A 69641-nucleotide genomic window follows, 5' to 3' on the forward strand; every position below is an offset into this window, starting at 1 on the left:
AGAGAAGAAAATAGAACATTTTGACCTCCATCATTGTTCATGTTGAAAAGAGAATTAAGAAAAAACTTCCTTTTGCAAAGTGTTGTCTACTATTCGGGTCCGCGATGGATATTCATCAAATTTGTCGCAATGGGTGCACGTGAATGAACGAAAAATACATGGGTTGAAAAGTCACGATCGCTATGTTTTAATGCAGCAGTTACTCCCGCTTGCAATATGTCTGGTTTTGCCTAAAGCTATTACTATGATATTATTAGAGTTGAGTTAATTTTCAGACAGTTGTGTAGTAAGAATGAGTCTGAGGAAGGATTCAAGCAATTGAATTCAAGAATTGCATTGACATTATGTCAACTTGAAAAAATATTCCCTCCTGCATTTTTTGATATAATGGTGCACCTCCCAATTCACTTGGCAGATGAAGCAGCTCTTGCAGGGCCTGTTCAATATAGATGGATGTATCCAATTGAACGGTAATTAACAAAATTTTTACAATTATAGTCATAACTTTAATTAATAATTATAATAATTTGTGTTTCATTTTATAATTGTAGGTATTTGCAAACACTGAAGCGCTTTGTTCGTACTAAGGGTCATCCTGAAGGTTCTATTGCTTAAGCATATTTGGTGGACGAATGCTTGTCCTTCTGTTCAATATATCTTAGAGATGTTGAGTCTTATCGCACTTGTAGAGGCCGAAATGAAGATGGTATTGGACGTGGAGTATCTAGTGGGTTATCAATTTTTGCCCTCAAAGGATGTTATATGGGTTCAGGAGAAAATGTGGAGCTCGGTCAAAATGTTGTTGATCAATGCCATAGATACATTCTAACTAATTGTGATGAAGTTAACCCATTTAGAAGGTAAGAACGTTTAATCATACATCTTAATGTTTTATTGGTTTTCTTAACTTCGAAAAATTAATGATCTAAATTTGGACATAATTGGCCAAGCAACATGAAGAATTCTTGAAAACGAAACATCGTCGAGAAAGGTTAACTATGCGACAAATTAAGGAGCTAAGCAAGAAATAATTTAACTATGCGTGGAAGAGACTCATTTTCATGAATCATTACCTTTGCCTACTGAGTTCGTTAATTATGTCAATACCGACGACGACCTAACAGATGATGACTTGGAATAAATATATTAATTATTTTATGTATTTTAAGTATTAATTAGAGTATGTTTCAATTAGTATGTGATGATATTTTATAATAAAATTATATTTCTGTTTTCTATTACGTATTTTATTCAAGTTAAATTTTATTCTTAAAATGTTATACGAGATAACAAAAAAAAAAAAAAAAAAAAAAAAAAAGAGTTGGTTATTTTTTTTCTTTGGGTTAAACATTTTTTTTTAAACTAGTCTGCTGTCGCTTGTAACTGACAGCATTGGTCGGATAATTTGAAATATTAGGTGGGAAATTTTCTACTTGTTCTGCACAAGGAAATGGATGGTAGACTTAGTGTCGGTTTTAACCGACGCTATCATCTTTTAATTTGACACGAGTTTTATTAAACCAACGTACGTGAATTTCAAAAAGTGTGTCAGAAGTTGGTGTCGATTAAGACCGACACCAACATTAATTTAAACCGACTCCATGATTTCCAATAAAGAGTGTCAGAAAGTTGACTGGTTCATTTAACTTGTCAGTAAAGTGTGTTAGGTTGGCGTCGGTTTTAATCGACGCCATGTACATTTAATTCGACACCAGGGCTTTTAATTCGACGTTAGTCAAACAATTTCGATTTAAACTGACACCAACTAAGTACCCATTTTTAAACCCCTCTCTTTCCCATTTAATCTGTACTTTCATTTCTCCCCCAATTTCAATCTTTCTTCTTCTCCTTCCCCATTTCATCCGTGCATCCCTTTCTTCCTCCTTTTCAGTTCTTCCTCTTCTCCTTCACCATTTGCTATGGATCACCATTTTGAAGATCAACATTCTGAGGAACTCCAATTCGAAGAGGAAGAGCTCGAAGGTGGTTCATTTTTAAATTATTATGATTATTAATTTTAGTTTTTGTTTTGTATTCTAACTAGTTTTATGCCTAAATTGAAAATTTATTTTTGTTTCTTCGTTTTTAATTGTTTTTTCTGTATTTATAAGGATCAACTCAACAGAGATGTGGACCCTTAATTCCAAATTGGAAAGAACAACCTTGTTCATTTGATTCGTCTGGAGAATGCATTAGTGATAATTCTAGTGTGTTTTCGAAACATGTAGTGGCAGATGTTAGAGATTACAGAAATATTCTGATGGTGGCATACTGGAATAAAGAAAAAACAAAGATAAACGTTTCATGATTTATTTTATTATACCTTGAAATTTGTCTAATAAATTCTTTTATTTTTTTAGGGGATTGCCGAAAAAAATAAGCATAATCGGCAGTTGAAAACTATGAACCACACAACCGGTTCAAAATCTTTTGCAAGTGTTTGGAAAAAATTTGTATGGGTTGTATAATATTAAGAATTGTAGTTAATTTTAAATTTAATATATAGTTGGTAGAAATTTTATTTTTAATATGAAGTTTGCTTAAAATTGTTTGTTTTTTCACTGACATATGGTGGGAATTATTTTTAATTAAAAACTAACACAGATTTTTTTTATATTATTAATATATTTGGTGTTGCTTATGTACGACATCATAACAATAATTTTATGTATCTAGATCTTATAATCTCAGTTAAAACCAAGAGTATTTTGAGTATTTTATTTGTTTAAATGTTGTTTGATGTCGGTTAGGACCGCCATCATGTCAGAATTCAACGTCGCTTCTAACTGAAATAAGTTTAGATGTCACTTTTAACCGACGTTGTTCTTTTTTATTTTATATTACTTTGCTTCTTGGTGGTGGATTAAGGGGACTAACAAACGTCAATACCCTTTTCGTGATGCTAGCAATGGCGTCAGTTCTCCAATCCGACATTGCACGATTTGCTGTTGGATTTTTACCAAAAATTCGACACTAATTAGGGTTTCTTGTCAGTTTTTCTACCACCAGTGCCTCTTTTGTAGTAGTGCCAGTTCATCTTCTCATTCTTCTTTTTTTTTTCCCAGGTTTCACCCCTCCCTATTCTTCTTTCCTCCTTCTATTTTTCTTGCAAGTTTCTCTCAATTAATTGAATCTAGTTATTATTTTCTCTCTAATTATGCAATTGATTGATTATGTAATTTTGTATTTTAATTAGAATTTTTGAATTTTAGGGTTAGTTGTTGAGGTTGAATTTTAGATTTGTTGTTGGTGTTGAACTTTCGTCCATGTCAGTATATTGTTTAGTACTTGGGTTTAACTTACATGACATATGCCTTGTGACTTTTTTGTTCATCGGCATGTGAGGTTTAAGGTCATGGCTTATAACTCATGTGAGGTTCAAATCCTCGGAGCCTGTTTTCTTAGTAGTGTTTTCATCATTCCTAGGAGATTCGTACCCGTTATAGGTCTGGCTCTCAATTCTCTCTATTGCAATGGGTTGTGCTCTAGCTGCTATCACTGAGGTGTCATTCAATATGCAAGGCCTTTAGGGTGCTTTGATTAGCAATGTCGGGTTTGTGTTGAGGAACATTTACTCGAAACGTAGTTTACAGAACTTCAAGGAAGTAGATGGGTTGAATTTTTATGGTTGGAACAGTATAATTTATTTCTTTTATGTGTTTCCTGCCGCTATTTTGGTTGAAGGGTCTCAATGGGTTCAAGGATATCACAAAGCTCTTGTAGCTGTGGGAAAACCATCCACATTGTACATATGGGTATTGTTATCCGAAGTGTTTTACCATTTCTATAACCAATCATCATATCAAGCACTTGATGAAATTAGTTCCATGACCTTTTCAGTTGGGAACACAATGAAGAGTGTCGATAATTGTATCGAATGTGTTGGTGCTCAGAAATCTAGTTAGACCTCTTAATGCACTTGGATCCACCGTTGCAATATTGGGGACTTTCTTGTATTCACAGGCAACAGCTAAAAAGAAAAAGGGTAAAGTACAAAAAAAACTACCTCAACTATTGGTGTCATGACATTTTCATACCTCATCTTTTAAAATTGACAATATCATACTTCATCTTACGAATTTGTGACAATATCATACCTCCGTTAGTTTTTCTGTTAATTTTTCTGTTAAGTGCTGACGTGGCTTGATTCGGAGTCCACTTTCTATTAAGAAATTAATAAAATATTATTAAAAACTAAAAAAAATATTTAATATTTTTTAAATATTAAAAAATAAAAATAAAACCTTAGTCGGTCCCTTCCCCCCTCTCTCTTCCCCATCTTCATCTTCTTCCTAATCTTTAACACAAAAAAAAAAAAGAAAAAAAAAATTTGAAAACCCAACCCCCCTACCCCACCCGCCTCCTCCCCTAAGCAGAAAGAGGAAGAACCAAAGAAAAAGGAGGAGGAAAAAAAAAAAATTGGAAACTGCAACCCAGAGAAAAAAAAAAAAAAAAAAAAAACCCCAGAAGAAGAAGGAGGAAGAGGAAGAAGAAAACCCATCAACTCAACCCCCCCTCCTGGCCCGTCCGCAGAAGAAGAAGAAGAAGGAGGCAAAGAGGAAGAAAAGGAGAAGGAGAAAAAAAAACCCAAACTGCAACCCAAAAGAAGGAAGAAGGAAGAAGAAGAAAAAAAATTAAAACACCCCATCCTGCGGAAGAAGAAGAAGAAGAAGGAGAAAAGGAAAAAAAAAAAAAAAACCCAACCCAACCCAATTCGCCCCCCCAACCCAACGCGCACTCATCTCTCCTCCCCCATCTTCATCTTTTTCCCCTTTTCCTTCTACCTGCAACCCAGAAACAAAAAATAAAAAACTAAAAAATTCGAACCCATTTTCGGCCCAAGAAGAAGAAGAACCCTCTCTGTCTTCTCCCCATCTTCATCTTCGTCCCCTTTTCCCTCTACCTGCAACCCAGAAACAAAAAAAAAAACAAAAAACAAAAAGAAAAAAAAAGTCATACCCAGTTTCGGCCCAAGAAGAAGAAGAAGAAGAAGAAGAAGAAGAAGAAGAAGAAGGAGAGAGAAGAAGAATGAAAAAAAAAAAAAAAAAACTGACAAATCCAGTTTCAGCCCAGGAGGAGAAAAAGAAGATGATGAAGAAGAAGAAGGAGGAGAGAGAAGAAACAAAAAAAATTGAAATTGGTGCGGGTGAAGGAAAGGGGATGCCGTACCCCTAGGAAATTTTTTTTTTGGGGTAAAGTACAAAAAACTACCTCAACTATTGGTGTCACGACACTTTCATACCTCATCTTTTAAAATTGACAATGTCATACCTCATCTTTAGAATTTGATCCAATGTTATACCTTCCGTTATTTGGCCGTTTACTTTTCAGTTAAATGCTAACGTGGCTTGATTTGTGGCCCACTTTCTATTAAAATATCATTAAAATATTATTAAAAACTAAAACCAAAATTATTTAATATTTTTTAAATATTAAAATAATAAAAAAAAGTAAAAGAAAAAAAACACCCTCATTTCGTCCCTCCTCTCCCCCTCCCCCCTCCTCTCTCTTCTCCCCATCTTTATCTTCTTCCCCCCACCTGCAAACCCCACAAAAAAAAAAAAAAAAAAAAAAAATTGAAAACCCATCAACACACCCTCTGCGGAAGAAGAAGAAGGAGAAGGAGAAGGAGAAGGAGGAAGAAGAAGAAGAAGAGGAAAAAAAGGAAGAAGGAAAAAAAAAAAATTCTGCCCCCCCCCAGCGGCGCGGAAAAAGAAGGAGAAGGAGAAGGAGGAAGAAGAAAAAGAAGAAGAGGAAGAAAAGAAAAGAAAAATTTTGAAAACCCATCAAACCCCCCCTTCCGTGGAAGAAGAAGAAGGAGAAAGGAGAAGGAGAAGGAGGAAGAAGAAGAAGAAGAAGAAGAAGAAGAAGAGGAAAACAAGGAGAAGGAGGAAGAAAAAAAAAAATTTTGAAAACCATCAACCCCCCTTGCGGAATAAGAAGAAGGAGAAGGAGAAGGAGGAAGAAGAAGAAGAAGAAAGAGGAAAAAAAGGAGGAAGAAAAAAAAAAAAATTTGAAAACCCATCAAACCCCAAATCCACCACTCTCATCCATTCTCCACATCCTCCACCTTTTCTGCGCACCCATCTTCCCGTCGACAGGATTTGGGGTTGTTCTTTTTTTTTTTTTTTTTTTTTTTTTTTTTTTTTTCTGGGTTGCAAAAGGGAGAAGAGAGGGTGGGACGGTGGCAAACTGAGTGTGGGTGTGGGGGAAGACAAATTGGAATATTTTTTTTTTTTTCTCAGGGTTTACAGGTGGGGGAAGAAGATGAAGATGGGGGGAGAAGAGAGGGGAGGGGGGGAGGGGAAGGACGAAATGAGGATTTTTTTTTTTAAACTTTTTATTATTATTTTAATATTTAAAAATATTAAATAATTTTTTTTTTATTTTTAATAATTTTTTAATAGAAAGTGGGTCCCGAATCAAGCCACATTAGTATTTAACTGAAAAGTAAACGGCCAAGTAACGGAAGGTATAACATTGGACCAAATTCTAAAGATGAGGTATGACATTGTCAATTTTAAAAGATGAGGTATGAAAGTATCGTGACACCAATAGTTGAGGTAGTTTTTTGTACTTTACCTTTTTTTTTGTTTTTTTATTCTTAATTTTTAATATTTAATTATTAAAAATATATTTAATTATTTTTTAATCCAGCTGGATTAATAAGTGGTCCCCGTCTCTTGCCATGTCAACATTTAACAGAAAAATTGACGAAGGTATGACATTGTCAATTTTAAAAGATGAGGTATGAAACTGTCGTGACCCCAATAGTTGAGGTAGTTTTTTGTACTTTACCCAAAGAAAAAGGGAGTTGAAGAGAAGGATTGAATATAATTTTACTTGGTCTACTTTAGGTGTCTTATATTATACAGCTATCAAGTTTTGGTAATGGCTTAGGTTTTGATATCACCATTTGTTCCCCTTGATTTCATACTTGCGTCCGTGTGTGTTATTGGTGAATGTATGCTAGGATTGATGACGCCTTTATTCTACATGTTCATTTGTTAACTGCTTGTTGGGTGTGAAGTTTTTGTTCGAAAGTCGAATGATTTAATTTTGATGTTTATTTGAGCCTAGAGTGACCTAGGAAGTTGAGTGCAGAATTTTGCCTTTTGGTTAAGCTTACGCAAAGGTCATTATATAGTTAAGTTTCAAATATGTGTTGTCTGGCTTTATAGTTACGCAGCACCTAAGACTATGAAGGTTTGGGGGAACATGGATTACTCGTAAGATAGTAGTTTAGCGTTCCTTATCTTTCTTGAGCTTTCTTACCCATGTATGCTTGTATCCTACTAATGCAGATGTTTAATCACCTTTGCGTTTTTGCTTTAATTAGCCAATGATCATGTCTTCTTGTATCTTTCTTATGTCCTTACTTACATGTATAATATCATGCTCTAGTTACTTAATTATTTGCCACTATCTAATAATGTTATTTTATATTTTCACTAGACATGGACGAAAGAAAGATTATGGCATGCTTTATTGTTAAGTTGTGGTACTTGAATATTGTGACTTGGTTGATGATGTGGTTCATGATGAATCATAATTCAGCTAGAAGGCAGAATCAGTAACTTGCACTTAGAAATCGCATATTTGTTAGGAGAATGGTAGGGTCAACCTATTTAGACAGCATAATAAGATATGATGAGGTTCATTGTGTGAACCAAATTAGAATGGATAGAAGAACGTTCCACTATTTATGTCGGATGCTCTGTGACCACGATAGAGTAAAATTGGATGGTGTGGTGACAATGGAAGAACAAGTTTGCAAGTTTTTGCATATATTTTCACATCATGTAAAGAATTGTACAATTGGGAGTAGGTTTTGTCGATTGGGGGAGACCATAAGTACGTATTTCGATTCCATTTTACATAGAGTGTTAAGGCTACAAGGTAGACTTTTGAAAGTGCCAGAACCCATTCCTAATGCCTACCCAGATCCTAAATGGAGTTGGTTTGAGATATTCTTCATATTTTATAAAAATTACTTCTAAAATTAATGTAATTAAATATATTGAGCTTACTAATGTTAATGACATTTTTTAGAATTGCTTGGGAGCATTGGATGGGACTTACATTAATGTTCATGTCCATGAGCGAGATAGACCAAGATACTGATCAAGGAAGGGAGAGACTGCGACCAATATGTTGGGAGTTTGTAATCTGGACATGCATTTTATATTTGTGTATGTAGGTTAGGAAGGGTCGACCTCTAATTCTAGAGTACTCCAAGATGTGATAAGTAGACCATCAGGATTAAAAGTTCCCACAGTGTTTATATTAGTAATTTGAATTCTCAATTTTCTTCTATATATTGTAATATACATTTTTTGGTGTGTTAGGGTGTTACTACCTTATGGATGGTGGGTACACAAATGGTCTAGGATAACTTGCACCGTATAGGGGAATGCGTGACCATCTCTCGGAGTGGAGAAATAGAAGACTCCCGATTAATCATGAGGAGTATTTCAATATGAAACATGCTGCAGCTAGAAATGTCATTGAGAGATGTTTTGGACTACTTAAGATACGTTGGAGCATCTTAAAAGGTCCATCATTTTTCCCAATTAAAATACAACTTAGGATTATGATAGCCTGCTACCTATTACATAATCTTATTAGAAGACATATGTCAACTGATCCAATAGAAAATGAAATTCTAAACTTGGACGAATCTGAAAGTGATGATGATGATGAAGATATGATTGAGACTATTCAACCTACACAAGAATGGACTGCGTAGAGAAACACTGTGGCTTTGAATATGTACAATGAGTGGCATGCACAAGTGTGATTTGATTAAATTTTCTTATATATGCATGTTGTGATTTGGTTATGGTTTGTTATTTGAACAAATAGTGATTTCTTATGTATTGTGGGACAAAGTGTGATTCGGTTATTATACTTTATTCGAACAAAGTGTGACCTAGTTATGTATTTAGTTAAAAAGTGTGATGGTTTGCTTATGGTTTTTATCACTTACTATTAATTATATGCACTATTCATTATATGCTATCTTATTGTGTATGTAATTATAGGAATGGAAAGTGAACAAAGAATTCAACCAAAAGGAAGATTTGTCAAATTTTTTTTTCTTCCCTTTTCTTATCCGGTTTAGTATCGAACACAGTATAAATAATACGGTTATTAATTAGTCTAATACTGCACCAAACGCCCGACTAATTTAGTCAGTACTATCCAATGACTATTTATCATATCTGACATAAATAGTCAGTACAGTACAAGCTGCCAAACGAGACCTTAGTCTCATTAAAGGCAATCTTTGTTTGCGCCAAACACGGGGTAAGACTCCTATCTAAGGTAGTCCAGTCTAATGAGATTTAAAGAGACCAAACAAATGTGCCCTTAGATTTTAAACAAAAGAATTCAACGTTCTTTCTTATGAGCAAAAGTGCTTTTCTAAGTAGTCAACATCAAACGGACTCTCACTAAGAGGATAGAACACACTACTAGAATAATTCACATCACCCCATTTCCACCCTTATTTTAATATAGTTATCCCCATTTATACTGGTGTCACTACATCACGTCATGCAATAAGATTATAGTATACAAGCCAAGATTCTGGACATTCACCAATAAATCTTGAAAGAGAAGATTGCACAGGTTGTATATGTGATCTCATGCTCCACACCTTGCAACCGCAAGCCATTATTTTGCATATATATATGCAGTATTTATCTTAGACCATTCTTTGCATATATAATTATCGATCATATTCGTGAATGGCATTATAATGATCGTGCTGGTTGAAGATCAAATCAAAGACCAATTTAACATGACCCCACCACGAAATGGCAAAATCTACAACACCTAAGCTGACAGCGTGACAGAAGCAGCTTTGTTTGAATGCCTCATGAAAAGTAGGGTTTGAGCTAGGCGAAACCTGGCACGCAGGGTTTTGCTTTTGCTTAGGGTTGGAGTACTTTCGATGGCTGCTTTGAAGCTACAAATTCAATTGGGAAAGGAAAGTAACTTGAAGATTGAATTTCAACGGTGGGATTGGATTGGACTGTGATGCAGGCAATGACTTCATCCACGACAGAGACAATTGAGTGGTTTCTGCCTGTGATGAAGCAAGCAAGATGAGTAGCTGTACAAACAATACTAGAGATACACACGGTTGACGATTATAATATCTAAAATTATTTCTAAAATATATATGGCTGGTCCAAAAATTAATATTTAAAAATTATTTATAAAATATACGTGGCAGGTCCAAAAATATAGTTTAGAAAATTAATAAATATCCCCTTGCAATTTTTTATTAAAAACTCTTAGCTAATTTTTTATTATTATAAGGACAGTTCTTTTATTATTAAGAATATTTTATTTTGAATTAAAAAACTCTCATAGTCTCGTTAAACGTGACTCCATTTTTATCTTTGTAATACACAAAAATGTCCTTAATAATAAGAAAAATGCCTAAGTGTTTTTTCATTTAAAATATATTGTGGGAGACTTAAATAGTTCTCTCTTTTTACCCCGGATATTCTAAAATTCTGATTTCCCATTGGTAATTGACTATGAATTAACGATTGATTTGGAACTGAACTAGCCCAAGCTTCCTATATCATATGACAGCAAAAGAGTTTCGCGCGTATTGTTATTAGTGGAATAAATTTACTTGGCATGTTGTCCAAATCAACTCGTATAAGGGAAAAAGACTGTTAAGTTGTCAATTTTAGAGTTAATCTAGAAAAGTTTTTGACTGTCATACTTGTAAATGTTTATCCTCTATAAATATATATAATAACAAAAGCATTTGATTACTGACATAAAAATTGATTTTCTTGGTTTTCAACCTTTGATATTTTTTTTTATTTTAGAATGGTACTTAAAGTCATAATTTTAAGATACTTTCATACCTCTGTTAAAATTTCTGTTAAATCAATGGTTAATTGGTGATGTGACCTCTATATAGACCTCTCACTCCCTGCAAATCCACCCTTACCCCTCCATCTTCAGCCGTGCGCTGCCAGATCTGCGGCGAGATTGAAGCTGTGGCACGCCTGCGCCGGCGGCGACGTCGATTTCTCCTCCGTCTTGGTCAGGATCCCGTCGCTTGTTCTCTGCGGAGTGGCTGCTATCAAGTTCATGGCGGGCCTGGAAACTGACGAGTTGTTCGCCAGGAGGATGAACAGAGAGGCATGTGCTGGAGAAGAAGACGGTACAGATGCAGATGGGTCTAGGAAGAGCCGGCATCTTTTGCCATGGTGGGGCTCAAACGTTCGAGCTCACGGGGCTGTCGGATAGGAGAGGAGGGTTGGGTGGGTGCAGAGAAGAGAAGGAAAGGAGGGAGAATGGATGGAGTGTCGGGGGGAGGGGTGGCGGGAGGTAGAAGACGACCCTTTAAAAAAAAAATATATATATATATATATATATATTTTTTTTAATTATTTATTTAATTTTTTTAATCCATGTGGGCTCTATATTGACACATGTTATCCAATTATTGTCCATGTGGGCACCACGTCATCATTTAACGGTTGATTTAACAACAATTTTAACGGAGATATGAAAATATCCTAAAATTATGACTTTAGGTACCGCTCTAGGATTAAAAAAAACATGATATATTAAATATTGAAAATCAAGAAACTTTAGCGTAATAAAATGAGATTAACCCTAAAAATAAAGAACCAAACTGTAAAGAAAAAAAAAATTAAAAGTAAGATACTTTCCATTTATCAACTTTTATAAAGATTGTCTTCTACATGTTAATGATGCAACTTGGGTTGGGTACGTAAATCCAAATCCGTCCATGCCCAACTTGATTTTAAACCCAACCGAGGCGAAATAGAATAAAGAAAAAACCCATCCAAATCCAACCCAACCTCAAACCGATTATTTATTGTGTTGGGTTAGATTGATGCCTTGCTGCCGATGTTAAACCACAATTTGATTTTGAGCTCAAGTTCGCTCATGCACGTATTGCCAATCCAACTTTATACATTGATAAGGAATGAATATACTTGAAGTTCTTGTTAGTTTTCATATGGATAATGAAGGATAGTGTTACTTTTTAAATTTCTCTTGGTTGAAGCTTTAGTATATGTGTTGTAATGTAATTTCAATTTTGCACAGTTGAAACATTAGAAATGACCTCCAAGTTGTTTGCTTTGACTTTTGTGCGGATGAAGATGTGTAATTGAATATTTTTAACTAAGATAAACATTATTTTGTTCAAAATTTAAAAAATTATGCAAAATAAGTTGTTAGAAGATTGAACTCGATAAAGTTGGGTGAACCCAAATCCAACCAAAGTAAGATTGGAACTAATTAAAACCAAAACCCCACTAAACTTGCACGAATCCGAACCAAACCCAAGCCCAAATTATGAAGATTGAGTTAGGGTTGGGTTGACCATCCAACATGTATATTATTCATGTATATATATATATATATTGTGTTCATGCATATGTTCGGTAATTTGTAACTTGAAATTAAGAAGAATATTTGGCTGCACCTAATGGGACGAGGATTCTCTTCGGATCTTTTTTGTGAGGATCCGAAAATCAATCAATCATGTCTATTTATTGTACATTGTGCGGTCGGTTTTTATTAAATACTATTTATATTTAATTTTAAATAAAAAAATTCAAAATGATTTATAGCCGTATAATGTACGATAAACGGACATGATTAATTGATCATCGGGATCCCCACAAGAGGAATCCGAAGAGGATCCTATTACCACCTAATGTGCACCTTCTTATCCATTCAGTGTGATTAACAATGTTTCAATACATTTGATAATCAGAACAATATACTATTTTAATCACTAATTTTGTTACCAATTAAGATAATTAATTTGATGTGATATATACACACGTATATACACTGCGAAAGGTCACAAGGTGTGATAATGCAGGAAACAGAATACTGTTTAACTTGTTACAATTAAAAAGTTATTTTTTTTACTGTAAATAACGTAGACATATTGTAAAATCAAATAAAAGAGAACTAAAGCACAGTAATTTTGTACCCTTTTCAAAAGAAGAGACCAAGGTGTGATTGGTAAAATGATTCTTACTAATGTCTATATTAAGGAAGTACGGAAAACGTTTAGGATAATGCTAGGAAGATTATTTATTTAAATTATATTTTATAAATTATTGATAATTAAATTATTATTTAAATATTAATTAACGTTCATATTTTTTATTAGTAACACGACACATTATTTAAAAGTGTGCTCTAAAAAATTGTTCAGCTAACATTACTCATCAAAGTTATATCATGTCAAAGATTGGACAACCCAACCGTATTTAGACAGAGATTTTGATCTTGGGTCTAACCTTTTGTTTTATGAATAAATAATAATTTGGCGTAGACAACAAGCTAAACACCCAATCAGATTTGATCAAACACATGAAAAGAAAAAAAAAAAAGCAATTAGATGAAGACAGCAACACAAAACCGACTGCTACGAGAAAACCGGTGCTGATCAAGGCCACCAGTATTTGAACAAAAATTCAAACGTTTTAAATACAAAGCCGAACAATAAATTAATCATGTTCAGAAAGCTCCATGAAATCACTTATCTTGTTCCGAAAGTTCTTAACCAAACCAAACCCTAATAAAATAATAGTTAATAAACTTAGTTTTTTTTTTTTAAGTAATTAATAAACTTAGTAAAATAAACAATAATTACGAAGTTTGGTATGATGTTAATCAAAAGATGATAATGCCGTGGGTTTGGATAGAGCTTTCAAGGTCGTCGTGCCGGCTTGCGTTGAAGTCTCTTGGCTTCAAGAGCTGGACTCCAAATTCCCTATCCTATTTACGCCACGTCACCAATTCCATATCCCATTCCCACACAGCCTTTGAATTAAAACCCTCACCACCTTCAGCCCAAATCAATCCTGAAACTCCCCAAAAAAACAAGAACAAAAAAAGGAAATTTATTAGCCTTTGTTTTTCTCCCTTTTGGAAACCAAAAACTGCAAAAGTAAATGGAGGGTTTGATTCCTTTTGTGTACAAGGCCATAGTGGAATACAAGAATGGAAGACAAGGAGGTGGTCATCATGTGTTGAACTCGTGGTTCAGCGACTCGCCTTCAGCTTCCTATATCCGATTGCCTGGCGACTCAGGCCGGTTCCAAGCATCTGATTTCCAGCTGTTTTCTGGGACTTCGCCAGCTTCTTCAACTGCCCAAATGATGATATCATCTGGAGTTCAATCTCCACTTCGTCATCGAGTTGCTAGTAACTAATGGTACGACTTATGAAAGTATGAACTAATTAGTACGTACGTGGCATGCATGGCTGAAGAAAGCTGAAGGTGTGCAAACTTGTCAATTTATATGGTGGTGGTGAGCTGCTGCGTTAAGTGGAATTTGTGTATGATAACCTTTATTTTCGTTCAATCTTTATTTTCTTTGTTTTTATGGGTTTAATTTAGTTGAACTTCGAAGCAAATAAGCGTGTGAAAACCAAAGGGGCCATGTGCTGTTTGCTTTGTTGTTCTTGTTGTTGTTAAGATTTGTGTGAAAATGGCTCAAATCTCAAAATGCAAATGGTGATTGTAATGTTTAAGAAAAGTCTACGTGTTCAACAGTTAATTGGTCGACAGTTGTTTGTAATTATCTCTTCATTATTTTATCTTCCCTTTGTATTTTTCCTTTGTTTGACTTCCTTACATCTTGGATCATCTGAGCTTTGATGGGGTCAGACTTAAAAAACTAAGCGAAGTGTTTTTTTTTTTTTTTTTTTTGAGAACTCACTTTCAACTTTAAGTACATTCAATATAAATATAAACTTTTTTTTTTTTTTTTGTTGAGCAAAATATAAATATAAAATTTAAAGATTAATAAAAGTCATCCTATATACTTTTTATGACTTTTTACTGACAAGGAATATAGGGGCGCGGCAAAGTGGTATTCAATTATGACCGAAGAGTTTACAAAATTCCAATATATGCTTATAAATATATAATTGGAATCATTTGGTTTTTTAATCTTTATTAGAAAATCATCTCTAAAAAAAATCATACAAATCATAAATTATGTAGTCGTTCAAATGTTATCAAATAAATTGAAGGTTCATGATGAATATATTACTTGATACTGACCACTAATTTTTTCTCCACATTTAAATGCATATACTTGGTGGTTAGAATTTTCTATTGAACCACATTAGTATTTCCTTGTCAACAAAGATTCAACTAGAAAAATCCGCTAAGCCATCAATTCAATTATGCATCTTTCTATACTGACACAATGGAAATATGATCGTTCTGTTTCATGGGAGCTGCAACAAGTAAAATATAATCATATGGCTAATTCCCTATATCTATGATCGTTAATTATGGAAAAAGATCATCTCCGGATCTCTTCCATCAAATCCTATTAATCAACAAATCCTTGAGAAAGGGCCATTGCCACCATCACCTCCCCCATTGTCATTCTAATGATTGCACCTACACCACCAACCAAACACGGGTAAAAAAGCACCATCAACATTTAATTCGTAAGAACCTTCAGGGGGCGGTATCCAATGATAGTTATTTTTGTCTGGAACATGTACAGGTCGCTTATTGACTTGACAAAATTTCCCCATTGTCTTCCGATCGTATATAACCTCATTCAATTTATTTTTACTAGCAGAATTTCTCCGGAAACCTCAAAGCCTTCATAATTAATAGCAAACAAGAAAGGCCATTTCATCCGGTCATACGCTTTTGCCATAACTAGTTTCGTAGCAACCTCTTGGGAGACTCCTCATTCGTCCTCTTTCCCATGAACTTCTAGATTTCATGAGATCATTCCATCCGATCATCTAACTAATCAACCCTTAACATGTTGCACGAGTTCAAGTTGAATCCAGTTTGGGTAATCCAAGCTGCAACCCTAAACGGCATTGGAGTTTTTTTTTTAATAAGACAATAATCTATTTCAGGCATCGAGGATTTGTACTATGTTACACAATAAGTCAGCCATAATAATTAAATATCAAGCATGAGATCTTCAGCTTACAAGTAGAGATAATTATCACTAAAACATAATAATTGTTATAAACTTCTTATTTAAGTGTGATTATGTAAATTCTAGATTAGATTTGATTCTAGTTATTCTTCCCTATTAGGACTTGTATTCCTTGGAGGGGAAGGATTTCTTCTCTCTCTTATTACTATAAATAAAGGCACTACATAGGGGAATAACACATTCTCTACACAACCCTACAAACACATCTCTCTCTATATTCTCTCTGTGCCTCCGGCCCCCTTCCCCTGTCAGTTAAATATACACCACAACACGTTATCAGCACGCTCTACCACTACACTTAGGAATTTGATGTAGAAGTTTTTTGCATCAAACCAGCTCACCAATATCATCACCCAATCATGTTCTTTCAAAACAACTGGTTTTTATCTCGATATTTTTGCAGCCCCGATAGCATGAACATTCACCACAATGCATGACCCAATTTTACGTTTTTTGAATTTTAGATTCTACATAAATTGTGTATGCATTATATCTATAATTGTTGAATTATGTGAATTTGATATTGCCATGAATTGAATCAAATATCTACTCATGCATTAAATTATTTTATATGAATATGCATTGAATTAATCTGGAATTGAAAAAAAAATTAAAAGATTTTTTTAGGGTTTCGCTGAACACCCATCCATGTTGATGGGCTTCCTTCCCTGAGCCGAGCCACGTTAAGCCACCAACCCTAGGCATACAGCCTAAGTGGCTGAGTCGGAGCCATAGGCTCCTGGTTTTTGAAACTCAGAAAAACCTAACGCCGTCAATGGCATCTCTACCATCACAGGTGAGCCTGCAACCCAACCATTGACCTTTGGTCACTGTCCCTAATGGCCTGAAGCTCATCCATCGATGTACATTAACTGAGATTCCTTCGAATCTCGTCGGATTTTTTTTTGAAATTCCGATTCGAATTTCTAGGGTTTTGGTTGAAACGTCAAGATTTCTCCATCCCAGTTCATATTCATGATCCCTGTTGACTCACGAACTTGCCCCATTTTTGTCCCAAAACACGGCCACCTGAAGCGGTGATGCCGGTCTTCTTCCCCTACGGTTGGGGTGTTTTTGGTCCCAAGTCGAGCCTAATTGGGCCTTGTTTTTCTCAGCCTAAAAATATTTTTTTTTCCTTTTTTGGCTCACTTGTAGCGGCCTAAACCATTAGCTCAGCCCAAGAGTGACACCAGCCCGTAGCGCTATGGTGTCCCATACACCTGCGACACATCAAATCTCAGCCCTTACTGGTGCATCAATGTCCACGAAACACCAGATCAAAGCCTGTTTGGGCTTGCACCTGCAACCCATTTTCTGTGATGCTGGGCTTGCCTACATGCTAGGCTCGTACCTATCCCAGCCCAGTTTTGGGCTTTGACTTCACGACACCAGTTCACTCAACCTACCCGTGGGCTTTGGTCCAAATTTTTGGACCCCGAGTTTTGATTGCCTATTTTTTAGGCACTTTTTGGGTTTTATAATTTTTCACCCACACTTTAAAATTAAGGCCTGAAGTCCAAATAATTAATTCCATTATAATTATATACCTAAAATTCTATTTGCATATTTTCTTGTTGCATATTTCTGTATATATATTTATGTTGTCTGCAGGAACATATGAATTTGAAGTTCATACTTATTTCAAAACCTGAAGTTTCTAGAAACATGCCTTGTTTGAAAACCTGAAGTTTTCCTTAAAAACATCACCCATGAAAACCCGAAGTTTTTTCATGTCAATTTAAACCAAAACATGTCTATTAGAACCTGAATGTTCTACTCTTATATGAATGGATTGATTTTTCTCCATTACACCAACCACATCTTGTCCATTTATTTTGTGATAAGAACATGTCCAATTTGAATAAACTTGACTTCACCACTTTAGAGGTCTCTGGAAGAAACTACCTTAAGTGGGTCCATGATGTGAAGCTCCACCTCACTGCAAAGAATTCGCGTCCCACCATTGAAAATGAAACAGACAACCCAGTTGGTGAAGCTGAGAAAGCTATTGTCATGATTTTCATCTGAAGACACATTCATGATGCACAACAAACCGAGTACCTTACTGAGGATGATCCACGAGTGCTTTGGGTCACTTTGGCTAATCATCTTGATCACTAAAGGGACATTTTCTTGCCTGAAGCTTTTACGCTTCCAAGACTTTCAGTTTGTGAATGAATATAATTCTTAAGTTTGTCGAATCTGATCGCTTCTCAAGTTCTGTAATGAGACCTTGATCAAAGAGGATCTCTTGGAGAAGACCTATTTGACCTTTTCTGCGACTAATATTGTCCTACAGCAACAATATAGGGCTCAGAAGTTCACTAAGTTTTCAGGTTTGATCTTTGTTTTACTACTCACTGAAAAGAAGAATCAGCTATTGATGAAAAATCATCAAGCTCGACCTACTGAGGCGACTGCTGTGCCTGAATCACACTATAGCACAAATTAATGCCCAAAATGCCAAAATAGGAGTGGTATAGGTGACCAGAAACTACCTCGTCAAGGTCAACAGAGCCAAGACCCATCTAAGGGAGGAAACCAAGCCTAGAAGCACCCTAACCTTGCTCCCAAGGCCCCAAACTTTAAGAATAAGGGCAAAGCACCTGAAACCATGGATGCAGACATGTGTTATTGCTGTGGTTCCAAAGACCATTGGTCCCATGTCTGCCGAGCTTCCTAAAAGGTTGTAGCTGAATATCATTCTCGTCGTAAGAAGTTTGAATCAAACTTTGTGTAAGTGGATGAACCGAAGAGTATCAAGATGGAGGTTTCTGACTTTCAGGAGGATACCACCCCTATAAAAGATTATAATCTTAGACATAAACTATTATCTAGTTGAAATTTAGACAATGGGGCTGAATTCCACCTAGTGGCCAAACCCCCCCCCCCCCACCTTTTTGTTTTTGGGTTTAATTTTGAACAATTTTCCTTTATGCTTGGATTATTTGTTGGTGATTTATTTTTGGATATTAAGTTTTTAATTAATTACTATCCTTGAATACTTAAATTATTTTGAATGGATATTTGTTTTAGAACTTTTATGCATGTGACCGATTCAAATTAATTTTTATTTTAGGTATGACTAGTGGAAAAGTTAGTTGTCTGGCAGATCGTGCAACCACGCACACCGTTTTGTGTGAACGCATGCATCTATTTCACTAACTTCATACCTAAGAATGCATCTCTAACAACCTTCTCAGGCTCATCTAACCTGATCGAAGGATACGGTAAGACACGTATAATGTTGTCCAGTGGTACAATCTTGACTATTGATTAGGCACTTTATTCTCCACGTTCCAGAAGTATGTTGCTGAGTTTCAAGGACATTATAGATAATAATAAACACTCTGAAACCTCTGTAGAAAATGGAGTTTAATTTCTGTGCATAACTTCCTACGAATATGGCCAGAAGTGTACTTTTGAGAAGATGGAGCGTATCCCGAATGGTCTGTATACTACGACCATAAACCCTATAGAAAGCCATTATTAAGCCTTCTTATGACAAGATTCGTTCGAATCCTCCTATTTTTCTACAAATGATTCAAGGGAACATTTATGGACCGATTCACCCTTCCTGCAGACCATTTAGATATTTTATGGTTTTGGTTGACACTTTCACACATTGGTCACACATGTGCTTGTTGTCCATAAAGAACGTTGTATTCTTCACATTGTTGGCTCAGGTTATCAAGCTCAGGGCTCACCACTCTGATTATCCGATTAAATCTATTTGATTGAATAATGCTAGAGAATTCACATCTAAAACTTTTGATGACTATTGCATGTCGGTTAGGGTTGAAGTTGAACATCCAGTACCCTATGTTCACACCCATAATAGCCTGGCAGAGGCATTCATTAAGCGCTTACAAATGATTGCTCAATCGTTGGTCATACATACCAAGCTCCCGATCGCTGCTTGAGGCCATGCAATATTGCACGTGGCCATGTTAGTCCGCCTGAGGCTTGTTGTAACCCAACCATATAGCGACATTCGGTTGGTTACTGTATACAAACCCGACATATAGCATCTGCAAATTTTGGTTATGCGGTCTATATGTTGATTTCGTCATCTTTACGTACAAAAATGGGGCTTCAACGAAGGATGGGAATCTATGTTGGATATGATTCACCTTCAATTATTTGTTAGTTAGAACCTTTGACAGGCGATCTGTTTACCGTTCATTTCGTGGATTGTCACTTCTATGAGATAGTCTCCCTGTCATTAGGGAGAGATAAGAATGTCAATGTTCCTAAAGAACGATGTGAATTATCGTGGAAAACTCCTACTTTGTCTCATTTAGATCCCGCACTTCTTAGTCTGAGACTGAAGTGCAGCACATATTAGATCACATATTCCAGATGTTTTTATCGATATAGCGCGATGGACAAGATCATATATTCTAGCTGCGAATGTGCCTGCAAAGATGGATGTCCCCAATGTACGAATGACTTCCCTCCTGGAAGCCCAAGACGCCACTTTGGCTAAGGCTTAGAACCGGCTGCAATGGCAGCTAAGGCTCGCGGCTTCTTTGACCGAACCGACCGAGGTGGGTCCGAGAGTTAAACTAGGCAGCCATAAACCAGCCAATTGAGTCGTGATTGCCTTCAGGGTAAATGTCCGTATTGTGGCATGACGGGACACTTCAAGAGCCAGTGCTTCGAGCTGATTGGGTATCCTGAGAATTAGGCTAAGAAACGTGACCCTCATTTCAAAAAACCTCGAGCTTCTGTTGTAGAAACCAAGGATGATTCAGATGATGTTGCAAGCAAAGCATCAGTTCTGATTGCCGGTACTTAATGTTTCCACTTCTGTTATGAATAATACATGGACAATTGATTCTGGAGTCACTGAACATATGACTTGTGATTCTAGATAGGTTTCCTCACTAAAAACCTCCACCCATACCAAGGTTAATGTTCCTAGCAATGATACCGCCTTAGTTCTTGGGGAAGGCATTACTTCCCTTTCTAATACCATGAGACTTGATACTATCCTTGCGGTTCCCTCCTTAAATTATAATTTATTGTCGGTTGCCCAAATAACCCTTAGCTTATACTGTTTGGTGGTTTTTTGGCCTTATTTTTGTGTATTTAAGGACATTCAAACGCGGAAGACGATTAGTTATGGTATTAGACGGGGGAAGCTGTATTTTCTCGAGTTGAGTTCTAGTAGCTCGGGATTGCTCACTCAAGCACTATTAGTGAATGGGACTTTAGCAGAGAATAATAAAGTGTTAGATCTATGGATGTGGCATCGTCGTCTTGGCCTTGCTTCGTTTGGTTATTTGCATAAGTTATTTCCTAGTTTGTTTGTGAAAAATGATGTTTCTCAGTTTAAGTGTGATGAGTGTGAAATGGGTAAGAGCCATCAAACTTCTTTTCCTCCAAGTTTAATAAGAGTTTTGTTTTTTTTATGATTGTGCACTCGGATGTTTAGGGCCCTTTAAAAACTGCATCTCTTGGTGGAGCTCATTCGTTTGTTACCTTTATTGATGATTGTACGAGAATGACTTGTGTTACTTTGTTAAAATCAAAAAGTGAAGTTAGTATGGCCTTTCAAAAATTTCACAAAATGGTTTCGGTCCAATATAATATGAACATTCAGGTGGTTCGAAGTGATAATAGAGGCAAGTATGTTAATACCAAGCTTCGTTCTTTCTTTGATATGCATGGTATTGTTAATCAGACCACATGTTCATATACCACTCAGCAGAATGGGGTGGCTGAACGAAAGAATCGACATTTGTTAGAAATGGTTCATGCTCTCTCCTTGAGGCATGGCTTCCCTTGCATTATTGGGGTGGGGCACTCACGTCTGTTGCCTAAATTATTAATTGGCTTCCCTCAAGTACTCTCGAGTTTCAGACACCATTTCAGACACTTATGTCCCTGCTCAATTGCCCATCAGTTCCCAACCTCATATTCGAGTCCTTAGATACGTGGCTTTTGTCCACATGCACCCCCTCCCCAAAAATGACAAAGCAAACTCGAACCTCGAGCTCTTCGATGTGTGTTTATGGGGTACGCTATTACTCAGAAGAGCTATTGTTGCTATCACCCTCCAACCAAGAAAATGTTTATCACTGCCGATGTCACTTTTTCATGAAATTGAGATGTTTTTTGGTTTCTATGAGTCCTCACTTCAGGGGAGTTTCAAGGTGAGGAAGTTCGTTTGTTCGATTATGGAACCAAGCAGCAAGCTACTATGCAGCCACCCACCACTGAACAGCAGACCACTACACATATGTTGACTGCACAATAGCCGACCGCCGAGCAGCAGGCCACGACACAGTAGCCTATCGCCAAGGAGACGCCAATTGCACAACAGCCTAGTTCCCAACAGGTTGTTGCTGCACAACAGCTTATCGCCAAACCTGAGATGGCGGGTGACACGTCTCCCTTACAACTAAACCCCATGGTTGTAGAAGAAACAATTCATGCCGACTTGTCCCTTAGTGATTCTCATAACTAATCGTCTTCTACACCAAATGAACCACCACTCCATAGTTTCCTAGAAAGAATTAATCGAGGTATTCCTAAACCCACTTATGAGGCAGACCCTAAGTGTAAAACTAAATATTTAGTGAGTGAACCAACCCATAACTCGAGAGTGAGGTACCTATTAAACAACTATGTGTCCAATTGTCGCCTATCTGAATCAAATAAGTCATTTGCAAATCAATTGTCTACTGTATATATTCCTAACAGTGTGCAGGAAGCCTTAGCCGATCCTAGATGGAAAAAAGAATGAGGAGCTAAGAGCACTGAAGAAGAATGCTACCTGGGAACAATCGAACTTGCCAGTGAGCAAAAACTTGTGGGATGTAATGGGTCTATATAGTGAAATACAAAGCCGATGGAACGGTTGATCGATTTAAAGCAAGACTAATGGCAAATGGTACACTCATAAATATGGCATAGATTACATAGACACCTTCACACTAGTAGCCAAGATCAATACAATTCGAGTTCTATTATCAGTGGCAACGAACCTAGACTAGCCGTTTCAACAGTTCAATGTCAAAAATGCATTCCTACATGAAGATTTAACTGAAGAAATTTATATGGAGTTTCAACCAGGATGTACTAGAACGAACATGAACAAGGGTAAGGAATGTAAGCTAAAGAAGTCACTGTATAGATTGAAGCAGTCACTAAGAGCATAGTTTGGCAGGTTCAATAAATCAATGAAGGCATTCGAGTATAGACAGGGTAATTAGGTTCACACTTTGTTCTTGAAATGAAAGAATAAGAAGATTACAGCACTCATTATTTATGTGGATGACATGGTGGTTATAAGGAATGACCCAGCTAAACGATCGGTGCTAAAGAAGTATTTGTCCATGGAGTTTGAAATGAAAGATGTTAGATCTCTGAAATACTTTCTTGGAATTGAGGTTTCAAGAAGCAAGTTTGGAATATTTATGTCCCAAAGGAAGTATATTATTGATTTGTTAAAAAAGACTGAGATGTCAGCATGTAAACCTGTAGCAACTCTGTGTGTTGAAGGAACGAAGTTGAGTATTGACCAGAATCAAGTACCGGTAGACAAAGGAAGATATCAGAGGTTAGTTAGGAGATTGATGTATTTGGATCATACAAGACCTAATCTTGCTCATGCCCTGAGTGTGGTTAGTTAGTATATGCATGATCCGGGAGAACAACATATGAGTGCAGTTATGAGAATATTGTGTTATTCGAAGGGAGTCTAGGAAAAGAAATTTTGTTTAAGAAGAATGAGCATTTCAGGATTGAAGGATATACCGACATCGACTGGGCAGGTTTGGTACATGACCAACGATCGACATCAAGATACTTCACCTTTGTTGGAGGTAATCTAGTAACATGGAGAAGTAAAAAGCAAAATGTAGTAGCTAGCTCGAGTGTAGAAGCAGAATATAAATGTATGGCTTTTGGTATTTGTAAACTTTTGTGGCTTAAGTTTCTATTACAAGATTTGGGGGTTGATCATAGTCAATCAATGAAGTTATTCTATGACAACAAAGCTGTAAAGGATATTGCTCATAATTCGATATAACATGATAGCACTAAGCATGTGGACGTTGATAGGTTCTTCATTAAAGAAAAATTGGAAGGGAAAGTAATTGAATTTCCTCCGATTAGGATTGAGGATCAAGTGGCAGATATACTTACAAAGGCCGGTTCTAGCTACAAGTTTTCAATGTTTTTGACAAGTTGGGCATGTGTGACATATATGCACCAACTTGAGGGGGAGTGTTGACTTGTATAATATTTCCCTTAATTGTGGGATTCCTATAATTTTGGGTTTCCTACTTTAGGTGATAAATTGCATGATTATATATACCTCAGAATGAGAAGAATACAATAAACACATTCAAAACATTCTCTTCTATAACTGGCTCCGGCGGCTTTTCTCAGGTCTTCAAGGGCACTCTTGATGATGGAACCATCGCCGCTATCAAGCACACCAAGCACGGTGACACCGAGGGCATTGATCATATTCTTAACGAGGTTCGAATTCTCTGCCAGGTGAACCATAGGAGCCTGGTGAGACTCATTGGCCGCTGTATCAACCTATCCTCGTATATGAATACGTTCCAAATGGAACTCTTCTGATCATCTTCACTGTCGTCACAGCGGAAAATGGGCTCCGATTGGTTGGCGTCAGAGGCTCCGAATTGCTCACCAAACAGCTGAAGGCCTTGTCTATCCTTCACTCTTCTGCAGTGCAGCCCATTTACCACGGTGACGTGAAATCCAGCAACATATTGCTGGATGAAGATTTTGAGGCAAAACTTTCAGACTTCGGGATCTCGAGGCTGGTTGAGGACAGAGAAACCAGTAATCAGGGGACCCCCGGTTATCTAGACCCTGACTACCTCATGTAACTTTCAGCTCCCGGATAAGATCGACGTTTACAGCTTTGGTGTTGTACAGTTGGAGCTGTAGACTTCTCAGGAGGTTATCGATTTCAACAGACGAGAGGAAGATACGAGATTGGTGCCGTACATGAAAAAGGTATTGAAACGAAGGTTGATGGATGCTGTCGATCCAGTTATTAAAGAGGGAGCACAAATTGGAGACGATGAAGGCACCGGGATTTCTTGCCCGATCGTGCTTCAATGATCAGAGGCGTAATCAGCCTTCAATGAAAGAAGTTGCTGATCAGATTAAGTATAGAATCGCTTTCTTACTAATTTCGAGTGATGTTCCTACATCCGAGTACCTGCGAACAAGGCCGTGGTAACCAGTCTGAATCCTAATTCAGAAAGGTATAGCTCATTAAACTGTATAAACTCTTCTATTATTCAACTGTCATCAATGTCCATGCCTCGACCAATCGATACATGTTTTCTAGCATAACAAAATGAATAACCCTAAGAAATGAGTAAGAGGCAAAGAATTTGAGGGAAGATATATCAGAATCGCAATAAATAGTGATGGTGCCACAAACTATCTACTTGCCTTGTAGTTTCAAGATGATTATTCAGCCAAACCTCCGTGATCCATCCGTCTCTTCGAATCCTTGGGCCTTTATATAGTGGCACTACAAAGTTGACAAAAATACACATAACCAACATACAAAAGTATAACAAAACGCGAACACAAAGCTCAGTTACATTGCACGATGGTTGAACGTGGGGTGTTGTCCATATGCTCCGTTCGCACATCTGTTGTGCACTGCAGGAGGCAAACCCATGAAATAACTAATGTGCATGTAGTTTCAAGATTTAAATTCCATACCTAAATCCCGGAGGGCAGGCAAACAAGAAATCATATTGAATCTGTAGAACTGCTTCAATACATCTCTGTACATTAAGTGGATTAAGATATGCTACGGTTGAGGGTGCAACATAAAAATTACACATTGAAATAAAATACGAGGGTGCTGAATTGCCTCAGAAAAAAAAAAAAATGAGGCAAGTTGCAGACTTTTCCATTTACAAGTAAATAAATGAATGCTGTAGCGTAAATGTATCATAGGTAGAACTGAAAAATACAACCCTCTAAACTAATGCCGATAGGATCCAAAACATCACGTGAGAGGATATGGAAGTAAGGATCCAGGTGACAAAAGTGAAGGAAACTGCAAGCTTGTAGCTACCGCATGGTAAACCCCATCTACCCGTGCACAAATGAAAGTCTCTTACAAACAGAATTGCAATCCCTGATGAAGAGCTTGCAGCAGCCAGTGATAAAGTAGCTGTTAACTGAACATTTAAATTTGGATTTATTTCAGCAGCCGGTATTCGACCTCAAACGTACACAAGACATAACATCAGCCATAAAGGATGAGAAAAGAGTTTAAGGGACGAGTGACATACCCAATCACCAACAACAAATAGCCTCACTAGTAATTTATTTTGAAGGTCTCTCTTTTTGCTCAAAGCATAAATATCAAGACAAGCAAGCCCCAAGCTCCATAGCACTTGAAGTGCCATCGACGCAACCAAATAGCTGAACCATAGGACAGAGATCAACACGAAGCTTTTGCAGAACAATTAACTACCACTAATTGAAGAAAAAATTCATAACCTATCTCAGACCCATCAGGAACAAACTAATAGCAGTTAACAACAATCAATAGCATCAAGGAGCACATATTGGAAACAAAGTAGTGACAGAAAACTATGAGAAACAAACAAATTTGGCCAATTGGTTTCACTTTGCTTATGTTAAAATCTCCGAAAAACTTTCAAAAATACAAAGAAATGTACATGTCGATGACTAGTGTACCGATAATTTCTGCATTCGTGTATCAACAAGGTCAGTGGATTATGCACTAATCTCATTCTAAGGTGATACATATAGTTCTATAACTGTATGCTAATTCTATAACTCCACCACTCATATACAGTTTCGCTGAAAATTTCTCAGGTTGATCTCCTCAGTGTTTGAATTTCAATTTCAACTATCACGGCCGGATTCTCGTCATATATTTACATGTCAATAAAACATAAGCAGCTTAAACCAGTCAAAAACAGTTCACCACTGTAACAATCTAAATCCTAAATGCAATTAGATACCAAATTTCAAACCAAAACTCATAAAATTCAATAAAAATAATTAGGAAAACCAATAAATAATGACTTCGGGTAAATTAAAGTGCAAGAAGTTGAAATAACGGAAACAAAAAACAATAAATAAATATACCAGAAACAAGTGAATTCAGCGAAGCCGTCGGTGGTGACCATGACGGCGATGGCGATACCAGCACATGAAAATTGCGATACCCTCAGCAGCAACCCGCTCACGGACCCAGGTCTCCCGAGCAGCTCCTTCATTTCTGAACCGGATTGAGTCTAGAGAGAGACAGGGGAGCGAGAGAGGGGGCCCTAAAATCCAAAACCCTAAACCTCACGCTCCTCCCATACGGCTTCAATCTCCCCCAATCTCCGCCATGAAATCCTCCACTTTCCGATTTCAATCGGAGGAAACGGGTGTCGAAATCGCTGATTGGATTAAGTTGGATTCGGGAAGATCCAGGGAATCCCAATCAGTGGTTCTGATCAAGTTGATTTCTTTGATTCCAAATTACGAAATCGTCCCATTAAAGAAACCCTAATGTTGATTTATGACTGATCTGGGTTGTTTAAGGACGGAATTACTGTCCGGTCGTGGTGGACCCAGTTGTCTGTTGAGAGTTTATCGGTGATTACTAATTAATTAGCTCGTGAGGTTGAGTAGGGCCCACTGACCGACACTTCCTACGTGGCCTTCCTTTTTCATGTTACTCGCTGCGAATGAGAAGGGTTCCTGTACTTGAAGGACCACCGAGTGTACATGTGAGGGAGAGGAAATCTTGGATCTAGCATCACGTGGGTCGTTTAATAAAAAAAAAAGGTAATGACATAAAGACTAGGGAAGAGCAAATATTCATTGGTTACGGGTAATCGCGGTTATTCGTCCATTTAAATTTGATAGTTACGGTTATGGTAATCATTTAGATAAATAAACGATTATGGGTATAACTATTTACCTGTGAAATTTAAATGGACGGTTATGGGTATTATCCACAGTTATAAACGGGTACTCATTTAACCGTTTATTTTAATATATGTAAAACTAAAAAAATAATAATAATCGGTTTCTAACTTATGTTTAGTATCCCGAGATATATTTGGTTATAAAGGGCCATATAAAATATATATATATATATATATATATATGCCTCACTTGAGAGAAAAATATCGTTGATAGAACATACTAATGTTTAATATATATAATTGAATGTACTAAAGTATTAGAGTGTTCGACAGTTTTTTTTGGAGTCTTATGGAGCTTTGATCAATTCAAGATAATGATTACATTGAGCATTTAGAAACATGTTATTATCAGATGATATGTACCTATATATATATATATATATTTAATTGGCCTCCAATTTTCAATAAATATTTGACCCCAAAATTAGAAATCGATTAAATGGCTTAGATCGATGAACATATGTTTCTAAATAAAAATCCATATATTTATCAAATTAGCTTATTAGCAGACTGATGCTTACTTACTTACATATATATATATATATATATAAATGTACAAGAATATTAATTAACCTACAACCATGCATGATTCTTGTAATAGATTGATCGTCAAATAATTGAGAGACATCACATATATTCATAAATAATATTGCCGTTAATATAAAAATACATGTTAAATGTACTTATAACAGTATTTAATAGTTAGAAAAAAAGAAAATTATGACAAATTTCTATTTAATTTTCAGGTTGTTAAAAAAATAGGTAGACGGGTAAAAAAAAATGTAAATAGGTATGCGGTTATGGGTAAATGGGTATCCGGTTATGGGTAAATGGGTATCCGGTTATGTGTATGGTTAACCATTTATAAACAGTTATGGATAAATAACCGCGATTACATGTCTATCATAACCGTTACCCATTCCTAATAAAGGCTAATCCTTTAAATTAAATTTGCAAACAAAATAATGTGTCATCAATATGAAATAAGCATTAATCAACATTGAGTAATAAATTCTATTATCAGCAATCGCATCATATAATTTAGAAATTTAATCTCATTAACATTATCCAATAAAATATCGTCACGTTGTGATGTGGGATTAACCAAAAGGAAAAGGGATGTATGTCTTTTGGTGAGAGAGTGGATCCAGAGACCTAGTGAAGGGGTGGACTGTCCGACTCAACATATGCACACGTTTTCTTAACTATCTGACATATTGGTTTTTATTATATGTTCAAGACTTCGATTGCATAATCATAACCATGTGGCAATGTTTTGTTGTACGGTTGGATAAACACAGGTAGTGCATATTTTAATTAGGAATGTCCTGGTTTTAAAATTATTACAATAATTTAATAAATGAGAAAATTTCAAACATATGACGTACGATAAAAAATTCAAAAATCTAAGATATTAGACCACATAAAGTAAAAAGTCTTTGTTGTGATCAATTTGATGGCTTGAAAGAGCTCTTTTTAGACAAATTATTTATTGTTTAAACAAACAACAAACATTAAATTAACCAAATAATTTTATTGTGGATATAAAATGGTAGGAAAAAAAAATGTCTCGTTTTTCAACTTTGATACAGTGTATGGACAAGCAAGTGGTGAAGAAACTCAGATTATATCTGAAATAAACGAATTAAAAAACAAATTGGTAACAAATATTGATCAACGTCAGTGGTGACACGACGATGACGACAACCAAGCTGAAATATAGGAGAGAAAAGCACAGAGGAAAGAACCCAATAACCGAGTAAGGATTCTTGTCAGATTTTTTTTGTGAGGATCTCAAAAATTTTTAAATCATATATGTTTAATCTGTTTATCGTATATTGTGCAATAAAAAATTATTATATTTTTTTATTTAAAGTTGAATATAAATAATATTTGATAAAAATTGATCACACAATTCACGATGAACGAATATAATTAAATGATTCTTGGAATCATCATAAAGAAGATCCGCTGTCCTCTCTCCAATTGCCCAACTCCAAAACAAGCTCCTTCACGGCTGCCCCCATAAAATTACCATTCTCTCCAACTTGAGGTGTAACAGCAATGGACCATATGGTTCTTCCGTTTAGTTTTTGGTCAAATATTTGCTTCTTTTAGTCTATGCAACGTCATTCATTTGCCGTCTGGCCGTTTTCCTCCAGCCATATATGGTAACTGACCCACGTATCTTGCTCCATTATTTGCACTCGAAAATCGAAGAAAAGTGTGAATTTTTCTGCAAACAAACCACAAAAAAGGCGAAAAATGGCGGAAGCAATTCGGTTCTTTGAGCTCAACACCGGGGCCAAGATTCCGTCAGTCGGACTGGGCACGTGGCAGGCCGAGCCTGGCGTCGTCGCTGCCGCCGTCACCGCCGCCGTCAAGGTATCTTCGGTTGCTTTAATTTGGAAGTCCAATTCCAAAAAAAATAAATAAATAAAATTGAGTTTAATTTGATTGTTTAATTTTGCGTCTGTGTCAATGCAGGTTGGATATCGGCATATTGATTGTGCTCAAGCTTATGGAAATGAAAAGGAGGTATTTAAATTTCAATACTTTTGATTAATTGTGTGTTTCGAATTTTTCTGCTTAATTAATCTGGTTTGTTCTATTATGATTTATGTATCGCAGTGACCAGTAATTTCATGGATTTCTTTTTTTTTTTTGGTAGATTGGGTTTGCTCTGAAGAAGCTTTATGCTGATGGTGTAGTGAAGCGCGAGGACTTATGGATCACTTCAAAACTCTGGTCTGTTTTCAATATCTTACTAACTTTGGGAAATATACGAAACTGGTTACAAATTTTTAGTGAAAAATGAATACGATGTTCGTCAACAAAGGGGTACTAAACCGTGGTTTATGTATATGACTTATTTTCGGTTTAATGTCCTTTCAATTCTACTTTTTACTACATGTTTGTAACCGATTTTGTTGTGTGTATTTCCCTTTCCATTTCAAGACTCTTGAGTCTTTAAATCATCTCCAACCCTTCGAGGTAAAGCTTAAAAATTTAAGTCAGAAAATTTTAAGCCATAAGCCCGAAATTATTTTTCCCCTCCAATCCTTGTAGCTTAAAATTTTAGTTCGAAATTATTAAAAAATGATTCTAGCCTAACTTTTTGTTTTCGGTAACTTTTTTTGAAAATAAAATTTATGTAGATTATCCTAATTTATTTTTATGAACATTTTAATTTAAAAATATTTAAATTTCGATAAGTAATTAAATATCATACAAATACATAGGTATTTATAAAGTTTTAAGTTAAATTTGATTTAAATTATTTTCTTAAATTATTTTAGACATTAGACTTAATTTTGGACTGTCAAATATTGTTTTTTTTTTCTACCATTATATTTGATCTTGTTTGATCATAGCCGTTAGATTATAAGTAAAAAAAAAAAAAATTCAAATATGACAATTTAGTGGGTCAAGAATAATTTAAGTCAGGCTTAAATTGTGAAGAGAATCTAGCCTAGATATATTTTATCCCCAAGACTTATTTTAGCCTATAGTTAGATGGTTTGGAGATTTTAAAGCTTATATTTTAAGTTTTATCCCTTGAGTTGGAGATGGTCTTACTATCTAATTGGAAAGGTTGAATTTGAATTTTGAAATTGCATATGTGACACTGTGCAGGTGTAGCAATCATGCACCAGAAGATGTGCGGAAGGCAATAGATAGTACCCTGCAAGACTTACAACTCGACTATCTCGATCTGTATCTTGTATGTACAATCTGATATCTTGGTTTGCTGGTGTATGGGTTTAGGATTTGGATCGTACATTCAAATAATAATCGAACATTACCACTAAAAAATGTTAAATCTTCGACAAGATAACATTTTATTTGTCATGATCCAAATGATTTCTGCAAATATAATTACAATCTTGGTATATGATTTAGTTCGTTTTCATGATATGACGTTGGAGTATGTTTAAGAACAAGCAGCAACCTGACATATTTCACTAGTATCATAAACTCACAGAATCTCGTTTTATTTGCCACTGAATGTTCGTACAATTATTGTAGATCCACTGGCCGGTCAAGATGAAGAAGGGTTCCGGTGGCTTTAAGCCTGAAAACCTTGACCAACCTGACATACCCAGTACTTGGAAAGCACTGGAGGCAGCATATGACTCTGGAAAGGCCAGGGCTATTGGAGTCAGCAATTTTTCAACCAAAAAGCTTAGCGACCTGTTAGCTGTGGCGCGCATCCCTCCCGCTGTTAATCAAGTGGAATGCCACCCTCAGTGGCAGCAGCCAAAGCTACATGAATTCTGTAAATCCAAGGGAGTCCACTTAAGTGTGAGTATTCTGATATGAAGTTAAAAGCCTCTTTTGATGATTTTCGAAAGGCACAAGCTGCTAATTATTGGTATAATGCTGTGATGCTTTTCTAATTTCAGGGGTATTCACCATTGGGATCCCCAGGCACAAGTAGCATTAAGGGTGATGTCCTTAAGAATCCAACTCTATTATCGGTGGCAGAGAAGCTGGGCAAGACTCCTCCGCAAGTGGCTATCCGATGGGGGCTACAATCGGGTCACAGTGTACTGCCTAAGAGCACAAAGGAGGAAAGGATCAAGGAAAACTTTGATGTTTTTGATTGGTCTATACCTGAGGACTTGCTTGCAAACTTTGCTGAAGTAAAGCAGGCAAGTAACTCTTTCTTTGTCCCGTCATTCTTTCCCCAAATTCAAGTTGTCATTTCTTCTTCTTGGCGTATCATGCTTGAATTATGAATGAACTTTCTGTTTGGGAAGATTCGGTTTAGTAACATCTGCTATAGTCTAATTTCATTTCTATGTGATTCGACATTGCTAAAGTTTCTTCGTATTTCCTTCCGTACAGGAAAGGTTAGTGAAAGGTACTGGATTTGTCAACAAGGAGCACGGTCCGTACAAGACCATTGAGGAACTCTGGGACGGAGAATTGTAAGCATAGGCTGGAAGAGCGAATGTTTGAAACATTCAGCTTTTCTATATGCCTTTCTTTAGCCTGTTTTTTTCGTTGTAGCTTGATTTTCAGTGGCTTCTTAGAGAAGGGTGAATTCAGAAGCTCTGGTACTTTTGTTGAACATTGTTATAACTTGTAAGGTTCTTCAGAATCATTGAAACATTAAACCTGTTCACTTCGTCTGTCATGAAACATTGATGTCAAATGTCAATGATCATTTGGTTTAACGACATTTGCAAAATGTCACCTTCTTCGGAGCCAGATATATCAAGTTTGTGGCAATGTGGGCATGCAAAGAAATTAAGCTCTTATAGGGCGAAATTTTACGAGGCATTTCACAAACCGTTTGTCCAAATATTGGCATCCCAATTATATCTTAACCCGGATTAGTAAAAGTAATTCAAGAGAGTTGACAAATTACTCTATCTTAAAAGCCAGTTCTGAATTCAAGAGAGCTGACAAACTACTCTATTTTAAAAGCCAGTTCTAAAAGAACTGTTCACGCTTAGTGGAACGACGGTTTTGCGTGAACAGTTTCATTATGCGTGAACAGTTCCATTTCATCTTGAAAGAGATGAAAACATCCCCACGAACCCAGAGACACCCCAAACCACCCCCACGAATACCTCCTGCAGTTAATCAAGGGGAATTGCACTCTCACCGGCAGCAACCAAAGCTGCGTGAATGCTTTGAAAACAGAATGGACCAGTTGTCAATCTTTTCGGCTCCCCAGTTCTTATAGATTTTTGTGATTAATACCATATTCCAGGGATTTGCAACATTGGCGACGAGCAAGGTCCTCACGAATGCTATTGGTGTATACCTCAATACTTGTTTGCCATGTTTTCTGAAATTTATCAGGCAAGTGCTTTTTCCTTTTCCCCTTCTTTTCATTCCTTCTTTCTCGTTCAGTTGTGTTAGCTTCTGCACTTGCTTGTCATTATACGACAACGTTCGATAGTTTTTTCGATGTATCCTTTCATTGGCATATCGATTAGGCACTTGTAAGCTGTGACTTTAAGAGAACTTCCATATTCGCAATTATTCAACTTCGTTAATACAAGACATTGATTGAATTCAATATTCTGTTCGATTGATCATGCAGGAGAGGCTTACAAAAAGGAACTGGTTTTGTGCACGAGACTCTGGGTGCATACAGGACCCTGGAAGAATTATGGGACGGCGAGAGTGAGCAGAACCTTGATGTTAGGAAGCAATTTCCTTTACGTCTCCTTCAGCTTCTTCGAATACATAGAACTAACAGTATGTAACTACAAAATTTAGTCTGCATAGAAATCTGGATTAGGAATGTCTTGAATATGGTACGTTGTACGTGAAGATATTCCTGAAGGTCGAAAATGTTGCATGTGTTGGGTGTTGAAATGCTGGAAGCTGTTCACTGTTACTTGTTCGATTTCCTTTCCTAACCTGCTTTTTACTCGTGTCTCTACACTTCAACGGAAACTAACTAATCGTGATTTCTCTGCCTTGCCTTAACAACAGCTCTCATCATCTTTCTGTCACGTTTTCACCTTATGCACTCTTCCCCTGTATATATTGAAGTGACTCATTAAAAATAGAAATGAAAAAAATTGTGCAAACAATCGGTTGTAAAGAAGAATGACTTCTTGCACGTAAAAACCATTTTATTTTAGTATATCATCAAATTAAGAGAATGATTTAGGTGAAACGGGTTTACAGACCAAGACAAAGTTATAAAAGTGACCCATAACACTAAAATAAAAAGTGTGTTCCATTGAGGATCTTCTTTCTAGAATTAGAGAATACTACAAAAGCAAGGGACTTTGAACACTAAACAGATTGAAATTGCAATAAAAAGGTTAGAGAATTTGAACACAGAACGTAATAAGTTTAAAAAGAAAACTATTCACTTGGACAATTGCGGCCATTTAATTTGGAAGAGACTAGTTTGACACACCTCGAAAATTGACAATTTATCATTTTCCTTATAATTGTGTGGTCTCCTAGAAAAAGATCGAGATCATTTTTTATGGCTTGAATAAGGCAAAGAAATAGTTGGTTGATAACTCCACCAAGTGTCTTACCTGGACCACTCGATGACTTGATTTGACAACGTAAAAATCTACGGCCACAAAAGGTGGCAACTTTCTATTTCAACAGCTCAGATTTCTTGTGCCATCTTTATAAGGTGATACCAGAAAGAGATTTTTCAATCCGTTCAAAAAATATGTACAGTGTCCATACAACATATTTCATTATCTAAACGGATGAACACTTAAAAAGAAATTCAACTAATTGTATGTTTACGTATAACTTGCCATCTCGTGTACCTAATTACATTGAAAAACCTCTATATACCCGAACGAGTAGAGCACTAACCACATCCCAGAAAACGAAAAAGTAACAGTCCTTATCAAACGGTCGTAAACGATGACGTCTCGGATTCTCTCCCGCTCTCTTATAAATGCGAAGAGCCTTTTCATTTTGTTAGATTACTCTCTCTCTAAACTTCTCTGTCTCCACCTGAGAGACTGAGAAATGGCGGACGACATTCGTTTCTTCGAGCTGAACACCGGAGCTAAGATCCCTTCTGTAGGGTTGGGGACCTGGCAGTCAAGCCCTGGCCTCGTCGGCGACGCCGTACACGCCGCTGTCAAGGTATTTTTCTTTCCCTTTACTACACGTTCTATTTAAATTTTTTTCGAACTGAAAAATCGATCATTGTGGAAGATTATTGGCTATCATTAGTGAAGAAAGTTGAGTTTTTCTTTCCCTTACTTCATTATCATGGGATTCGTTCACAATACACCTCTTGTGGTGAAATTTGAAGTCTAATATGTGAAGAACACAAAAGAAGTAATATAGAGTGCGTGTAGCTGTTGAGCACAACCTGCTCTGATATTATAAACAAAGTTAATTTGTTTTACACCATAAAACCAATTGACAATACGAGAAATAATCCAACTTCCTTATAAGGCCCTACAATATCCCTATCAATATGTGATTCATTCTTAACAATTAGCCGTTTGGTTTTGCTAAAATTTAGTATATAAGATAAATTTGTTGATTTACTAATTGTAGGCGGGTTGTCGACATATTGATTGTGCTCAAATCTACGGCAATGAGAAGGAGGTAACTTCAGTTTCTTTTACGCTAAATTACTTATTCGAGGGCATATTCGACAACTATTTTGTTTTTTGTTTTACCGTTTGTGTGTTGCGCGAGAGATAGACGAAGAGTTTATGGGGAAAAGGAGGATGAATAATGATGGAGGGATCTATCTATAACGAAAAATGAAAGCTAAAAATTAAACATAAAATGGTTATCAAATGAGCCCTGAACATTTGTTGTAAATTTCATTTATGGTTGACATTCGTCTTATGTGTTTGTGCATGTTAAGTAAATTGTACCCAGTAACTACTATCATTATGTTTAACTGTCAAATTTTTATTTTTTATGTTGAGCTGATTGATTGCCTTTAATTACCTTTATAATTTTAATTACTATGCGGTCATCTCTTTACATTAAATCTGGATAAAATTTGAAATGATTTATGTTAGTATCATTCTTTGAAGATGCTTGAGTCGTTACCAGAATTTGGTTCGACCAACAGTTTTTATTTCTTGTAGGTTGGTTTGGTTCTAAAGAAACTGTTTGAAGATGGTGCGGTGACGCGCGAGGATATGTGGATTACTTCCAAACTCTGGTTTGTTCATGCTAATTTAACTAAGTAGTGAGATATTTTGAATAACCGCTGGTTATTTATGCTAAGTGATAGTGCTGTGACCCTTGTTTGGTTGTTTATCCGCAGGTGTACTGATCATGCTCCCGAAGATGTACCAGAGGCATTGGACAGGACTTTGAGAGACTTGCAACTGGATTATGTTGACTTGTACCTTGTACGTATTTCCTGTTCCAATCTTTTTCTCAAGTTATGCCTGTATCAGAATTTGATACCAAATTGTGTGCATTTTGTTTTAATAATTTACATATAGAAGAGGCACTTTATAAGGAATGGAATCGTCGCGTGTTTTCCGAAATCCAAAATTAGATTATATAAGTTACTTTCAAGGGCATTGATCTCCTTGAGTCTGGCTATATTACCTGCATCTTGCTCTAAATATCAGGTTGAAATCAAATATTGTTATGCATTTTGTGAGCATTATTTGGCTGCAACTAATAAGCCTGCTGGAAATTTCGAAGATACACTGGCCAGTCCGGATGAAGAAAGGGTCTGTGGGTTTTAAGCCTGAAAACCTTACTGATACTGACATCTCTGCAACTTGGAGAGCAATGGAAACCCTCTATGATTCAGGCAAGGCTCGAGCTATTGGTGTGTGCAATTTCTCCACAAAGAAGCTGTCAGATTTGCTGGATGTGGCACGTGTTCCTCCTGCTGTTGACCAAGTGGAGTGCCATCCTGTATGGCAGCAGAACAAGCTACGTTCCCTCTGTAAATCCAAGGGAGTTCACCTTTCTGTGAGTATGCAATACTTAATCACATTGTCTGTGTCCTGAGCAGTTACAAAAGTAACATATATTTTTCTTTCAGGGATATTCACCACTGGGCTCTCCTGGAACAACATGGGTCAAACTTGAAGTCCTTAAGAATCCGATTCTTCGGACAATTGCTGAAAAATTAGGCAAAACTCCTGCACAAGTTGCTCTTCGATGGGGGCTGCAAAAGGGTCATAGTGTTCTTCCCAAGAGTACTAATGAAGCAAGGATCAAGGAGAACCTTAATGTGTTTGGCTGGTCTATCCCAGATGACTTGTTCGCCAAGTTTTCTGAAATCGAGCAGGTAACAAGTCGTCACTGGAAATGATTCTTATTCTCAGTGCTATCAGTACCCGTACTTACCTACAACGAGGATGCCATTATTGCGGTATCGTGAGCGAATCATGCTGTAGTAATTGCTATGTAGCCTTTTCTCCTAACTAACTACACTGATTTCCAATTGTGCAGGCAAGACTGATCAGAGGGGCCTCATTCGTTCATGATACTTTTGGTCCCTACAGGAGTTATGAGGAGTTCTGGGATGGTGAAATCTAGATTATAGGAAGTCTCATGAATCATGAATGCTTATGCGGAAGAGATTCTGGGAACATTTTTTATGATTAGTATGACGGTTGATGTCGTAAACAGCGATTAGTTGATTATGCCACTTGCAACTTTCAGCATTTTGTTTTTCTTGATTGCCTTTGCCTGTTGCCCAGCTTTGGCTTGATGGTATTTGTGTTTGGTAATTCATTTGTTCTTAGTTTTTGGATTTTGTTGAGTATCTCACAACCAAAGACTAGCATAAAAACCTTTTCACTTGTGACCGATTGATTTTAGCTGTTACACGCCACTAATAAGAATTGAGAGTTTGTCGAGAGTATCCCACTTACATTTTTTTTTCTTTTTTATTAGTATTTTTTTTTGAGAAATTGACCAAAATGATAATTTTTTCAATATTAGTCAATATACAATTGCAATTTACTTAGGAGAAGTGTTATTGGTACTTTCAAAAATCTCATTTTACACTCTTCACAAATGTATTTTTTTTTTACAAATATAGAAAGTTTGGAGTGTAGAATGAGATTTTTGAAGTACCAATAACAATTCCCTTTACCTAAATAATGGTAGGACTAATCGGAACCTGGAATGGTTAAAGACATTTTAGCTCACCCATGGACACAATCAAAGAACACGTCATTCCAAAGCTTTCAATTGTATAATCATTCGTGCTTTTTCTTAATTATTTGATGGACCACATATAGGTTAATTTTAAATTAAAAACTAGAGAAAAATTTGTCGAATTATCAGAGAGAAGAGTCAAAGGTCCACTTCCAACAATATAGTTATTGTCTTCAACTTGGTAATTACCACCTGCAAAATTCCGTTAAGTGTGTGGTTTTCTCACAAAAAGCCTTAGTATTAGTTGAAGTGAGATTAGAATATTTAAACGTTTTATCACAAAAAATCTCAATATTGGTTGAATTGAGATTAAAATATTTAAACTCTTCTTTCTCAAAGATACGGTTGATATGGAATATTTCAACACGCTCCTTCACGTAGAAAAACGCACATCGGCAACCACATAGAGTAAAAGAGACTCACCTTACACATAGAGCCACATGATCCACCATCATCGTGCGGGGCCAAGAGGACCCACATATCACATGACAGTACTCGTTAAAGGGACAAAGTTGAACCACATTGTTATGGCAATCTACTCTTCCACCATTTTAATGTAGATACTACCATTTATTCAAAAAGAAATAAAATAAAATAAAATAAAAAATATGGTTCCTTAGCATTACCCTTTAATGTGCCACGCCTCCTCTTTTACAAAGTCACCAAATTGGGCACTTTTCCAACCGCAAAGCCATAGGCCCATAGATGATAAGCCCAATACTAAATATTTTATTTCATTTACCTAAAACCCCAAGCATAAGGACAAAACCCTGATCCAATAGCAAATCCCTAAACCATCTGAATTTTCAGCCATAGCCGGACCTCAAATGTCTCTCTTCTCGATGCTCCGCAGGCCGTCCTACTCCGCCCTATCCCTCGCCGTCGGGTCAGCACCCATCTTTCACCGCGTGATCTCCACAGTCCCTACTTTCAGCCCTCAGCTCATCCGTAGAAGCTTTGTAGTTGATCGATTCTCCACCGCCACTGCCACCGCCGTGGAGCCGATCAGCGAACAAAGTCTTGTCGAAGTCCTTGAGTCAGAGATCAAGTGTGCCCAAGACGTGAAACCCAAAGAAGCGTATAACTTTTAGTTTGCCAACTTTACTCTCAAAATTGCTGTTTTTTTTTTTTTTTTAAAGTTGCATTTTTTATTATTTTTTGGGTGACTTTTCATCGAATTAAGCTAAGGGCCGTTTGATATTAAACGCAAAACCTTTAGTCATTCTTAAAAACAAGTTAAAGGAACATCTCTTGAAAACAGTTTTTTTTTTTTTTTTTAATCCAAAAATTTGTTTGCCATTGAAGTCAGAAACTATTTTAGATCTTAAAATTAGGAAAGTCCCAAACTGGTTTCATAGTACTGGTCAGGTAAGTAAGTTAGGATCTCATTGGCAACTACCCTTCCCATCTCCTCCCTCACCGTGTTGTCGGCACCATCCAAGGCTGGCAATTCCCTTAACCTTTTCCGCGTAGCATTAACTAATTGGAGCTACGGCGGAGTCGAATCGACACTGGCAGTGGACTTGAAGCGACGCCCGGCGGAGGGCGGACCCGATCAACGCTGGCAGCGAAGATCACGAAGAGGTAGATGAGAGATAAGACGGAGAGGAGGGAGAAAAGAGGTGAGGGTCGGGCCGTAGAGTTTGTGTTTGGAGATTGTGCTTTATTTTATTTTATTTTTTTAACAAACGATATTATCTAAAGGGTGTGAAAGGAATAATTTGAGATGTATGAATATAATTTCTCCCAAACTAAGGAGAGAGGAATGTGCTTAACTTCACAATGAGTTAGTAATAATGACGTTTAAATTTATCTTTGACGAAAATCGAACTTTGTACTTAGCTTGACAATGAGTTAGCAATAATGAGGTTCAAATTCGTCTTTGACGAAAATTGAATTTAAGACATCTCACTTACAAGTAAAAAGAAATACCACTAATTAAAAAGGAGTACCACTAGACAATAGTATTAAGTGGTTGTAGATGATTGTGTTTAAAACTTTAAAAATATTTTTTTTGTAATTTTATCAAGAAAATTGTTATTAGTACTTCAAAAATCTCATAACACTCCTTATGTATTTTTCTTTTTATTTATAGAAAGTTTAAAGTACAAAATGAGAAGTGCCAAAAATAATTCCCTTTATTAAATACACATTGTTTTTTAATTATTCTTAAATTTAGTTGTTGAAAATTTAAAAACAGGCCAAACAAAAATTTAAAACTTATTTTAAAGTTATAAAAACTGTATTTAAATTGAATACCGAACGGGCAATTTTTTTCAGTAATCCAATGTTGGGTAATTTTTATTTTTTTGGTGAAAATTGTGGGGTAATTTTTTATTTGTATGAATTTCAAACATTAGGAGTGTGAAGACAATTGGAGCATTTCCAAAGGTGAAGACGATTGTAGCATTTTTACGATTTCCACAGGTGAAGACGATTGGAAGTGTGAAGACCCCGGGATTCCGATGGTTGTGAGCATTTCCAAACCAAATGGACTGGTTTGGCGTTTCTGCTTTTGCAACTGAGATTTTGATCGATAGCTTGTCGGTCAAGCAGGCTGAGCGTTGTTCCATAGACCTTGATTCTGCTTATGATGGACCTCAATTTCAGTAAGCATTGTGTCAATGGATCATACCTTTTGTTTGCATCTATTATGCACTGGATAGATTCTGATGATGGCTTCTTTTGTGTTCTGATATGTGCTGTTTTTTTTCCGTCAGTGACTTGGATGAGGAGTTGCAGAATGCTTTCTACAAGGATCTCGAGGGTTGAGGGATCGAGCACACCATGTCTGACTTCTTGTATGATTACATGGAGAACATACACAAGAAAGAGTACCTGATGTGGTTGAAGAATGCCAAGGGTTTTGTTCAGCACTAAACGAAAAGAAACGGAGCTGTGTCATGGAGCTGTATTAGTTTGAGAACCTCTTATTTATACTAGTAGTTAAATAACTAGTTTAGTAAGTAGATTGAGAACATTAGGGCAATGCAGAGCTGGAGCTTATTATATGTAGTTTAGAACTAGGTCAAATATTGTTTACTTCTAATGCTTAATCAGCGCAGATGGGGTTTCCATACGTATTAAGAGTTGTTACGTGTTAAATGAATCGATTACAAATACATTGCCTACTAAGATGTTATTTGGAAGTGTTTTCAGAATTATTAAAAGCGCTTTTGGTTTTGATAATGTTATAAAAAAGAACTAATAGATTGTAGAAGTACTTAGTGCTTTCTCAAGGCATTTCTCGTGGTACTTCTCGTTCACATTACTTACCCTACAACACCATTGCCAAAATTATCAACCCTTTGCTTTCCTCTACTTCGCCCTCGGCCTACCTGTTGGAACTATGGATGGTTGAGTTGGGCGAGAACGGTCACTTACAAACAAGAACAAACAACAGTGAACAACCTAAGGCATTGGTGTGGGTACCGATCAAAAGTTCTCCGATGGTCAAGTCAGTAGAAGATATTAGAACTTAAGCAAGGGCTAGAGAACAAAGTATGCGTTACCAGTGATACGCCCTTGGTGGGTGTATTTATACTAGTCGGGGAGAGAGTCTTTTTAAGATATAATATGTATTAAACCAGGAGAATCATCCATGATATCTAGCATAAGATATTGCTTCCTTTTAGAATTGTGATTACTTGTGGGCACGCCAATCCATAGACTATGGGAATTTCCAAGAATATAGGAAACCAATATGATCTTTAGTTGGATTAGTTTTTCATGTCTTGCAGAGTAAGTATGGTCAATCTCAGCAAGGCCTGCAAGCCTTACCCATCATTCCAGAGCCCAATAGGGTGTGGTGGAACCGTTGGTTTATTTAGTCGACTAAGTCTGTTTTGAGCCGTTAAGTCATTGATCAGACTTCTGAGGTACTTGTATTCTGATCAGCCTTACTCCAACTGAGTAAAATTTATGGTCCCACATTGCCTATGTGACACGCCCAACCCTGATATCCTCCAAACACCAGGGTAGGCACATGTTGGCCGACACCCGAAGGTGACGAAGCCATACTAACATGCATGAGAAGAATGAAGAATTACAAATATAAATAAAACTTATAGATTTAAATACAATGCTTATGCAATTATGGAACTTGTTCAAATCATACAACTAATCTGAGACACTATAAAGGAAATAATATAAAATTGAATGAACAAAGGGATAGGTCCTACACCGAGAGGACTCGAAGATGCCGATGCGGGAGTGCCCTGACACCAGGATTGTACGCCTCAATTCTAAGTCTTGAGGGGGCGCAAAATAAAACATGAGTGGACCAAGTTGATACATAAGTAATACAAAAACAGTTAATCTTTAATGTACTAACCCCCAGGTTTAGAAAACTCATATATCATAATAAGTAATAGGTTTTTTCCAAAAACCCTAGCATGAGACATATATCGTATATAGGGTGCTTAGTAGTAGTAGCACAAGGTACACACACACACACACACACACACACACACACACACATATCTTCATTTGCCCGAAGGCACTACATCTCCCAGCCGAAGCCAATATAAATATTTTCCGGCCAAAGCCACCAACCTACGCTCGGTCGAAGCCATATCTAAGTATCTTTCGGCCAAAGCCACCAACGTACGCCCGGCCGAAGCCAATATAAATATCATTTGCCCGTAGGCAATATCATTTTCCCGTAGGCCCTACATCACCCAACTAAAGCCAATTAATGATTTCATTCGCCCATAGGCAGTTCGTATGAATAAACACTAAGTAAGCGCATAAAAACATTAACATAATATTTCTAATATATATATATATATATATATCTTAAATCGGAGCTTAGTAACTAAAACATCATATCGTAAAACCACGTTCAATCATATATACCACAAAGAACATAAAGTTGATAAAGCATAATATATCATAAAGTGTAAATCCAATTTACTCATAAACGTTTCATAAAACGTAAACAACAAATCATGCTTTTCATGTATGCATTTCTAATATTAAAATATACATTTTAGAAGGGGTCCACTCACAGATACTTTGCCGTCGAAGAGCCGTGCAAACTAGAGAAGATGAAAATGTCATAAACAATTGCACCTAAACACATAAAAGGACCAATTAATAAAGCTCTATCATAATGATTCAATTTCAGGAAACAGACGTCATAAACAGATTCAGGACGTTGAAAAATGTAAGAGGGGACCTTGGATACCCCCACGCGTCACCACAGGATAGCGGCCCAGATAGCCACGCGCCATTGGACGCGTCAATTTGGGTCGTCGAAAAGTTAGCCAGAAAAGTTGCATGCGCTGCCGTCCATGGCGGCGGAGCACAGTACCTCTGGTAGAGGTGCTTTTGCACCACACACTGGCCAAGATAGGTGCCCACACGCGGACTCACATGCCAACTGAGATCTGGGTTTTGGGTTTAGGCCGGTTCTCTTTAGGTTTAGGCCTGAGGTTGCTGGGCTTGGACCTAGCTTATTGGGTTGGGCTGGGTCTCATTTGGGTTTGGGCTTGTAACTGGGCTAGGTTCAATAAGTCACAATTATGGCTTGGGTCGAGAGTTTGGGCCAGGTTTTATAGCCCAATAACTTTAGGTCGACTAGGGTTGTGGGTCGGTTTAACCTCTTTTTCAGGTCGGGTTGGCCGGAATCTGGGAAAACTTCCTAAGCTTCGTTCGAGCTCCAAACTACACCATTTTTAATGTTTAAACTGTGGAAAATAAGCTATGTGAGAGAGAAAGAGGATCATACCACTTTTTGGCCCTATTGTGGCCAGGAAGTGCCAGGAAATCCAAGTAAAGTCGCGGTCCATCGCCGAGGAACTGGGTGTGCTAAGTTCCGTGTCTTTATGCTCATAGAGAATGAGAGAGAGAGAAGAGGCAAGGAGTGAGGGTGATGGTGGTGGTATTGCCATCATTATCGTGGTTGTTTGGGTGCCTATGGCTCAAAAATGAGAGATGAGTGAAGAGAGAAAGACTTACGAGAGGGAGAGAAAATGAAGAGAGAAAGTTGTGAGGTTTGTCACGGGAAAGGGAAAAAAGAAAGAGAATGAAGTGTTTGGGCTGGGGGGCAAAAAACCAAAGGGTGGGCCCCACATGGCTCACCAATTAAGACCAAAAGTAACTCTTTCAAAATATCTAGCCCAATCCTAATGAAATTACCAAAATACCATTCCGTTCTAAAATCCGTAAAGTTATTCGGGACGGATTGTTACAATCTACCCTCGTTAAGAAAATTTCATCCTGAAATTTGAAATAACTTACTAAAAGTAAATACTCGAAGATAGGAAGAAGAATACACACACACACACACACACACACACACACACACACACACATAAAGAAGAAATCAAGTCAGAACAGTTGCATCAAAGAGAATATGCCACACCGTCACGAGCGGGTTGCAATGGTTCTTCTTCCCCCATCAATATAAAAGTAGGAAGATATTTTGTAAGGATATAAAGTCGAAAATATATAATAGCGTAAGGTGAAAAGTATGTACATAATACACGATAATGTCAAAATAGATATGTATTAGCATAGGAGTCAAAAACTCATATTGAATTTAAAATTGAAAGTGGAGATGACTGGACCAAATATTTGTAACGTCAAAAATACAAATATATAACTAATATAAGGTAAGTTAAAATACTTGTACTGAAAATTAAAGTAAAAAATGAAAAGTGGGTCTCGCCTAAGCATTCATAACGTCAGGTACTCCGAGAACATGTGTGTGTCTTTGGGTCGAGCCCCAAAAACAACTAAATAGTAACAACTATCGAAGACGAGTATACCTACCCACTTGCTTAATGAACCCAACGAATATGCCATCGATACTATAGTCGGCCGCCTGCAATATCGACAATATATTGTTGTCTCGATAAGCAAGTAGCAATTTCCTAAGGGTGCAAACGTACCAATTTATCCAACACTAAGTCAACAACAACAGAAGCACACAGTTTCTCATATGGTAAATTCAAACATCCAAAGACCAATTCGCAAAACTCTACTTTCTAACCAGTGCTGCTAATAAAATCTATCATACCAAGTCTCAAATAGTGCCATACTCATATTGAAAATAAAAACTATCATCGTAACTACTCCAAAAAAGATCGGTGCAAAATCTAATCATTCAAAAACTACAAATAAAAAAAACGCAACATGTCTTTCAAGATCTAGATAGTTTGTTCAGACTGTCTAATGGTCAGCAAATAAAAATGTGATACAAGACAAACAACTTAATACTCAAGGTCTTTATGAAAACTTCACAAAACTTAGAAGTGAAATGCGCATCACGATGAGGTACAAAAGTGACGATGCACCAAAAACCAGAACAATGTGACTCATAATGCCTAGGCAAGCTAATTCATTGAAAATTTCTCTCTAATTTAGTGAACAGCTATGCCGAGAAGGCTAAGTGAACACCCATGAATTTAAGGGTCAAAACAAGTCCAACAAATCTAAAGTATATGGTAACCGAAGTGAATGCGTAGCTTTGATGCAAGAATACGCGTAAGTACCTAACTTGATTTTTGTGGTGGCAAGTCGAGATGGTTGAGTGCGGACTCGACTCGGGTGATAGTCTAAAGTAATCTAATAGACGGGAACTCAAACTTTTTTCCCATTCTAATATTCACAACAACTTGTTACAACGATAATCTCAAAGATATTCAAACATTGGTGGTAATAATTCGCCCGATAGGATGTTAATGGATGATTGAATGTTTAATGGTTCTGGCTAAAATTTTCGTATATGAGTGGATCTCCTGAATAGTCACTCCGATTTGGAAATGATACAAGTGTTTTAGGGTAAACACGAACCCAAGTTTGACTAAAATGCTCTAGGACCAGGAGGTGAATCTAGGATTACGATCACAACCGATGTAAATTGAGACGTCAGTCAAACAAAGTCTAGGATGAAGAATTCTGCCAAGTGGTTAAAAGTATAGTCCTCGCGGATTGGTAGATAATATGTTGAGTGAGTTAACCATCAAAGTATCGAAACGTCATTACAGTCTCCACATGTACTAGGTGGTTTGTACAAGAAATGTATGGTGACACTCACCCGCCTCCGTTCGCATCCCTAGTGGTTCCTCAATAACCCAAGAAGGATAACCACAGGAATTTCTTCCCATCTCCACACAGGAATAGAAAGAATTTGAGAAAAGCCCGGTGGCTTCCATCTCATCGTTTTCACTGATTAGTAAATTAGATATTCCCTCACATATTCAGCGATAAACCATTCATACAATATAAGTAATGAAGTGGATGAACATTATGGTACAATTTAGTACTGCAAGCATGCATGGCATACGCTGAAATGTGAGCCAACAATGTTCACAGTGAGTCGGACGCCAACGTAAAGCTAATTCTTCGAAGAGAAAGCGCTAGTGGGACATGGATAGCTCGGATGGAGGTAAATCCATGAGATTTCCGACTAAGAGCATTAACTACGATAGTTACCTGGCCACGATGGTACTGAAAGGTGAAATCAACTCACCGCAAAATTCAAAAAGTGTAAGAACTACGATCAGCTGAGACAATACCCCGTTGTCAGAAACTTCGTTCACCGTCAGCATCACTACAAAATTGACTGGTTTCTTAGCCAAAAAGGAAATACGGCTAAGCTCAAAGAATAGTTAAGAACTGCTGAAAGAAAGAGACAAAACTAAGGATATTTCGTATTTCACAACACCCTGAGAGGATTCTCAATTTCTAATGATCACAACCCTTTTGGAAATTAATGATAAAAACGTCTGTTATAAAAGAGTCTCCCATGAAAGTATTTATTCTAAATGAAGTCAACGCTCGAAGGATTTGGTGTAAAGCTAATAGTCGATGTTTAGTGAACTTGGCCTCGCTGTTGGAGTAAGAAAGAAGATTATCGATAAAACAATCGCCCAGAATTGTTCTAAGGATCCACATGAATTTCCTCAGCAAGAATGAGTCAGAGGACACTGATTTGATCCCACCAAACTAACACTTACTAAACTTCGCAACAATTATCTCTTACTCACTCTCTCCAACACGAACCTCGAATGTTTTGAATAATTTCCATAAAGATATGACTATGCCCGCCATTCTTAGGTAACGCATGACGCATAACAACATCACCTTTTTATATCCCCAAACACAAACCACTTAGTTTTTTTTTCTGTTTCACCACACTCTTGTGTAGATACAACTCTGCTTGTAATTCCTAAGGAACACATGTCATAGAGTCGCATCACCCTTCCGAGTCTCCAGTTGGTCTTAACCAAATCATTAAAATATTTCCATTTCCAAACACTCATATGTAGATCCAACTCTACCCACAATTCCTAAGGAACGCATGTTGCAGAGTGGCATCGCCATCTCAGATCGTCAGCTGGTCTTAACCACACTTCCCTTTATTGAGATTTCTAATTCATGTCACTTCAATGTAAAACCGACTCTGCCTGCAATTCTTAGGGAAAGCATGTCGCAGAGTATCGGTCTGATGTTGAAAGTCATCCAACAATCCATTTCGTCACCGATGAGGCACAATCCTGACACGAATCCTTGTATTTAAACCAGAAGGTGACAATTTAAACTGAGAAAGGTTTGCACAACTGCGCCAAGTGGCACCAAATCCAGAAGTTGTGACATCTAAATGATGTCAGAACCGACAAACCACTACAATAATAGAAGAGCCCAAGTATGCTCTGAACAAACCTTACTCTGATACCAAATTGACACGCCCAACCTTGATATCTTCCAAACACCAGGGTAGGCACATGCTAGCCGACACCCGAAGGTGACGAAGCAATACTAACATGCATGAGAAAAATGAAGAATTACAAATGTAAATAAAACTTATAGATTTAAATACAATGCTTATGCAATTATGGAACGTGTTTAAAACATACAACTAATATGAGACACTATAAAGGAAATAATATAAAATTGAAGGAACAAAGGGGTGGGTTCTACACTGAGAAGACTCGAAGATGCCAATGCGAGAGTGCCCTAATGCCGGGATTGTATGCCTTGATTCTAAGTCCTGAGGGGGTGCAAAACAAAACATGAGTGGACCAAGTTGATATATAAGTAATACAAAAACAGTTAATCTTTAACATACTAACCCCCAGGTTTAGAAAACTCATATATCATAATAAGTAATAGGTTTTTCTGAAAACACAAGCATGCCACAAAATCTTTCATAAGATATATATTGTATATAGGGTGCTTAGTAATCGTAGCATAAGGCATACACACACACACACACACACACACACATATCTTCATTCACCCGAAGGCACTACATCTCTCGTCCAAAGGCCATATAAATATCTTCTGGATGAAGCCATATATAAGTATCTTCTAGCCGAAGCCACCAACCTACGCCCGGCCAAAGCCAATATAAATATCATTCACTCGTAGGCAGTATCATTCGCCTGCAAGCCCTACGTCACCCGACCGAAGCCAATTAATGATTTCATTCGCTCGTAGGCAAGACGACTAAGTAAGCACATAAAAACATTAACATAATATTTCCAATATGTGTGTATATATATATATATATCTTAAATCGGAGCTCAGTAACTTAAACGTCATATCGTAAAACCACGTTCATAAGTAGGTATATAGTCATCAATCATATATACCACAAAGAACGTAAAGTCGACAAAGCATAATATATTGTAAAGTGTAAATCTAATTAACTCATAAACGTTTCATAAAACGTAACCAACAAATCATGCTTTTCATGTATGCATTTCTAATAGTAAAATATGCATTTTAGAAGGGGTTCACTCATAGATACTTCGCCGTCAAAGAGCCGTGCAAATTAGAGAAAATGGAAATGTTATAAACAATTGCACATAAGCACATAAAGGGACCAATTAATAAAACTCTATCATAACGATTAAATTTCAGGAAACGGACGTCATAAATAGATTCAAGAAGTCGAAAAACATAAGAGGGGAACTTGGGTACCCCCACATGCCATCACAAGACGGCAACCCGGATAGCCACGCACCGCTACGTGCCGATTTGGGTCCCCGGAAAGTTGGCCAGAAAAGTCACCAGCGTCGTCGTGGAAGGTGGCGAAGCTTAATACCTTCGGTGGATGCCCGTGTGCTCCACGCGCTGGCCAAGACAGGCGCCTACGTGGGCTCATACTCAGGCCTACGTGCGGACTGGGATCTAGGTTTGGGCCGTTCTCCTTGGGTTTAGGCTTAAGGTAGCTGGGCTTGGGACATGCGTGTTGAGTTGGGCCGAGGCTAAAGGGTTGGGCTGGGTCTCATTTGGGTTTGGGCTTGTATCTGGGTTGGGTTCAATAAGTCACAATTACGGATTGAGACGAGAGTTTAGGTCGGGTTCTATGGCCCAATAGCTTTAGGTCGGCTAAGGTTGTAGGTCGGGTTTAACCTATTTTTCCGGTCAGGTTGGCCAAAATCTTGGAAAACTTCTTGAGCTCTGTTCGAGCTCGAAACTACACCATTTTCAACGTTTAAACTGTGGAAAAGAAGCTACGAGGGAAAGGAAGAGGATCATACCATTTTTTGGCCCAGCTGTGACCGGGAGATGGCTGTGAAATCCAAGTAAAGTCATGGTCCATCACCGGGGAACTGGGTGTGCTAAGTTCCGTGTCTCTGTGCTTCACAGAGAATGAGAGAGGGAACATGCAATGAGTAAGGGTGATGGTGGTGGTGTTGCCGTCGTTGTCGTGGTTGTTTGGGTGCATATGGCTTGGAGATGAAAAATGAGTGAAGAAAGAGACTTGCGTGAATGAGAGAAAGTGAAGAAAGAGAGCTATGAGGTTTGTCACGAGAGAGGGAAGGAAGAAAGAGAATGAAGTGTCTAGGCTAGGGGGATAAAAATAAAAAGGTGGGCCTCATGTGGCTTACCAATTAAGACCAAAAGTAACCCTTTCAAAATATCTAGCCCAATCCCAATGAAATTACCAAAATACCCTTCCGTTCTAAAATCTATAAAGTTATTCAGGACGGGTTGTTACACTGTGACCGGAGATAACCTGATGTATTCCAAATGAACATAAAAGCACTTGAAAATGCTTAATGAAAAGGCATTTGAAAGTGTTTCTTAAAAAAGTATCTGGCAGGTGCTTCTATAGGAAGTGTATTCATAAGTCAGAAGCACTTTTAAGTTTTTCTGTTAAATGCAATCAAAAGTGCTTTTGACTATCAGGAAGCGAGAGTTTTTCATGCAGTTAGGCTTTTGTAACAAAACAATGTGCTTTCTGCATCTAAATATGTATGTAGTTCCTATTCTCACTTATTCATCTATTTGTTCCACCACTACTACAAAAGAAGCTATCACTGGCGGTGGAAAAACCGATAAGAAACCCCAATTACTGTCAGATTTTTAGTAAAAATTTGACATCAAATCGTGCAATGTCGCATATGAGAACCAACGTCATTGCTACCATCACGAAAAAGGTATTGACGTCTATGGATGCAAATTTCCGCCTTCTTGATCTTGGAAAAAATAGCACCTACAAAATAATTAACACCTTAGGTTAAGGCCAAGAGCCTCACGAGCCCACGATGAATGAGGGGAGCTTTGGCCGAAGAACCTCCGATGCCAAAGTTAGAATTTAGAGAGAAAAAGTGTTTGGAGAGTTTTTAGAGTTTACAAGAGTGTGGACTTAGGTTTTTAGAGAAAAATGGGTAGTATTTATAGGGTATGGCCGGTCCCCTTTGGAGAAAAGGTGGCCGGCCTTTGGGATGCTTTTTGTGTGCATTTTGTGGTTTAATGTGTGAGTTATTTGGCAATTAATGGATTAATTAGGTAATTAATCTATTAATTAGCCAATTAACACATTTTTGGAATGAATATTTTGGAGGTTATGTAATTTATGTGGAATATTTTGTAAGTTATGGAATGATAACTAATTGATTAGCTAAAAGAGGGAAAAAGAGGTAAAAATATATGGAATGAAATAGGTTTTGGGAGTTACCTTGTAGAAGGGATTCGATGAGATGGATTTTGAATTGTTACCTATTTTGGGCACTTTTGACTTGGTTGAGGATGATTGTCCTCTGCTCGTGCGTAGAAATCCCGGTATGCCTCAAGAATACTTTTGTCATCTTCCATCCAAAAATCATCGTGTCATCTTGTGATTATTTTTGGCTCCACAAATGCTCCCACACCTGTTGGGCTGCTCGCAAAAAAGGGCAACAGGTGTAGAGATTTTTTTGCTTTAGGAAACTTTGGACTGCTTCCTATTTTGATGTAGATTCCCTCTTTAATAGGAAATTAGATCCTTTTAGGAAAGGGAAATAAATTTCTCTCAAAGCCTATTTAAGTCTACCTTAAGTGGGTTATTAAATCAACTTTGAAGAGCGATTTATTCTACCCTACAAGAGAGAAAGAGCTTAGAGGATATTTGTTCCCCCTTCTCTAGCAATCTTCTACATCTTGCTTGTGCAAAGGATCGTCTTTCGTTGCTTTCTTCATTTTCTCTGTGCCGCATTGATGCAAGAAAAATTCAATTTTCTTGTCTTTTTCGTGGATAATGCTGTCGCGGGGCAGCTGTCAAGGTGGTGCGACATGTCGGTTGGCAGAGGCCAAGAGTCGGCTTAGCATAAGCCAAGTAGGTGGTTTGGCAAGGGCCATTGCTTGTGTTGCTCGGCTTGATTGAAGCCAAGGATTGGCTTTGCATGGGCCGAGGAAGTGGCATGGCATGGGCAACGGTTTGGGCTGCCACGTCTGGGCTGCTTGCCAAAAATGAGAAAACTGCTGGAGTTTGATTTCTCAATTGCCGTAAATGGAGCAGTTAAGGATGGAGCTGCCAAGATCGGATTTGCTGAAGATGAAGTGTCGGATGAGCAAACTGTTAAGTGTAAAAGTGGTTGTTGTCCCCTAACCATTTGTTGCCTAGTTGATCTTCAAGCATTCGATCTTTTGACCTATGTGGCATTCTCGCACTAGAGGGCTTACCCAGATAGGTGTCGGGGATTTAGTTTACCCTATCGCACTGGAAGGCAATTAGTTTATCCTCTAGCATTGAAGAGCACACCCATATGGGTGTCGGGGAATTGGTTTACCCTCTCGCACTAGAGAACCAGACCCATATAGGTGTTGGGGAATTGGTTTACCCTCTCGCACTGGAGAACAGACCCATATGGGTGTTGGGGAATTAGTTTACCCTCTCGCACTGGAGAGCAATTAGTTTATCCTCTCGCACTGGAGAGCAGACCCATATTGGTGTCGGGGAATTGGTTTACCCTCTTACATTGGAGAGCAATTAGTTTATCCTCTCGCACTGGAGAGCAGACTATTTTGGGTGTCGGGGAATTGGTTTACCCTTTCACACTAGAGAGTAATTAGTTTATCCTCTCGCACTGGAGAGCAGACCCCTATGGGTGTTGAGGATTGGAGAGCAATTAGTTTATCCTCTCACACTGGAGAGCAGACCCATATGGGTGTCAGGGAATTGGTTTACCCTCTCGCACTGGAGAGCATGGAAATCATTGTCGTGAGTGTAGTTGAGGAAAAATGGACTACTAGAACAACCGAAATAATCATTAACTTGGCCCCGGTTCTTGGTAGTTGGGCTTGGTGTGTCATTTTGGTATTTGTCTGCCCTCGGCGTGCCATTAGGCTGAGCTACTACATTTGTCGAAACAGAAGTAGTCTTTATATCCAGCAATCTATATAGGGTAGTCTCGTCTGCTCGATCTTGCCATTGAAAGATGACTCGTTCATGTTGGTTATGTTTTATCGGAGCGCCTTATCAATAGTTTCGTTGCACAGGAAATTGCGCAATCACTCGGTCAGGAACCTTTCTACTTCTTCCTGAATTCGCCTTTGTTGGGAGTGGCAGAGCTCTCGGCTGCCCCAGTCTTAACCTTTTGGTCTAGGCTGCTCTTCTACATACTCTGCTCATCTACGCCGCGACAGCGATGCATGTGGTGGATTCCTAGCAAGCGAGGGATTTTGCAGGCTGTTGGTTGAACTTAAGCCGGATTGAGTGATTGCTTCTCTTTGCCCGTCATGCTGCCTACCCCGATGTGATATGGAGGATGCTCCTTGCGGGCCTAGCCACAAATGAACACTTCGCTTTGAAGGCTGCTCATGTTGATTATCGGAGTGTGGCCCCAATCGTGACTGTATGCTCGTCTATGGGCTTAGTCGAGAGTGCACGCTCCTCCACACATTAAGACGGGAGTATATGCTATCTCGAGGGCCCAATCGGGAGTGTACTCTGCCCAAATGCTCGGTTTGTGGCAGGTCGAGTGGCTGCTTGTCGGGACGCTGCTGGAGAGGTTCTTCGTCTGCCCTTGTCCTTCTTCGGGACACCTCATTTGGAACACGTTGCATCTTCGTGCGCTGCAAAAGCTGGTTCACCAAGGTCGTCTGCTGTGTTAGAGCACTCGTTAACTCTATGACTTGTCGAGACAAGTGTTGTTCGCCATTTGGATTGGAAGAGCTAGGAACGAATGTTTCGCATTGAACAATGGAAGTGTGGTAGACTCCAGGAGCGAGATTTGAGCTGGGAAATGTCAAATCCGCAGAAAAATATGGTGAAAATGCTCCCGGTTTGATCATCGGTCCAGAAATTTGGAGCCAAAACGATTGAACTAGTCTTGGACCGATTTAGGCTAGTTGGAAGGCCATGGGAGCGGGAACAGACTGGGCTGCGATAGTAGGCTGGGCCACAGGAGTAGGCTGCTCGGTGGGAGCAGGTTGGACCACGGGAGCAGGCTGGGCCACGAGAGCAGATTGTTTAGCAGGAGCAGGCTGGGCCACGAAAGCAGGCTGCTCGATGGGAGTAAGTTGGGCCACGGAAGTGGGCTGCTCGGCGTGTGGCACACGTGGGTGCGAGGCTAAGGCTCGGTTTGGCAAAGTGTTGGGCTCATGTTTGGCTTGGAATGACATGGCTTGGGTCATGGCCTTAGTGCCATGAGCCTTGGATGGCACGACTTGGGCTTGCTTTGGCGGCACGGCTCGGGCCGTGGTAGTGGTGCCATGAACCTCGCCGCGGGTAGCCACAGCGGTGGTTCCCATGGTGGAACCTTGTGGTGGTGGTGCCGCTCCCCCTAGGATCACATTTAGTCTCGTGGATCGCCGCGATCCCATTTCTTGAATATTGGAATTTTCACTCATGGAGTTTTCTAAATTTCTAGCCATTGTATTTCTCTTTTTCATTTTATGAAATAATCTTTGCAAATAAAAAATTCTAATAATAAGAACGTATGAAAAATACAAGTGGACTAGAAAATAGAGAAAAAAACCTTTTTATGCGAGAGTCTTCTACGAGTGTGAATTTCAACTCTCAATGAAAGCACCAATTTGTGGATGCAAATTTCCGTCTTCTTGATCTTGGACAAAATTGCACCTACAAAACAATTAATACCTTAGGTTAAGGCCAAGAGCCTCATGCGCCCACGATGAATGGGGGAGGAGGGTTTTGGCCGAAGAACCTCCGATGCCAAAGTTAGAATTTAGAGAGAAAAAGTGTTTGGAGAGTTTTTAGAGTTTACAAGAGTGTGGACTTAGGTTTTTAGAGAAAAATGGGTAGTATTTATAGAGTATGGCCGGTCCTTTTGGAGAAAAGGTGGCCGGCCTTTGGGATGCTTTTTGTGTGCATTTTGTGGTTTAATGTGTGAGTTATTTGGCAATTAATGGATTAATTAGGTAATTAATCCATTAATTAGCCAATTAACACATTTTTGGAATGAATATTTTTGAGGTTATGTAATTTATGTGGAATATTTTGTAAGTTATGGAATGATAACTAATTGATTAGCCAAAAGAGGGAAAAAGAGTTCAAAATATATGGAATGAAATAGGTTTTGGGACTTACCTTGTAAAAGGGATTTGATCAGATGGATTTTGAATTGTTACCTATTTTGGACACTTTTGACTTGGTTGAGGGATAATTGTCCGCTGCTCATGCGTAGGAATCCCAGTATACCTCAAGGGTATTTTTGTCCTCTTTTATCCAAAAATCCACATGTCGCCTTGTGATTATTTTTGGCTCCACAACGCCGGTTAGTCCCCTTAATCCGCCACCAAGAAGCAAAGTAATATAAAATAAAAAAGAACAACAGCGTCGCTTAAAAGTGACATCTACACTTACGTCGGTTAGAAGCGACGTTGAATTCTAATATGATGGCAGTCCAAACCGACATCAAGCAACAATTAAAGAATTAAAATATCAAACCTATTGTCGGTTCTAACCGACATCACGTAACAGTTAAACAAATAAAATACTCAAACTACTGTAGGTTTTAACCGACATTACTTAACATATAGATACATAAAATAATTATTATGTTGTCACCCATAAGCGACACCAAATATATTAATAATAATAATAATAAATCTTTTTCCGTTTTTAATTAATAATAATTAAAAAAGTTATATAAAAATAAATCCCACCATATGTCAATGAAAAAACAAACAATTTTAAGCAAACTTCATATTAAAAATAAAATTTCTACCAATTATATATTAAATTTAAAATTAACTACAACTCCTAAAAATGTACAACCCATACAAATTCTTCCCGAACTCTTGCAAAAGATTTTGAACCGGTTGTGTGGTTCATAGTTTTCAACTGCCAATTATACTTATTTTTTTTGGCAATCTCCTGAAAAATAAAAGAATTTATTAGACAAATTTCAAGGTATAATAAAATAAATCATGAAACGTTTACCTTTGTTTTTTCTTTATTCCAATATGCCACCATCGGAATATTTTTGTAATCTCTAACCTTTGCTGCTATATGTTTCCAATCCGGAAATGAGGGTCCGCGTCTCCATTGAGTTGATCCTTATAAATACGGCAAAAACAATTAAAAACCAAGAAACAAAAATAAATTTTCAATTTAAGCATAAAACAAGTTAAAATACAAAACAGAAACTAAAATTAATTATCATAATAATTTAAAAATGAACCACCTTCGAGCTCTTCCTCTTCGAATTGGAGTTCCTCAAAATGTTGATCTTCAAAATGGTGATCCATAGCAAATCGGGAAGGAGAAGAGGAAAAACTGAAAAGGAGGAAGAAAGGGACGCACGGATGAAAGGGGGTAGAAGAAGAAGAAAGACTGAAATTGGGGGAGAAATGAGAGCACGGATGAAATGGGAAAGAGAGCAGTTTAAATATGGGTACTTAGTTGGCGTCGGTTTAAACCGACATGGATTGACTGACGTCGAATTAAATGTACATGGCGTCAGTTATAACCGATGCCAACCTAACACACTTTACTGATATTCACGTCGAATTAGATGAACCAGTCAACTTTTTGACACTCTTTATTGAAAATACAGCGTCGATTTAAATTAATGTTGGTGTCGGTCTTAATCGACACCAACTTCTAACACATTTTTTTGAAGTTTACATAGCGTCGGTTTAATGAAACTTGCGTCGAATTAAAAGATTATAACGTCGGTTAAAACCGACACTAAGTTTAACCCAAATTTCCCGTGCAAAACAAGCGGGAAATTTCCCGCCTAATATTTGAGAAATTTCCAACCTAAATATTCATCCATTCCGACTAATATTTAACCCAAAGAAAAAAAATAACCAGCTTTTTTCTTCTTTTTTTTTTTTTTGTGTTATCTCATATAACATTTTAAGATTTTAATAAATAAAATTTAACTTGAATAAAATACGTAATAAAAAACATAAATATAATTTTATTATAAAATATCATCACATACTAATTGAAACATAGTCTAATTAATACTTAAAATATAAAAAATAATAAATATATTTATTCCAAGTCATCATCGGTTAGGTCGTCGTCGGTATTAGCATAATTAACGAACTTAGTAGGCAACGGTAATGATTCAAGAAAATGAGTCTCTTCCACGTTGTTAGGAAATTTTCATTGTCAAGTATCCGATCTCAAATCATATGCATACAAGTTTGATGGTTGAATCGTTGAAATTAGTTTCGTGTAATGCATATCCCATCAAAACGATAGATTCACTAACACTTAGAATTTATTTATACTTTCATTAAGTATAACATAAGATAACTAGTGTAAATATTTTAAATTGAAGATCGAATTCATTCATTGTATTCATATAAGGTCAAAGAGTGTAGCTGTAAAAAAATCATCAAAATCGAAGTTAAAATAATTGTCAAATTGTGATTTTTCGTTTATAACCATCGAAAAGTTTTGTCCCGTTACTTGATCTCTGAATGTTTATGTTTTTCGATTTTTGGCGTATGTGATTTCAAAGTATATACAAACAAGTTTGACGGTTGGATCGTTGAAATTAGTTTCGTAGAATGCATATCCCATAAAAACAATAAATTCACTAACACTTAGAGTTTATTTATACTTTCATTAAGTATAACATAATATTTTGTGGTATCCACTAGGGTAAATATTTTAAATTGAAGATCGAATTCATTCATTATATTCATATAGGGTCGAGGAGTGTAGCTATAAAAAATAATCAAAATCGGAGTTAAAATAACCGTTAAATCGTGATTTTTTGTTTTATAACTATCAAAAAGTTTTGGCCCATTACTTGATCTTTGAATGTTTGTTTTTTTCAATTTTTGGCGTATGCAATCTCAAAGTATATACAAACATGTTTGACGGTTAAATTGTTGAAACTAGTTTCGTAGAATGTGTATCCCATCAAAACAATAGATTCACTAACACATAAGAGTTTATTCATACTTTCATTAAGTATAACATAAGATTTTGTGGTATCCACTAGTGTAAATATTTTAAATTGAAGATCGAGTTCATTCATTATATTCATATAAGGTCAAAGAGTGTAGCTGTAAAAAATCATCAAAATCAGAGTTAAAATAACCGTTAAATTGTGATTTTTCGTTTATAACTGTTGAAAAGTTTTGTTCCATTACTTGATCTCTAAATTTTTGTTTTTATGATTTTTGGCATATGAGATCTCGAAGCATATACAAACAAGCTTGACGGTTGGATCATTGAAATTAGTTTCGTAGAATGCGTATCCCATCATAACGATAGATTCACTAACACTTAGAGTTTATTTATACTTTAATTAAGTATAACATAAGATTACTAGTGTAAATATTTTAAATTGAAGATCGAATTCATTCATTGTATTCATATAGGGTCAAGGAGTGTAACTATAAAAAATCATCAAAATCGAAGTTAAAATAACCGTTAAATCGTGATTTTTCGTTTATAACCGTTAAAAAGTTTTGTCCCATTACTTGATCTCTGAATGTTTGTTTTTTTACAATTTTTGGCGTATGTGATCCCAAAGCATATGCAAACAAGTTTAACGGTTGGATTGTTGAAATTAGTTTCGTATGATGCGTATCCCATCAAAATGATAGATTCACTAACACTTAAAGTTTATTTATACTTTCATTAAGTATAACATAAGATTTTGTGGTATCCACTGGTGTAAATATTTTAAATTGAAGATCTAATTTTGTAATAGAGTAGTATTCATTCATTGTATTCATATAGGGTCAAGGAGTGTAACTATAAAAAATCATCAAAATCGAAGTTAAAATAACCATTAAATCGTGATTTTTCGTTTATAACCGTTGAAAAGTTTTGTCCCATTACTTGATCTCTGAATGTTTGTTTTTTTACAATTTTTGGCGTATGCGATCCCAAAGCATATGCAAACAAGTTTAACGGTTGGATTGTTGAAATTAGTTTCGTATGATGCGTATCTCATCAAAATGATAGATTCACTAGCACTTAAAGTTTATTTATACTTTCATTAAGTATAACATAAGATTTTGTGGTATCCACTGGTGTAAATATTTTAAATTGAAGATCTAATTTTGTAATAGAGTAGTATTCATTTATTGTATTCATATAGGGTCAAGGAGTGTAACTATAAAAAATCATCAAAATCGAAGTTAAAATAACCGTTAAATCGTGATTTTTCGTTTATAACCGTTGAAAAGTTTTGTCCCGTTACTTGATCTCTGAATGTTTGTTTTTTTACAATTTTTGGCGTATGCGATCCCAAAGCATATGCAAACAAGTTTAACGGTTGGATTGTTGAAATTAGTTTCGTATGATGCGTATCCCATCAAAATGATAGATTCACTAACACTTAAAGTTTATTTATACTTTCATTAAGTATAACATAAGATTTTGTGGTATCCACTGGTGTAAATATTTTAAATTGAAGATCTAATTTTGTAATAGAGTAGTATTCATATAGGGTCAAGGAGTGTAACTATAAAAAATCATCAAAATCGAAGTTAAAATAACCGTTAAATCGTGATTTTTCGTTTATAACCGTTGAAAAGTTTTGTCCCGTTACTTGATCTCTGAATGTTTGTTTTTTTACAATTTTTGGCGTATGCGATCCCAAAGCATATGCAAACAAGTTTAACGGTTGGATTGTTGAAATTAGTTTCGTATGATGCGTATCCCATCAAAATGATAGATTCACTAACACTTAAAGTTTATTTATATTTTCATTAAGTATAACATAAGATTTTGTGGTATCCACCGGTGTAAATATTTTAAATTGAAGATCTAATTTTGTAATAGAGTAGTAGTGTATGGATGTTTGTTCATTAGGCTCTTATTTTCGAGTGTAGATGTATTACTTAAACGACAAATGTATTTTAATGTTTTGAAGTAATATTTATGTGGCAACGTGTGGTATGTGCAAATTTAAGAAAAAATATATATTTTTCTTAATGGGTCATAGCAGGTCACCTGTTAAGAACCCGTTAAGATAATGGGGACACGACCTGTTAAGATAACAGGTGTTACACGAAAACGATAAACACGACCCATTTGTTAGGCCTAGTTGCGTGCCACCTCATAAACTCATCCTTAAGAAAGATGCAAGAGAGGAAGAAGAAAACACGGGGGATAGTATATAAAGACCATCAATCTATCGCTTACAACTGACACCGGGTTTCAAAATATTAAAAAAATAAAATCTACGTCGCTCAGAACCGACGCAGGCTTTAAAATATTTAAAAACAATAATTAGTGTCAGCTAGAAGCGACATCAATACTTAATGTCGCTTAAAAGCGACACTATTTTTTTTAAAGCGACATCATTATTTAAAAATTATTAAAATGTATGTCCGTTATAAGCAACATTAAATGTTTACGTCAATTAAAAACGACATAGACAGTTTATGACGCTTACAAGCGATAGTGAATCCCACGTCATGTTCAGTAGGTGTTGCAAATGTCTTGTCCGTCACTATATTATATTAAAGCGACATCACCCAGTGACACAATAAGTCCATTTTGTAGTAGTGCACTTTTTTTTTTCTTCACGTTTCAATTGATTTCTAATGAGAATTCCGTGGTCAGCTACAATTCCTATTTAACTTTAGATCTCTTAATGAAATGTCATTACTGTTCTACGAATTTAGCATGCGTTGACAAAGCTGCATTTTACTTTCTCATTTCTTGTTTTCTGTCAATTTCGAGGCCGCCCTTTCGCATCACAAAAATTTACTGGAGAGGTGATATTGTTTTCCGTTGAACACGCTACATGTTGTTCTACCGAATAACTACCTGGAACAATTGCAGGACGATCTGCAGAAACAATGTCCAAGTACTGTTACATTCTAAGAACAGTAAAGCACATAATCTCGAGAACAATATAGGTTAGGTACTTGAGATTAATGGATTTCTTACAAATTTAATCTTAGGGGATCCACTGTAAGTGAAACATTAAGTTCATTTAGACAGAAACAGTTCGCGTAGCAGGCAAAAATTTTCAATGACGAAATTTGTCTAGCACTTGGTGAGCCTATCATCTTTTGCGTTCATATCAACAAATGCCAAAGAAATATACCGAGAGATGTCAACGCATCCTGCCAAATGTTGCCAAGATACTCCTAGAAGGCATTTTCACTAAACATTTGATGGGCACAAAAGGGCACATTTGGAAGGTACTCAAAGGACCTTCACATGCATTTTTTTCCGGCCTTCAGAGGGTCCTAGGATCATCTGGATCCCTATGTGAATCCGACCATGATGACAAGAACTCCAAGCAAAAGGGGTAAGAAAAGTTAAGTATATCGTTACAAACGAGAATTCCATCCAACAAGGAAGGAGAACATCAACAATCAAAAGCCCAAAATACATTCAAAACAAACCTAGTCAAGTAATTAATACCAGTAAGTAACTAAGCAAAAATCTAATGTGCTAGATAACGTGTGTTTTGCAGATATTTCACACAGTTGGCTTAAACTGAGACAAATGCAACCATCGAGACAAGGGGTTTGAAGTTGGCTTTAGAAGCAGGCTCTTCTCTGGCATAGTAGAATCATGTGCACAATGTGCTCGAAAACATAGTTTGATCCGAATTTGGACAATTATTAGAACCAAACTAGCCCAAACTAACTATATCTGCTCAAAATCATCCAAGATCCAAGTTATAAAGGTTGGGAATTAATAAACATATATAAAGGTATAGTCTGTTTAGTCTTCATATTAAACTCACAGGCAATGCAGACCACATCCAAGTACTAAGTGAACTTACATTTAACTCAAGATGTATAGATCATCCCTCGAGCGGATTGAGCACCTGCCCGATGAACAACACCGTTCTAGTAATTTCGTCTCTGATGAAGAACATGAAGGGGTGATCAGCCACAAAATCTATCTTTTTAGGAGGATTAAGAACACGAGAACTCCCCATAAGTTGTGTCGCAGTAACAGCTGCAGCTTCAGTGCCTCCTTCATTAACTTCAATGCACGATTTGTGGAGTATCTTGAAAGCATCACCAGGTGGCGAGTCAACCATCTCTGGCAAACCACTAGTGAAAGGTAACACCAATCCTAACTCCTTGAGAGTTTCGGACGCTTCAAAGTTGGAAGAAAACTTAAACCTAGGGATTTTGAAGTCGCCCACTTCAACTTTACTGTATGGCTGATGTTGATTCAAGAAGTCATTGTCGGTACAAACTTTGTCCAACAAAGCTGGCAGCCCATCTTTCGCAACAGGAAGAATAATGTCCATGGAGAAACGCCGCTGAGGAGGCTTGCCTTCTTCTTCACCACCTTGTCTGTAAGGAAGCTCTAAGACTTTGAAGCCGTCAAACTCCCTTAAATACTGCCACCTATCGGTGGACATGAAGTGTGCCTGAACTGATCTCCCGCTGAGAAGGTAGAATTCTTGCTCTTTTGTTTTCGACACATCAAACTTCTTCTCCCAATCCCCTTTGAAGTACAATGCATTCGAAAACACGAGCCTAGTTAAATCGTCAATTGATCCGGGAGCAAAAAAGTCTTTGATCAGACCACCAGTCTTCTCTTCGGCCCATGAATTCACTTCGATTCTCACCTCTTCCGCCTTGTTCTTGAAATCGACTTTGCTTGCAACTGCCTTGTAAAACACGTCCACCACCTCTTTGAAAGAAGGCTTAATATTGAGAGACTCGTCGACCCAAAGTCCATATTGCAAACTAATGAAAAATGGCAAGTGGCCCTTTACAGCAGTAGTGGAAAAGTGTTGAGCCATTGCATGACGGTATGGGTTTAAACTCCGTCAATGACTAATTCAACATCTAATTTAACAAAATCTATCGTTTGACAAAAAAATTTAATGAAAAATGTCTCATGAACATTTTTTTTTTATCTAAAAACACGTAATGAACTCTTTTTAATCATAAGACAAGAGGCGGTGACAATATCGTACTACATTGAATTTAGCAGCTAATTTACGAAGAATCAGTTGCCGAAAATTTGTTGAAGAAATAGTTGACAATGCACTAACTTCAATTTAATTATGATACTGCCACTGCAACCCAATTTAATATAATTAAGACATTGCCACAGCTCCTGTAGTTTTGCCCTTATTACTATTTATTATTTAAAGTTCATTAGTCTCATGGAAATTATAATTAAGACAGTTTGGCAGCGTCTCATTATTAATTTAGACACTTTGGCTTACATGGTGGGCATGCGCATGACCGTGGCAATGTCTCATTGTCATTGAGAGAGGATGCTCGCTGGATCTTTTTTGTGAGGATTCTGAAATCCTCTAATCACATCCGTTTATCATACATCGTACTGTCAGTTTTCATCGAGTACTATTTATATTCAATTTTAAATAAAAAAATTTATAATGATTTCTGACCGTACGATGTACGATGAACGGATGTGATTTGAGGGTCCCTAGGATCCTCTCAAAAAGGATCCGGCGATGATACTCACTCATTGTCATTGCCCCCACTCCTCTGTTGCTTATAAATATTGTTCACTAATAATTTGTTTTGTAAAGCTCTTTCATTAAGTTCCGTTAATTTTTTTTTTTTAGTACAACGAGACATTTTACATTAAGGAGATGGAGAGTTCGCTTCAGCCACACAATGGGCAACCTAATTTGGTATCGAATTCGCCATCAACGAGAATCGAGCCTGAGACATCTCACTTACAAGTGAAGATGAATACCACCAGATCGTAGTACTGAGTGTTAAGTTCTGTTAATTATGTATTAGATAATACTTGCATTCTTCACGGGCAATGCACCATACTTTCAATATGTAAGTTTTATAATCGACATCTTTTAATTTTTTAATCTTCTTTTGAAGATCATCTATACAATAGAAATCATCCGAATTTGAGATTATTTAGACATCAAATTGTGTAGACTAATCGAATAACATATTCATGATGAATCGTCAATTTATTTGATACTTTGGATAACTAAACGATTTTTTATTCCAATGTATCAAATAATTGGATGGCTCATCATAAACATGTTACCTGGTACTCACACTATCAATTTGTCCATCCATTGAATGATTAAATAATCTTCAATTTGAATGATTTTTTGTGTAAAAGATAATCTCACGATAACAATTATGGCGTGTTTACGAAACGGGAATGACGTAAGTGGAATCGGAATTGCATTCCTTCATATGCATTCATGCGTTTATTTGTATATAAGGAATGAAAACAAAGGTGGGGTCCACCCAAAATGGGGAATTCAATTCCAGATTTGCCTGGAATCCGATTACCAAGATGTAGGTGGTAATTGAATTCCGAAAGAAATGGTCCATCAGTAATCAAACTTTTCTTCCTAAAGTGCCCTTGTACTTCTTTTTAAACAACCATGCCGCTTCAACACTCTTGCTTCTCTCTCAGTGGACTCCTTGCAACTTCTTCTCCAATTTCTCTTCGTTCCGCGACTTGGTACTAGAGCTTTCAAGGTCCATCTTCCTCCTTGCCTTTAGTCAACTGTTGTTTATCCCAAACCCGATTCATGTCCCCATTCTTATATATTCTCATCTCGACTCTTCGATACGCCGACTCCATGGTTAAAAACTCATTCACTGCCTCAACTAGGAAACTCAAAATTGGGGTAAAAAAATTAAGGTTGGGACATGGAAGGAGGGAGCATGAAGGGTTCTTCGTAAACGTGGGGTGGGTTGGCAGCAAAGAAAGATATTTTAGAAAGGGGTAGGTCAACAGTACGTCGGCAGCAGAGAACGGGGAAATTTTAGAAATGGGTAGGTCGGGAAAGACGGGGAAGAAAGGGAGAGACCGAGGGTCACAAAAAAATTGGAAAATGAAAGAATGAGAAGAAGAGTTTCTGGGAAATTGAAGTTGCAGAGTTTCTAGAGGGTTTTTGAAAGCGTGAATGAGAAGAACAAATACTAAAAAATAAAAAAATGAAAGATAAAAGTTTAAAAATAATTAGCATAGAAAATAGATTAGTTAAACTAGGAGTATTTTTGTAATCACATCAGTTTTCATTCCGATTCAAGTAAATTAGTAAACAGTTTATATAGATTAATGTCATTCTTACTCCAATTCCAGACAGTTTTAGTAAACAACTTCAACAGTAATCTGATTCTAATTCCATCTTATTCTAATTCCTCCTCAATTCAATTTCTTCTCAATTCAATTTATCTCAATTTACGAATTAGTAAGCGTGCCCTTAAAGTTTTGTCCTTGTATACTTACTGTTTAGTTAACGACAGGAACCAATTATGTACGATTTGTTAAATCTAATTCTAACGTTTACTCTAATTAATAATACAAACTTCCACATTGCTCACTTAACTTTCAATTTGATTGGAGTATTGAAAACATTGTCAAATCAGAAAATGGCCTAGTTTGGCTGGCGCGAAATCTTTTTAAAAGGCACTGCCCCAATCATCCTGTGCACCTTGAAATAGTCGACTTCAGAGTCGAACCATTCCCACGCCATTTCTCACATTCTCTCTGTCTCTCTTTCTCTCTCTCTGCACGCCAAAAGTCGGCAATCAGCGAGCCTCCGTCCCGCCACCAACGCCGACGCTGTTCATAGATCGTAAGCCGTTTGTCGAGGGTCATCCCTTCCCCACTTCGCTCAATTACCGGAGTACGCAAATCGAGACAACACAATCCTCGGCGACTGCTGGTATTTCCACGATTTCCCGCGTATCTATCTGGTGATTTTCGTGGCACACAATTTTTTGTTGACAGAAGCCTATAAATTGTCAAAGCAGAATTGGTTAATGGTTTTTTTTTATTTTTTGTATGGAATGTAATTGTCCATAAATTGTCACTGATCTTTAGTCATGTGTCACACACGAGAAGGACTTCTGTAAAACGATGGCAGTGAATCAATTTCATTTAAGTTTCTCTTATTACACACATAATTTGTGTTTTTTGGTTATCATTGTCTGTCAACCGGTTTTATCTCTCAGGATCTTCCAATTTCTAAGACTAAATTATCCAATGTTGGAACTATTGATTTAGAAATTAGTCTCTACTTTGGAGAAAAACTTCGCTACTAGCGTCTGAACTTCACATGTTGTCTGGCCGCGCACACAAAACACCCTCGATGTCACTCCGTTTTCATGTCTCACACACTGATTCGTGGTACCTACCCTTTGAGTCTACGACCGTAGTGCCGCAGCCTCGCCAAACACTCTCCCCTCTACGCGGATGCTATTTGCACCACATGGCACTTTGTAGTGATACAAAATATATGCACGAAATGCAATTTTCTTCTAATTTGAGGTCAATTTTCTTTGTTTTACGGTTAGGGAGTCATGAAAGATCCTAATTTTTTGCCGTCAAAATCTGTCTAACGCATATATCTTGTGCATCGTACTCCTAGAAAAAATTTCGACATAGCTGGTGAGTACTCCGAATCTTGCATCTCTGTCATTTTCCCCAGACGAATATGTAATATTTTCTGATCAAATAAGCTAATTTTGTGCTTCCTCTTGGTTCTGATCGCATGTTCAGTGCGTAGAAGATGGGCGAAAACAAATCCGAAACTTTGTATTTTGATCTGAATACGGGAGCTAAGATCCCATCTGTTGGTCTTGGAACATGGAAGGCTGAAACAGGTGTGGTCGGTCAAGCTGTCATCGCTGCAGTCAAGGTTCATTATCCATTCTTCAAAAGTTTAAACTATCACATGATTAGATAAAGCCTTTGTCTAGGGTTAAAATTTATGCTCAAGAAGTGTTCTTGGTTATGCAGACTGGCTACAGGCATATTGACTGTGCATCAGTCTACGGAAACGAAAAAGAGGTAGAATTTTAATCATTTCTTACAGAACCTTAATTATAATTTCTTTAAATTTTCCCTTTTTATCCTTCAATATTGTGATGGACTTATGTTATCTTTTCTTCTGTTGACATCTTGCAGGTAGGAGTGGCATTGAAGGAACTATTTTCAACTGGCGTAGTACAGCGTAGCGAACTCTTTATTACATCTAAGTTATGGTATGTGTTCATTCTCTTTTGTGTCTTCAATCGAGTCTCGTATTTCTGAATAAATATTACCTCGGCACAATCCTAAGTTCATTTCGCTAAGTGTTTAGAAACAATATTCTTAATTATATATGTTATCGATAGAGAAAAATTGATGAAATTGCAAGAGTTGGATCTTACTTTAGAGCCAGGTATTTGGTATGTGCAATGGAATCTTATGTTGTCTCCCCTGAATCTTCGTGACGTATACAGGTGCAGTGACCATGCCCCTGAAGACGTATCTAAGGCACTGAGCAAGACTTTAGAAGATCTGCAGCTTGATTATATTGATCTATATCTTGTATGCAACTAGTACTTTGTATAAGCACGACATTTCGTGAGGCTAACCTTTTCTGCCTGAATTTGGAACTCCAATAACAATGAAATTAAAATTTTAAGTGGTTTTGTGGAACATTCTTGTGCAGATACACTATCCACTTCGTACAAAGCGAGGCTCAGTAGGTTTCGCTCCTGAAGTCATGGTTCCATTGTGCCTTCCAGAGACTTGGAATGCAATGGAGGGCCTGTACGCATCTGGTCAGGCACGAGCAGTCGGGGTGAGCAACTACTCGTCTAAGAAGCTGCAGGACCTCCTTTCTTATGCAAAAGTTCCACCTGCAGTAAATCAAGTGGAGTGCCACCCTATCTGGCAGCAACCGGCTCTTCACAATTTGTGCAAATCTGCTGGAATTCATCTGTCGGTATATTCTATATGCCAACTTGAGAAATTTTCCATGGAGGAATCCGCCCTTAGTTCTACTCAATTTTCTTCAATGTTATTCTCATTTATTGATTGGGTTGATAACTTGATTATTTAGTGTATAGAATGGTTCCTTAAAAGTTTTAGAACCCGAAATGTGATACTTAAAACTAAAAATCAAAACAATTTTTCCGAGAGTAGAATTGTATTGATAACTCTACACCAAAACAAATGTCTAGAAAAGGTCAAAGTTAAAGAAAATTAAGTAGAAGTGAGATTTTCTTAACGCGTCTTGCACGGAGCCCAACTGATACCAACTTCAAAGGTTCAACATCCATTTTAATTTTAAGGAAACTGAGTAGCTTATTTTTTTTCAACATCCATTTTAATTTTCAGGAGACTGAGTAGCTTTTTTTTTTTTTTTTTTTTTTATTTTTTATCTAGAAAACTCTTCCTTTCCTTTCAGGCATATTCTCCTCTGGGTTCTCCAGGGGTTTTGATGAAGGGGGAAGTTCTGAAGGATCCAGTACTGAATGAAATCGCCAAGAAACTTAACAAGTCAACCGCGCAAGTATGTCTTCGTTGGGGCATTCAGAGTGGACACAGCGTCCTTCCAAAGAGTGTAAATGAAAGTAGGATCAAGGAAAATCTAAGCTTATTCGACTGGTCCATTCCCCCAGAGCTCTTCTTGAAAATTTCGGGAATCCACCAGGTTTGTATAACACATGCTTAAATACATCCCTCGACACGTTTTATCACATAAAAGTTTCCATTGACATTAACTTGCTTGTCTGTTATGCAGCAAAGGCTCCTACGGGGTGATTTCGTAGTCCATGAGAGCTTGAGTCCTTATAAAAGCGTTGAAGAACTGTGGGATGGTGAAATATGACCTCTTTTATTCAATTTGATCCGTACAAGTTTGTCGATTTTCTTGCTTTCTCTGCCACATTTCAGATGGAAGAAACTGTATTTTGTTGTCTGCGATCTGCTTTTATAATCCACTTTCTTATTGACTAAATTTATTAAATGTGAATAATGGCATGCATTGCATGAGAGGGAAAATATTGTTTTCATAAGCAGCTTTGCTTACCACACTGTCCCAAGGACTCTCCTTTGTCTGTTGGATTTGGAAGGACTCCGTGCAACAGATCGGTTCCGGCCTCAAGGGTCTCAGAATTTGAAACTTTTTCGACGGAATTGTGCCTGTTCAAATCCACCTGAAAAATTCTGTGAAACTTTTTTAAATCCTTGTTGGGCTTGCCAAACGGGTCACTTCGGCTTAAATCAACTTTCCTTCGAAACCCAAAATTCCTTGTCAAGACTCAGAATGCAACCCTAAAGGTTGAATTCGTTTGGTACTTGGAATAGAATTGGATTGGAAAACTCGTTAGCTTTTTTTTTATTTTTTTTTGAACAAACGAGGTTGGAAAATTGGTTATGTCTCACAATGAGTTAGCTAAGTCTCTAACTTTTAACTTATCATTTTTATTCCTTTTCTCAGTCTCTCCCAAAGATCATTGATATGAGTAGCTTATAACTTATCTTTATAATCCAAGTAATGTTATGCATACTATGTTTTTATACCACATTTCTATACCACCTTAAGTGGCATTTGATGTGGACAGCCACATTATTTAAATTAATCAGATTTTTAAATTTAATTCATTATTTAATAAACTAATAATTAAGAAAAACTAGTTA

The 69641-nt window shown here is 37.1% G+C and overlaps 7 protein-coding genes, 1 long non-coding RNA gene and 1 pseudogene across 11 annotated transcripts; 5 read left to right on the forward strand and 4 right to left on the reverse strand.

The window, feature by feature from the left end:
• Positions 1 to 9189: 9189 nt before the first annotated feature.
• LOC125471734 lies at positions 9190 to 12083 on the reverse strand. Its single transcript, XR_007253805.1, has 2 exons — positions 10896 to 12083; positions 9190 to 10093 (listed from the first exon to the last, which is right to left on the reverse strand). It is a non-coding gene; the product is annotated as an uncharacterized LOC125471734 (long non-coding RNA).
• An 11222-nt stretch (positions 12084 to 23305) lies between these two features.
• On the forward strand, positions 23306 to 25127 carry LOC125473826 (wall-associated receptor kinase-like 20). The gene is made up of 4 exons (XM_048577148.1): positions 23306 to 23650; positions 24420 to 24567; positions 24639 to 24885; positions 24980 to 25127. The coding sequence occupies exons 1-4, from the start codon at positions 23306 to 23308 to the stop codon at positions 25125 to 25127; spliced, it is 888 nt and encodes a 295-aa protein (XP_048433105.1).
• A 648-nt stretch (positions 25128 to 25775) lies between these two features.
• Positions 25776 to 27356, reverse strand: LOC103938141 (CASP-like protein 5B2). Its single transcript, XM_009348141.2, has 3 exons — positions 27156 to 27356; positions 26327 to 26459; positions 25776 to 26212 (listed from the first exon to the last, which is right to left on the reverse strand). Exons 1-3 carry the CDS (start codon positions 27284 to 27286, stop codon positions 26009 to 26011), a joined length of 468 nt encoding a protein of 155 aa, XP_009346416.1. The 5' UTR covers positions 27287 to 27356; the 3' UTR covers positions 25776 to 26008.
• Positions 27357 to 30180: 2824 nt separating this feature from the next.
• LOC103938142 (aldo-keto reductase family 4 member C10) lies at positions 30181 to 33176 on the forward strand. The gene is made up of 7 exons (XM_009348142.3): positions 30181 to 30373; positions 30476 to 30526; positions 30660 to 30736; positions 31625 to 31712; positions 32018 to 32293; positions 32395 to 32643; positions 32840 to 33176. Exons 1-7 carry the CDS (start codon positions 30254 to 30256, stop codon positions 32924 to 32926), a joined length of 948 nt encoding a protein of 315 aa, XP_009346417.2. The 5' UTR covers positions 30181 to 30253; the 3' UTR covers positions 32927 to 33176.
• Positions 33177 to 35306: 2130 nt separating this feature from the next.
• Positions 35307 to 38106, forward strand: LOC103938143 (NADPH-dependent aldo-keto reductase, chloroplastic). Of its 2 annotated transcripts, XM_009348143.3 has the most exons (7): positions 35314 to 35584; positions 36008 to 36058; positions 36556 to 36632; positions 36738 to 36825; positions 37130 to 37405; positions 37479 to 37727; positions 37892 to 38106. In XM_009348143.3, exons 1-7 carry the CDS (start codon positions 35465 to 35467, stop codon positions 37976 to 37978), a joined length of 948 nt encoding a protein of 315 aa, XP_009346418.2. In that variant the 5' UTR covers positions 35314 to 35464; the 3' UTR covers positions 37979 to 38106. The 2 variants fall into 2 exon arrangements, with proteins under 2 accessions (XP_048430046.1, XP_009346418.2); XM_048574089.1 differs by lacking the exon at positions 36008 to 36058 and having other exon boundaries at positions 35307 to 35584.
• Positions 38107 to 39069: 963 nt separating this feature from the next.
• On the forward strand, positions 39070 to 41490 carry LOC103938147 (annotated as a pseudogene).
• Positions 41491 to 54169: 12679 nt separating this feature from the next.
• On the reverse strand, positions 54170 to 54652 carry LOC125473839 (predicted GPI-anchored protein 58). Its single transcript, XM_048577166.1, has one exon. The coding sequence runs from the start codon at positions 54650 to 54652 to the stop codon at positions 54170 to 54172; it is 483 nt and encodes a 160-aa protein (XP_048433123.1).
• Positions 54653 to 61930: 7278 nt separating this feature from the next.
• On the reverse strand, positions 61931 to 63003 carry LOC103937237 (serpin-ZX-like). Its single transcript, XM_048577178.1, has one exon. The coding sequence runs from the start codon at positions 63001 to 63003 to the stop codon at positions 62044 to 62046; it is 960 nt and encodes a 319-aa protein (XP_048433135.1). The 3' UTR covers positions 61931 to 62043.
• Positions 63004 to 65662: 2659 nt separating this feature from the next.
• LOC103937228 (NADPH-dependent aldo-keto reductase, chloroplastic-like) lies at positions 65663 to 69019 on the forward strand. Of its 3 annotated transcripts, none has more exons than XM_048574097.1 (8): positions 65663 to 65923; positions 66729 to 66867; positions 66969 to 67019; positions 67137 to 67213; positions 67454 to 67541; positions 67666 to 67941; positions 68407 to 68652; positions 68743 to 69019. In XM_048574097.1, exons 2-8 carry the CDS (start codon positions 66739 to 66741, stop codon positions 68827 to 68829), a joined length of 954 nt encoding a protein of 317 aa, XP_048430054.1. In that variant the 5' UTR covers positions 65663 to 65923; positions 66729 to 66738; the 3' UTR covers positions 68830 to 69019. The 3 variants fall into 3 exon arrangements, with proteins under 3 accessions (XP_048430054.1, XP_048430049.1, XP_048430057.1); XM_048574092.1 differs by having other exon boundaries at positions 65663 to 65892; XM_048574100.1 differs by lacking the exon at positions 65663 to 65923 and adding an exon at positions 65935 to 66617.
• Positions 69020 to 69641: the final 622 nt, after the last annotated feature.

The sequence above is a fragment of a genome, unplaced genomic scaffold (assembly GCF_019419815.1).
Source record: "Pyrus x bretschneideri cultivar Hongxiangsu unplaced genomic scaffold, Pyrus_bretschneideri_v1 Contig11, whole genome shotgun sequence".
Classification (NCBI taxonomy): Eukaryota; Viridiplantae; Streptophyta; class Magnoliopsida; order Rosales; family Rosaceae; genus Pyrus; species Pyrus x bretschneideri.

What these genes read in the sequence shown, in the direction of transcription:
- LOC103937228 (XM_048574097.1), top strand. Translation starts at nt 66,739, where the DNA reads ATGGGCGAAAACAAATCCGAAACTTTGTATTTTGATCTGAATACGGGA. An exon ending in CTGCTGGAATTCATCTGTCG is followed by an intron (nt 67,942 to 68,406) that starts GTATATTCTATA and finishes CTTTCCTTTCAG; the next exon opens with GCATATTCTCCTCTGGGTTC. An exon ending in AAATTTCGGGAATCCACCAG is followed by an intron (nt 68,653 to 68,742) that starts GTTTGTATAACA and finishes TCTGTTATGCAG; the next exon opens with CAAAGGCTCCTACGGGGTGA.
- LOC103938142 (XM_009348142.3), top strand. Translation starts at nt 30,254, where the DNA reads ATGGCGGAAGCAATTCGGTTCTTTGAGCTCAACACCGGGGCCAAGATT. An exon ending in CTTATGGAAATGAAAAGGAG is followed by an intron (nt 30,527 to 30,659) that starts GTATTTAAATTT and finishes TTTTTTTGGTAG; the next exon opens with ATTGGGTTTGCTCTGAAGAA. An exon ending in CCAAGGGAGTCCACTTAAGT is followed by an intron (nt 32,294 to 32,394) that starts GTGAGTATTCTG and finishes TTCTAATTTCAG; the next exon opens with GGGTATTCACCATTGGGATC.
- LOC103938141 (XM_009348141.2), bottom strand. Translation starts at nt 27,286, where the DNA reads ATGAAGGAGCTGCTCGGGAGACCTGGGTCCGTGAGCGGGTTGCTGCTG. An exon ending in GCTGAATTCACTTGTTTCTG is followed by an intron (nt 26,460 to 27,155) that starts GTATATTTATTT and finishes CCTATGGTTCAG; the next exon opens with CTATTTGGTTGCGTCGATGG. An exon ending in TATTTGTTGTTGGTGATTGG is followed by an intron (nt 26,213 to 26,326) that starts GTATGTCACTCG and finishes TTAAATGTTCAG; the next exon opens with TTAACAGCTACTTTATCACT.
- LOC103937237 (XM_048577178.1), bottom strand. Translation starts at nt 63,003, where the DNA reads ATGGCTCAACACTTTTCCACTACTGCTGTAAAGGGCCACTTGCCATTT.
- LOC103938143 (XM_009348143.3), top strand. Translation starts at nt 35,465, where the DNA reads ATGGCGGACGACATTCGTTTCTTCGAGCTGAACACCGGAGCTAAGATC. An exon ending in CCGTACACGCCGCTGTCAAG is followed by an intron (nt 35,585 to 36,007) that starts GTATTTTTCTTT and finishes TACTAATTGTAG; the next exon opens with GCGGGTTGTCGACATATTGA. An exon ending in CCAAGGGAGTTCACCTTTCT is followed by an intron (nt 37,406 to 37,478) that starts GTGAGTATGCAA and finishes TTTTTCTTTCAG; the next exon opens with GGATATTCACCACTGGGCTC.
- LOC125473839 (XM_048577166.1), bottom strand. Translation starts at nt 54,652, where the DNA reads ATGGGATCGCGGCGATCCACGAGACTAAATGTGATCCTAGGGGGAGCG.
- LOC125473826 (XM_048577148.1), top strand. Translation starts at nt 23,306, where the DNA reads ATGGTGGTTATAAGGAATGACCCAGCTAAACGATCGGTGCTAAAGAAG. An exon ending in TTGCTCATGCCCTGAGTGTG is followed by an intron (nt 23,651 to 24,419) that starts GTTAGTTAGTAT and finishes GGCTTTTCTCAG; the next exon opens with GTCTTCAAGGGCACTCTTGA. An exon ending in GGTGAGACTCATTGGCCGCT is followed by an intron (nt 24,568 to 24,638) that starts GTATCAACCTAT and finishes CTGTCGTCACAG; the next exon opens with CGGAAAATGGGCTCCGATTG.